This window comes from Rattus rattus, chromosome 10 (genome assembly GCF_011064425.1).
Source record: "Rattus rattus isolate New Zealand chromosome 10, Rrattus_CSIRO_v1, whole genome shotgun sequence".
Classification (NCBI taxonomy): Eukaryota; Metazoa; Chordata; class Mammalia; order Rodentia; family Muridae; genus Rattus; species Rattus rattus.
In genome coordinates, this window is record NC_046163.1 from 45467099 (window position 1) to 45538904 (window position 71806).

Sequence of the window (71806 nt, forward strand, 5' to 3'; positions counted from 1 at the left end):
TCTAAAGGCCCAAGACAGTCAATGTACATGCTGGTCCCTTAAAAGGAACAAATCAGAAACTGATTTGGACGTATAAATGTCTCCAGCCATAACTTCAGCTATACATGGCCAGCAAATCTTTGCCACCCTTTTTTATGGCATAGATGGAGATTTATTGCAATGTCAGTTACAGTCCAAACTAGAAAAGACCAAAGTCTTTCTCCTGTTCAAACAAGGAGCAGAAAATCATCTTTAACTGATCTGTGGGCACGGCACATTCTGTACAAGTATTCTGTAAAAGTTTGCATGTTGCAGAATGGAAGGCCAAGAGTGCAGCCCTCACAGGACTCACCCTCGGGGATGCTGAGGTGCTGAGACTTGCTGTTCCAGCTTCCTGCCTGGCCCTACGTCAGATCACAGCAGTGCTATTTCCTCTAAAGACTTGCTTTCAGAACAACGTCAAAACAGCTAGCTTCCTTGATCCAGAATGATAGACTGATCCAGTGAGGACTTCAGCTAAGCCCTGCACTTTCTGGACAACAAATACTACTGCTAGCTTTCTTAAGACTGACCATTTTTTCTAATTTTCTTGAGTCCCCCAAAAAGAATTCTATGTCTAACATCAGCAGGAAGACCATTGTCCCAGTCCCTTAAGTTGGGATGGGTAGTTTTGGTCACTTTGAATTATGGATATGTTGTCGTTTTAGGGAATGATTACAAACAGTTATGGTCTTGGATGGGAGGAAACAAAATAGGGAGCTTAGACTCAAGAATTTCTATCTTTCCTTTCCTTTTCTCTATCCTTCTTTCCTTCTTAGAGAAAAGAAAGGAGGTTGAGAAAAACAGGGGGAACATAGAATTATCATATAGAAATCATAGAATAAAGGGTAGATCATTGAATCTTCAACTTAGAGCTATTGCTATTCTCAAATGAAGCTATTCTTGTTTACATTGATATGGATTATTGTATATTGATACAGGTTTAAGGTTTTTATTGTTATGAATTTCTGTATAGTGATGCAAAATTTTAGATTAATTTTGTTACAACATAATGTATGCATGTTTCAACTATTATATGGAGTTATGCCTATGCAGATCACTTGAAAAATGTAAGGTTTTAATCCCAATCCTTTTAATAGATGCTGTTGCAAACTGTTAGGGATGGTTGAGAAATGCAAATTAATGGTCAGTCAGTCAAACTAATGGTCATGTTAGATACTAGTTTGAATTATCACAGAAATATACATCGTGGGTTAAACAAATAATAAATAGCTAGAAACAGGCAACGTTTGCTTGTTCAGGTATGCTATTAATAGACAAATGGTCTTTACAAACCTCAGAGACTCACAGAATATGGTATTTAAAGTTTTTTTTAATTAATTTAAGTCTTTTTAACATTGAGACATGACAGATCCCGGCAACACCGCATTTGACTTGGAAGAAGATAAGGAGCACTGAAGGCCCTCTGGTTGGAAATGGCGTCACTGTGTCAGGCAAGCCACCAGGCAAAGAAAACACCCTAACATCACAAAATGATGTCCAGGACAAACAGACACAGGAAGTCCACTGCCAAGTTCTGCCAAGACAAGCAAGTCCTTCATAATTTCTGCTTCTCAAAAGCTCTGTCAGATATTCTGGGTCAGAAGACTGAAGAAGATGCTCCAATGTTTTAGAGAATGTTGGGGACTGTCCAGGCAGTCAGTGTCTCTGTCATTTCTGTGATTTTTGGAAGTTGTATCCCTGCATTTCCTGCATACTCAGATAATATTTTTTTCCTTCTCAAATCTCTGATTGAGACTAGATAGCCTCAACCGAAGCTGTTTAGGATTTAAGGAGATGTTCTAGGTCTAAGAAGACGTTTTTAGGTTGATAATGCAAGATAGGATAGAAAATTGATTTAGATACAGAACTCTAAACTCACCAGGATAGGATAGATAATAGACCACGTCTCCATAGTTGCTAAATAGAAACATTTTAAATATAACTCTTACCTAATAATTTTCATGATGGTTTCATAATTATTCCTATTGTATATTGTTTATTATTATAAGGGAAAGAGCCTTTTTATTTAGACAAAAAATGGGAACTGTTGAGGCCTGGTCTGTTGCTATGTGTTGTAATGCTAAATTCTGTACCCAAAGTTCTAGTTGCCTGCAAATAAATTATCATATTTACCAGCTTTTGTTGTGCAAACCTTGTTCCTTTATTTAAAACTATTGGTTGGATAAAAATGGATTAGAGGTTTTAAGTTTATGTGCTTGGGGGGAGTTGCAGGAGAAGGAACCACCAGAAGAGATGGGCCACACAGGACCAGGAGAAACAGCAGGAGAGGGAGGAGGGAAATCCACCTGCAGTTAGAGGAGATGGGCCATGAAGCAAATAAAATAACAGGACCAGGCATTTGAAACAGCAGGGATAAGTTTAAGTTTTAACTGGAAAACAAATCAGAGGGAAGTATCCAGGCCTGCAAGGAGGGAAATTAGGAGGGCCAAGAGAAAGAAGCCAGTCAGAATCAGTCAGCTCCGGAGATGGGCTAGCCAGGTTCCCCCAGGTCAGAAAAAAAGAACTCAAAAGCCAAATAAAATAACGATAGATTAGAAGCTTCCGAGTCCTAGGTTAGCAGATGGAGGCAGTAAGCCTCATTTTTCATCAGGTAATAAAAGTTACCAGTGACCTAAAGGGATAAGTTTAAGCCTTGTGTGTGTGTGTGTGTGTGTGTGTGTGTGTGTGTGTGTGTGTGTGTGTGTGTGTGAATGTATTTTCTAAAAGTGTGACAACTGCATAAATCAAATTCATAGAGTCGAACCAGAGAATAAGCAGTCAAAGATGGATTAGAGATCTTCTGTACACATTGTACACAGCCAAAAAAAATCTTGTTATGAACAGATCTCTTGTATTCTTCCAAAAACAAAAGGCGATGCTGAGGAAGGAAAACTTTTAGAGAAAATAGGTATAGAAATCAGGTGGTGAAATGGCTCGGTGGGTAATGTCACCAAGCCGGATCACATGAGTTCAGTGGCTGGATCAGGCAGAAGGCAGAACTGAGTCCTGCAGCTTGAGATGGGCTCTGGAGCCAGAAAAACAAACTTGGTGCCTTTATTGGCTGAGGAAATACATTGCAGAACCATTAAATGCATTATCCGCCCCAATCACGGGGGGAATGGGTACCATGGAAAGTGGGCAGCCCAACCATTTCTGCAAGCTCATGGAAGGCTGCTGGGTTTAAATTGGGGCTGACTTTTGACTATTTGGAGGATTATTTTAAAAATTGGGAGGCACTTGACCTTAAGGAAAAGCCATTCATAAAGATTCCTGCCATCTGATCCCGTGATTCTCTTACAGGATTCTGTCCTAATTACAAACGAGGAGAATCTGCATAAAGATGCTTCTTATACCATTTCTTTTAATACAGGAAAAACAGTTTAATAGTCAGGAAACAAGTCATTGCATACATCTTATCTGTGCAGCATTTAACATGCTCCCAGATGCTCATAGCCACCTGTAAACTCTAGAGCCCTCCTCTGGCATACACTCGCAAAGACATCTACCTAAACATAAAACCTTAAAAAACATGCTGTCATTAAAAGTATGAATTTTAAGGCAAAATAAAACCCTGGTCTTTATAGAGTCCCAGGGCAGCCGGGGCTACAAAGAGAACATGTTTGAAGAACAGAACATAAACTGGGCGTGGTGACACACGCCTTTAGTACCAGCACTCGGGAGGCAAAGCCAGGTGGGTCACTGAGTTCGAGGCCAGCCTGGTCTACACAGGGAGTTTCAAGACAGTCCGAGCTGTTACACAGAAAAACCCTGTCTCGAAGTGAAAGGGGGAGGGGGGACACAAGTAGGAACTTTTAAAGTAGGCTTTAAAACGTTTTAAACTAAACATATCTATGGCTTCTAAGTGTAGCATTTATACATATGTGCATATTCGCGTGTGAATTTGAGCATGCATAGGTCAGAGGACAAGCTAGCCTGTGGGTCCTTCCATTTGAGCTTGGTTTGAAATGGTGATCTTTGCGGTTTTTCCGCTGTGGGTCAGGCTAATTAGCCGCCTAGACTTCTCCTGTCACCTCCCCTAGGAGCTTTGCGTGTCCTGCTTGGGAATTATTTTATTTGCTCAGTAAATAGTGAATGTTCAGAACTTGAGTAACACAAGTCCTGCCTTCTGGGAACTTTCGCTTTCGTTGCAGGAGGCAGACAACGAGATAGACAGACAACTAAAAGTCCCAATAGTGGTGAGCGCTCGGCCAAAAATAAGGACAAGAGGATACATTGGCTATTGCTTGAACTCCGGGGCCCGAGCTCTTCCTTCTGGAAGAGCCGACCTGTCAATCAGGGTGGGGCGGGCTGGGCCGGGCCGGGAGGGTGGGGAGGGGCGGTCAAGGCTGCGCTCGGGACGCCGCCGCGGGCAGGCAAGCGGGCGTAGGTTGGGCACGCGCCCACTAGGTGAGGCGAGTCACGTGACCCGAGAGGCGGGAGTTGGCGAACGGAGTTTGGCTGGGTGCTTTCCCGACCGTGAGACGGGCGGGGCCGAGAACCAAACACACGCAACGTCTGCCGAGCGCCAGGGGGCGGGGCCGCCGAGTGGAGTCGAGTGGAGTCGAGTCGAGTCGAGCCTTCAGAGTCCGGGGCGCAGGCCTTCCGCCGAGTTGATCTTTCGGTTGCTGGTGACCGTGGGCCGCGCGGTCTACGGTCGGGCTGAGACGCGCGCTGCAATGGCGACCTTTGTGAGCGAGCTGGAGGCTGCCAAGAAGAACTTGAGCGAGGCGCTGGGGGACAACGTGAAACAGTAAGAGCCGCGGGGACCAGCCTCCGGGCCTGTCCGTGGGTGTGCCCCAACACCAGGGCTGCCGTAGTCCCTGTACTCTCTCACCTCCCTGAGGCCCCAGGCGTCTCGCGGCCGCCGCGGTTCCCGTGCGGCTCGGCTCCGCCGGGACTCGAGGCGCTGGGGGATTTCCGCCTGGGCGCCCCCGACACCGGTGATGCCCGCGTGGGGCGGGAGCAGCGCTCCAGATGCCCGGGAAAGGGCGGAGCGGGGGCGCGCTGGGGCGCGCTGGGGCGGGGGGCCCGGAGGGCTTCCTGGAGGCGGAAGACTGGCGCTCAGGGGCCAGCTGGGTTGCATTTAAGAAGCGCTTTGAAAGCGGGTTCGGAAGACACACAGACCCCAGGTGAGGTCGGTCGGTCACCCGCCCAACAACCACAGCATCCAAGGGGGCGGCAGCCTAGCTGCTCGTAGGACGCCTTTCCCAGCGTTCTGTACGGGTTATCCAGTCCTCAAAACTCTGAGATCGGTCCAGTCATTACTCCCATTTGATAGACTCCGACACCCAGAGATTACCTATTCCTCCAAAGCCAAGGATGGCTTCTGGTTCCCACCCGGTGATGCTTTACAGGGGTTACTTGTAAAATATCCTCGTTTCCCTGCCGGCCTGTCAGCAATGACTGGAACAGAGTGACAGCGGGTTAAGCTGTAGCCTACCGCAGTCATTGGTGCCTCCAGCTTCAACTTTGGCAAACCCATAGTTCCTGGCACTGATGCAGAAAAGACTTTCAAGAGCAGTCAGTGAAAGCAGAGCTGGGGTGTGTTAATAGAAAGGCTGTCAAAAAACATAGGTGCGAGCTTCTCACCAGAGCTCCACTTTCAAAGGCTTTAAAAGATATTAATTATTATTATTTGTAGATTTTAAGCACCAAAGTTAAAAAGAGATGCTCAGGGAAAGGAGAAGACATACCCAGGTGTGGGTGTGGACTTCTCCTGGGAGAGTCACAAAGTTATGTATTTTGGTGGCAGTCTTGTTACACCTAAGAATTTGGTACGTTTCTTTTTCTTTTCTCTTTTCGCTGATGAGGTGGACAGGCTTATAAAATATGATAAAGTAAAACCAGGAGCCATTAAAGTTGCACAAGGGGTTTCTGTCCTGATGACCAGACAGTTGCCATCTTAGAGCCTGGAAGGGCGGCGAAGGAGGCCTAAGGCGGATATTGTTAGTTGCGTTGGAATTTTCAGTTTTAGCTGCTGAGAGACTGCAAGCTGAGTGGGGTGAGGGCCTCTTTTGCCTTTTTATGTTTGTCAGTTTTGATCGTCCGGCCTCAAGACCTTCACTCCAAGCTTCATGGGTGCCGAATAGTATCACAGAAGGACCATCTGAGATGCAAGGAGGAAAATACATTTAAAAATTATTTCAGTAGGTAAAAATGGCAGCCTCTGGCTTCATTAGAACAGCTGTATGCTTTTGTAATATTGCGTGGTAAGACTTACTTTAAAAAACATCTCAGGAGACTTGTCTCTTTTTTGCATGCACAGTGCTCACAGGGTTTTGGAAGTGAATTGTTACACATGGTGCTAAATCTGCAGGCCGTGGCTTGTGAAGGCCGAGGCTGTAACTCTTGCTAGACACCGCCTTCCAGACTCAAGTGGCAAGTTTAGGGCTGACAGAAATCTTTGCATTCCCTCTTCCACTTGTAAAGGCCAAAGGTCACTGTGGTGTTTGTTCAGATATGGGCACTGGCTGATTCTAAATTTTATGGATGTGTCATATGAACCCCACAAGTCTTTGTGTCAGGGATGCAGTTAGTGATGGAATTGTTCTACATTTCTGTTTCTGGTCTTTGTTCATTTTAAAACCTGCCATCTTGGTTAAGCTCTCCTGTCTCTGGGCATTTCCTCCTCCTAAGCAGTTTGCTTTGCGTGGTACACACGAACTTCAGTGTGGTCCTTGGAGGTGGGTGAAACAGGGATCTACAGAGTGCATGATACGCATTGTTTACCGTTTATCCAGCCATCCAAATGCTAGAACCGCAGGCGTTCAGTCACTCATACCCAGGAATATTGTCTTTTTGATGGGGTGCTTAAAACTCAGTTTTTCTGCTGATTAGTGTACAATTTGAGCTCATCTGAACGGAAGCATGGCACACAGAGTAAGTATTAGTAACCACTTTCCTCCCCATAAAACGTTCACAGTTCAGAGTGAGGCCCCCATGTTCTTTTAAGAAGGTGACCAAGAGAAGGAGAGGCACAGCCCTGCCTGCACTAGTCTGCCCTGAGTCCATCTTTTAGGGAGAAAGGATGTTTCTTGTTGGTCTTCTGCCTCTGTGGTATGTTCCTTTGCTAGGCCTGCCATGACAAAGTACACAGGCTTGTTGCTTAAACCACAGAAATTAATATTTTCACAGCTCTGGGGTTGTAAATCCGCCAGTGTGTTGGAGGGGTAGGTTTCTTCTGAGGCTCTCCTGGGACCTCTGCAGGGTCTGAAATATCCGCCCCTTCTATGCTGCTGACTAGACAGACTGGCTTAGGAGTCACACCACGGTCTCATCCCAACCCAGTCTATCTTTATGTAGGCCTGGCCTGGAGCCACGTGCCAAGAGACTGGGTCTAGCACAGGGGAATTCAAGGAGGCTTTGCACCTCAGTCACAGACACTGGGGATTATAAAATTGTCTTCCCTGGGGGTTGGAGCAGCTAGAGTGAGCCCAAAATCTGTGGAGAGGCAAAAATCTGTGGTTTTTATGTCATTTCTCCTGCTGCAGATACTGGGCCAACTTGAAGTTGTGGTTCAAGCAGAAGATCAGCAAAGAGGAGTTCGACCTTGAAGCTCACAGACTCCTCACCCAGGACAACGGTAGATCTTCTCCAAGTTTCCCCAGATTTGCAATTAGTACTTTTGTTTTTGATGCCGTGTAAGAAAATCTTAACAATATTATGGTTACAAAGTTAATTGGGAAGAGTGGTAGGGAGAGAGGGAACATTAAGTATTTTCGAGCTACTCTGACTTGTGACAACCTCCTTCTTTTCAGTCCATTCTCACAATGATTTCCTCCTGGCCATCCTCACACGCTGTCAGATTTTGGTTTCTACACCAGGTAAGGGAGTGGGAACGTTTCCAGTGTTGGGGAGGCGGTAGCGGGGTGGATATTTAACTTCCTTTATCAGACACCTCTCAGGTTTATGAAGGAAATGTTCCACCACCACCACCACAAAATGTTTTTTAGGTGATAATTGTACACACACATGCAAGTGTGCACTTGCATGGGCACTGACGGACGGACACACACACACACACACTCTCTCTCTCTCTCTCTCTCTCTCTCTCTCTCTCTCTCACTTCCTTGTACTTCGTACTCTTGCTCCCCACGCCGCTTGCTACAGGTTGGGCGTCAGGATTCAGAAAGTGAAGGCTGGGGAGAGGGAGGACAATTGGTACTAGGAGAGGACACAGGAGACACAGCTGAGCACTAGGTCCTGGGAAGGCACAGTGTAGAAGCCTGGGTTTCGGCGGTGCTCTGATCAGAGCAGCACCCTGTAGGAGGCTCAGTGTCTGTTTGTAGATTAATGGGAGGAAGTAAGTGCTTTGAAAATGTCCCTCTTGATAAAGCTATCTTGGACCTTGCTAAAACTGAGGGTCCCAGGTTCTTCCTGCCTCTGCAAATTAAGTCAACGTTTTCTTTTTCAAGCCAGGGGTGATTCTGGGTATCTTAAAAGGTATTTGGGAAATAGCTGGTGTTTTGAGTTATCCTTTAATAATTTTGGTTTTTATTATTTTTATTTACACATCTACGGATGGGTTTGTGTGTGGGTGAGGACAGCTACAAGTATCACCTCCCTTGGGGCTGAAATTCCGGGTAGTTGATGAGGTTACTAGTAACTGAACCCAGGTCCCCTGCAAGAGTCTGCTCGCTCTCCAGCCCCTCCCTGTAATATACCTTGTAAGGATTATAACTAACTTCTCTTATTTGATAAAGAATTCAAATATGATCAAGAATTCAAATACGATCTTAACGTCTCCTCTGAGTGTAGTGGACAGTGGTTGTTCTTCTGACACTGGAGAGGAAGTGGCTCCCTTACTGTTTACCACATCGCCAACACGCAGTTCTACACTGTCAGGGTTCCAGTGTTCTGTTTAACTTAAGTAGCAGTGGACTTTCACTAGATTTGTTTCATGTTTAAAGTTGGGTCATAATGCTAGTCTGTATTTGAGCAGAAGAGCCAGCAGCCTGTGAGGTTGGCTCCCTGTTGGCAGGCATAGAGTGCAGCCACCTACCAGGCTAACACAGGCTAACACCACAGGGCTAACACGGGCTGCAGGAGTCGTGAGACAGCTGCAAGATTCAACTGTGTCCCTGATATAATTAATATTTGATGTTGTTTAACCTTTACGCTTGTGAACAGGCACAGTAACACAGACAAGAGATTATGGGCAGTGTATTCCAAGTGAAAAATGGTTAGTAAGAATGCACTTCGCGATTAATTAAATAAAAACTCAGTCTTCTTGAATGTATGTTATTGGTTATTTTAAAATAACTAAAAATCTCCAATTTGGAAACAAAGCATTATTTCTTCATTGGACACGATTTCCTCATAATGAAATTAATATTTGCTAGTAACAAAAGAACTTTTAACTTTTTGTTAAAAAGTAAAATGTCCTTCTTTGTATGTAACAATCATAGATGGACCTGTTTCATTTTTCTTTTCTTTTATACTTCTTATTTCTTTTGTTTTGTGTGTATGTATGTGGGTGCCCATGCCACATGTGTGTGTGGAGGTCAGAGGGCACCTTGCAGGAGCCAGTTCTCCCTGTCCACTCTGTGAGCAGAATCCCAGGGACTGAACTCAGGTCGTTAGGCTGGGCGGATGCTACCTTTCTTTGAGCTCTCTATCCAGCACTGTTTCCTATTTTTCTAAGGAAGGCCAGAAATACACTTTAAATAATATTATTTATTGAGTACAGCATGTTAGATAATCTTTGATGCAACTCCTCAGGGTATTGTCAGTCTCTTTAGAGTGAAAACAAACCAGAACAAGACAGAATGGCCCTGCCTTCTTAAGCAGAAGCCTTGGCCGCAACCAGTCCTCAGTGCTGGGGCACCTCTCCTCTGGCTTCCTCTGTGTTCACAGAGTGCGCTCCTCTCCTTCATGGGCTGCACTGTCAGCTTTTCTGCCAGCATCTAGCATCCAGGTTTAGGTGATTGTAGATTAATGTTTTCCACAAAGCTTCGCTAACACCTACCCCAGACAGACAGACAGATAGACAGACAAACCTGGAGGCCATTAAAATGGTAACCAGTGGATCTGGGGAGATGGCTCAGTTAAGAGCGTTTGCTCTTGCAGAGGACCAGAGCTCCAGAGGATTTCCCAACTCTCTTGGGATCTGAGGGCACTGGACATTATTTGTGATGCACAGATGAGCATGCAGGCAAAACTCATAAAATAAAAATAAGTTAATCTTAAAAATAGTTAATAACAATTACGTTATTACAATTATGAGGGTTTTTATTTTAAAATTATTTTTATGGGGGACGGGACTGGAGAAATGGCTCAGCAGTTAAAACCATACTGCTGCTCTTGGAGGGGACCCAGTTTTGGTTCCCAGCACTCTCCTTAGGTGGCTCTCAGCTCCCGGAACTCCAGTTCTAGGAAATCCAAGGAAATCCAAAGCCCTAGCCTCCTCACATACAATCATGTACATGCATACATCACTCCCCCCCCCCCTTTCCACATATATACTAAAAAGAAACTTTTAAAAATTACTTTGGAGGAGTATATCTTCGAAATTACTATTTTGGAGATATTTTTCCAAGGAGATACACACACACACACACACACACACACACACACACACACACACACACACACACATATATATAAAAAATTAAAATACCATATTTGTAGTTCTAAAAGTCCCCTAAATCAGCAGGAAACATTTTTTTGGGAAAGGCTGCTCCTTCCTAGTACACTGCACCCCAGTCAGTCAGTCCAGTGTCTGTCGTTAAGGACAGTAGTCCATTGTCCCTCATCCTGGCCTAAGCCTGTCTCTGGCTGTGTGAGCTGCACTGCTTGTCTCTGCCTTGTTACCCTGTGCCTTTTAGTGCTCCCCAGCGTTCTGAGGCGCTTTCTTTTCGTTTGAAGGGTATGTGTTGTCTTCTCCCTTTTCCTGTCTGAACATCTGTGCTTGTCCTGTGCTGCTGTTCAGTGTGGTGTGCTCCCCATGGTTACATCCTGGGCTCTTAGACCCAGTGTATGGTGGAGGAGATGGGGGAGGTTTGTAGGCCCTGCAGTAGCTACATCAGAAGCAAGATTAGATCAATGAATCTCGGTACTCCTGATTGTTTAGATTTTTCTCTTTTGGATGCACAGTTTTGCTGCATGGGACTCCTGGGTTTCTTTTTGAGTAGTGGGGTAGTATGCCAAAGTTTGGCTATGTAGCCCAGGCTAGCTTTGAATTTGGAATCATCCTGCCTTCCATGGTGCTGGGATCATGTGCCACCATCCCTGGTTACTGCCGAGCTTGAGAGAATAAGCAGGCCGATCATCTCTGTTTCCTGTTTGGACATGTGACCCCCCCCCGCCCCCCATCTTGAGTGTGCTCCATTGCGGATATTCCGTGTTACCAAGTATGACGAATGGAGACTTTGCTTTCCAGTGAGCTCGACAGCCCAGGGTTCAGTAGGAGTGTGTGATGAAAGCTTTGTCCTAGGAAGCCAGCATCCTTGCTGCTTACCCAGCAGGCACCAGCATGCTGAGTGTTGTGAGAAGAGTCCTCCCTCCTCCCGCTCAGCTGTCTGTTGTACGTTCCCTGTTGTGTGCCATTGTGCTTGGAAGTGAGCAGAGCTGCTCTGTGGGCATGGGGGCTGCATTTGCACAGAGGCCTGCCCATGGCTCGCTACTTCGCCATTGCTGTCTTAATGTTCTTAATTCTTAAACCAGGAGTGCTACATTTTAAAAACTATATTTTCATTGTGTTAGGATTTCATAATGTGTATAATGTGTTTGATTAATTCTACCTCTACCACATTTGTATTTTATATTAGACCTAGCCCATGGGAGCTTTGAACATTCACCTTGTATTAATAATGATTTTTTGGCTTACCAAACCCTCCTCCCTCCTCGTCTGTTAAGCCTCCTTTGCCTGTCCTTTGCCCGTCCTTGCTGGGTTATGGCTTCCATGGGTAAACTTTGTAAGTTATTACCTTGTCAGTCCATCCTGGAACCTATTGAGACTTCATTTCATTATTTCTTGTAGGCGTATGCTATTTGCCTTCCTTTATTTTTAGCCAGGTTTTGAAAAAGAGATAAATACATGTGTCCAGTTAACCAACTTAGGGTCTGCCCGTCCCCCAATTAATTAAAAGTAGAGAGCTGGGAAGATGGAAGCGTGAAGACCGGAGTTTGATCCGTTAGAAGCCATGTCAGAGTCAGGCGTGGCGGCCTCTGTCTATAACAATCTGCCTCTTCCCAGAATCTCTGCTGGGAGGCAAGGAGGGGAGGAGCTCGCTGGCTACATAGGTTCAGTGAGAGACCCGTTGTAAGAAATCACCTCCACATGTGTCTGCATTTGAGTGTGTACACACACACACACACACACACACACACACACACACACACACACACACACACATAGACACACACCACACACATACTAAAGAAGGTGAAAAGTTTGCTTTCCTTAAAAAAATTAGTTACAGTCAGAAAATGTTGTTAGAGAGAATTATAATTTTGTAGAGCAGTAGAGAGAGAAGGTCAGATCTGAGCTTCAGTAATGTTTCCATTACCGCCATGCTGGTTTAAAAGTCACTGTTGTTATTTCCACTCTGGTAATTGTTTTCACCATGGCTATTGTTTTTCTGTCTCATAGAGGGTGCTGGATCTTTGCCCTGGACAGGGGGCTCTGCAGCCAAGCCCGGAAAACCCAAGGGCAAGAAAAAGCTTTCTTCTGTTCGTCAAAAATTTGATGTAGGTCATCTCCGATAGATCCCAGGGACTGTGGGGTTACAAGCTAGTGCAATAAAACAGCTCTCAATTTCTGAGCTTGGGAAGGGGGGTTGAGAAAGGTCTTCTTTGCATAGCTCTGGCTGTCCTAGAACTTGCTTTGTAGACTAGGCTGGCCTTGAACTCAAGAGATCTGCCTGCCTCTGCCTTCTGAGTGCTGAGACTAAAGGCACCACCTCACATGGCTGAGTAGCTGTGATTTTTTTTGAGGGGGGGGAGATTTTTTTATTATGTATACAGTGTGCTGTCTGCGTGTATGCCTACACACCAAAAGAGGGCACCAGATCTCATTATAGATGGTTATGAGCCACCATGTGGGAATTGAACTTAGGACTTCTGGAAGAACATCCAGTACCCTTAACCACTGAGCCATCTCTCCAGCCCAGTAGCTGTGATTTTAAATATTACCGGAATAAATGTTTTCTTGTCAGCGTTTTCATATGCCATTAGCAGTTCAGAATTTCTAGTTGTTGGAAGTTGTTGGACTCATGCTACCTCCTCAGTTGTCTCAGATCAGTGCGTCACCTGGGAGCCTCTGGTAGGCTCCTGTTGATACTCAGCTATGCTCTGAGCCTTCAGAGGTCAGCACAGAGACTATGAAGTGTGTGACTTCGTCACTTGTAAACCTTTTGGGATGTGTGGGTTTTGGGAGGGAAAGGTTTTCATCCCAGGCTCTCGTGCTCTGTGCTTCTTCATGTGAGTAGTACACACTCAGTGGTGCTCACCTCACCACCTCTAGGGTCAAACCTGGGCTAAAAATGTGCTTTGTACTTAGGAAGTGGAAAAATACCAATATTGTTTTATAATATATACATGGATCACTGTCTCCACTGCAAAATCAAAGGTACCAGGAACAAATCTCCCAGTGGTGGCGGAGTATAGGAATTCCATAGGAATGCTACAGTTTTACAAATGAAGGTTAAGTACTTTAGATCACGCCGTAGGCTTGTGTTAGGAGTGTGAGCCGACAGTCACACTAATGAGCTGCTGCTGTCGTGTCACACTAGCTTGGTGTATTCGTCAGAGCTGTTTGGTTCATCAGGCTTTCTAAACCCTAACTGGAGCATTGATTATATATCTGTACTGTCAGAATCTACTTAAACGTCTGGATTTTCTGAGCAGTTCTATGTTGTCTCTTCCGATTGTTTCCATTGTTAGTTTTCATTTTGTGACCACCGAGATGTAAACAGCCATGAGTGTAGTAAGTGGCTGGGCTGAGCACGGAGGTGCACACCTGTAATCCCAGCTCGTGGGAGGCTGAGGCAGTATTATGAATGTGAGCCTAGCCTTTCACGGCTGAGCCATCTCTAGCCCGTGATTACTTTTTACTTTTAATACGCCTGTGGTATAGTTTTGGCTGTCTTAATGTGTAGATCCCCAAGTATGGTAGATGGGTTTCTTCTGTTTGTGTTTTGTTATTTACTATTGAAGTGAATAATTTTGACGTTTGCTTACTCAGCATAGATTTCAGCCCCAGAACCCCCTCTCTGGAGCTCAACAGTTTGTGGCAAAGGATCCCCAGGATGATGATGATTTGAAACTTTGTTCACACACCATGATGCTTCCTACACGAGGTCAACTTGAAGGGAGAATGATCGTGACTGCCTATGAGCACGGGCTGGACAACGTCACCGAGGAGGCCGTGTCTGCTGTAGTCTATGCGGTGGAGGTTGGTTGCCTATTGGTAGAAGTAACTACAGATGATTGTGAGGAGCTTGTGTGTGTAAAGCTGATCCTGCCACTCCTTGTCGTCACTGAAGGAGAGACACCTCACACTTAAAACCGAAGAATCACCTTTAATTGACACGTTTTCCAGACAGGTTCCTTACAGTACCCATTCGCCTGCTAATCTCTTGTTTTAACTTGTCAATATAGGGAGAGTTTTTAAGAAGAAGAAAACAGGGATCAGAGACTGGGGTGGCTTAGGTCACTTGTGTAAGGTAGTGAGTGCTGCATTTAAAGAGCCTCCGTGTGGCATTTAAACAGTGGGGCTGTTGAACCCTTGCCTCAGTCACCCGTCCACTGAGTTCTTTGACAGAAGTGCATTGCACCAGTGCCAGACAGTACACAGCTGAGGGTAGATAATTTTCTGGTGCACATTTTCCTCCTAGACATTTCTAAGATGATCGATGCCTTAAACGACTTCTGTGTGAAAACCCATATTAAACTGCACACGGGTGTACTGATAGGAGATAGTTACACTGGTATGAGTACAGGGCCTAGCCTGATCCTGGCTCTCCTGTGCTGACATGCACTGGGAGTGTTTTAGTTTCACAATCCCCAACCAGCTCTGATGTACTTGGCTCTTCTATAGGTGAAGAGAAATTGAATAGATATGTGTGGTGTTCTGTATCTGTTTGAAGAGCTTTTGAGAAAAAAAAGCCTTTGCAGTGAACTTGGTAACCAGCCAATACTAGGTCTTATGTCAAATTTTAAAGTCATTTGTCTTAAAAAAAAAAACAGGGGTTGGGGATTTAGCTCAGTGGTAGAGCGCTTGCCTAGCAAGCGCAAGGCCCTGGGTTCGGTCCCCAGCTCTGAAAAAATAGAAAAGAAAAAAAAAAACAAAAAAAACCCAAAAAACTACTTCCTTTCCCAAAACCCATTTCTGAGAAGCTTCAGCTAAGGAAAACAAAACAGAATGCCAGTGGAGTGGTGGACATCTGCTCTGTGTGATGTCCAATCTCAGCCCTGCAAACTGAAATAAAATCCACTTCAGAGCAAAGCTCTCCATGCAGAAAGCTTCCTCCTAGAGAGCGGAGTGAAGACGGCTCATGCGTCACCCGTACCCTGCCCCTGTCAGCGTGTGCTCTGTTGAAGGGCAGCACTCTGTCATTCTGCATCTCCACCTAAGTGGGACGAGCATGTGACAGGGGAACTTCTACACTTTGCCTTTGAGGGGCTCTTGCTATTTTTCTTTGTTTTTTTACAGAATCACCTCAAAGATATTCTGACTTCAGTTGTGTCGAGAAGGAAAGCTTACAGGGTTCGGGATGGTCATTTTAAATATGCCTTTGGTAGTAACGTGACCCCACAGCCATACCTGAAGAACAGTGTGGTGGCTTACAACAACTTGGTTGAAGGGTGAGTGAGTGGCTTCCTGTGCTCTGCTGCTTGGTCACTGACTTTATGCGATAGGCCACTGTTTAAAGGATCAGTTACTGTGTCTCTGCAAGTTTGACTTCAACACAGTTATTTCTTAAGCTGCATGCTCTGTGGTTTTTTTGTTTGTTTGTTTGCTTTTTGTTTTATTCTTTTTAAATCAGGTGATCGTTTGATCTGATTGCTTCTCACTTTCTGAAGTGGGATTGGGTAGTTCCTCAGATCCTCAGGTTGTTTCCTGATGGTGGCCTCTGCCTGTTGAGGAGGTGGTTGGTCTCTTCTCAGCCAGAAGTGTGGTCTAAGGCTGGGTCTTTACAGTGGGAAGAGGAGGAAGAATGGTGGATGTTTGTTCATGGCCTCATATGACCCTTTTAGTCGGAGCTGAAGGCAGTGGCCTGTGTCCATATCTTCTGATTGTTCTCGACATCCTGTTGTACAGATATGATCTAGGTCCTCAATCCACTCTGGGCTCCCAGGGCCATCTTCAGTTCTAAGCCACTCTTCTGTGAGTTGGCTTGGGTTACCTTTACCCGTTCTGCTTTCCCCACAAAATGCAGTGTTACTTTTAACCTGTAGGAAAGAAATAGCAGTACAGTTTTCTTGTGGTCACCGTAGTGACTGTTCTTACTCTAAAGGCTGGAGTTTGTCTGGTTGTCTGTCTAGTGGAGGACAGGAGGAAGGAGGTGACCATACAAGGTCAGAGCAAATATTTAAGACTGGAAGGACAGGCAGGAGCTGCAATAGGGAGCTTACAGAGAGAAGGCAGGGTGAGCACTGACAGTGGCCTTTCCAAGGCCCTGGAGACACTGATGATATCATCTCTTTAGGTTTCCACCCGTGGTAAGTTATTTCCCAAACCTCATTCAGACATACTTGTTTGGCATTGCTTCATATTTAAGTCACTCTCTAGGGAAAGATGAAAAAGACAAACCCCAGTGTTTGGGTAATCAGACATGTTGGATGCCTGTGCATGTCTGTGCCATGGCTTTGTCCTGGAGCCCTCCATCCTCGCTCCCCATCCCCAAGGTTGTTTCCCTAGCAGAGCTTCTCTCGTCTGGCGCTTTACATCCAGTTGCTGCCCGTCTTCGCTCCACTTCCTGTATATTCCAGGCAGCGTGTACTTGCTGTGCTAGTGTAGAGGCCGTGCCTGACTTCCCAACTTGTCAGTTATTTTGCTTGCTTTGGGAAGTTAGCAAGATCTGGGTAACTGTTTTCTTTTACTCCCATTTTGTCTGCTACTTTTCTTGACGTGTATTTTCTAAGTCTGCGGTCATTAATATTTGCCTTCTCCATTTGTCTTCAATTTTATATTTCTAAAGTTACACTGTTTTTGTTGTTGTTGTTGTTGTTTTCTTTCCAAAATGGAAAGGTTTAAGGGGCAGGAAACACTTTGGTTCAGTGCCCTGAGCTAAGTCAATGTTAGTATTGTAGGAGGAGGGAGCAGTGTGCCTGTGTTATCTTGTCTCCAGCCTGATAACCTGGGGCTTTTTGAAAACTAAAAATCTTTATACGTGCAGTGTGGTTTCCATTTCATCTAAAGACACGGAGATGGAGATTCCCCTCAAAGCCTCTATTCTAGGTGTTCACTTATCTCCACTATAGGTGCTGAGAATATTTCTCTAAAACTTCCTTTCCAGCCCTCCAGCCTTTCCTGCTCCTTGTGCCAGTCAGAACCCAGCTTCTCACCCACACCCCGATGACGCTGAACAGCAGGCTGCATTCCTGTTGGCTTGCTCTGGGGACACTCTACCTGCATCGTTGCCTCCAGTGAACATGTATGACCTGTTTGAAGCTTTGCAGGTATTTCTTGGCTCCTTAAGGTTTACCTATGGTGACTCGGAATCTGCAGAGGCACTAGCTTTTCTCCTTTCGACTTGCTTTTATGGTCCACTGTAATAGCCTTATTTTTATATCTCAAACCCTGTAGCTCCTCTTACTTTATCTCTTGTCCTCTACCTCATTAAAACTAAAATTCCAACCATAGTAATCCCCAAGTTCCTTATCTTCAGTTTTTGTTTTTAATTTTAAAATGTAAGTAGGTTGGGGATTTAGCTCAGTGGTAGAGCGCTTGCCTAGGAAGCGCGAGGCCCTGGGTTCGGTCCCCAGCTCCGGAAAAAAAAAAAAAAAAAAAATGTAAGTAGTTATTGTGTGTTCACAGTGGGTGCAGTGTGCCATGGCTTGCGTGTGGTCAGAGAAGGACTTTGTAGGCTCATTCTTTCTTCTCTTCCACCTTTACTTCACCTGAGTTCCAGGGATCGAACTCATGGAATAAGGCTTACATGGCAGTTATCTTAGTTGCTGACTGGTCCACAGAACCATTTAGTTTCCTTATTATCTGACTTGGGATTCACTAGGTTCTGATTTGAAATTCATAGGGTATCTAAGTCATGAGGATTTAAAAAAAAAAATACAGGTTTTATTTTTGAATGCTGGAAAATAAGTCTACTGAAGCATAACAGAAAACATGTAACTTTGAAATCACAGGTGCACAGGGAAGTCATTCCTACACATACTGTGTATGCCCTTAACATTGAAAGGATCATCATGAAACTCTGGCACCCTAATCACGAAGAGCTACAGCAAGACAAAGTCCACCGCCAGCGCTTGGCAGCCAAAGAAGGACTTTTGCTCTGCTAAATCAGGATTTGAAGATTTGGGACCATCGTAAATTAATTGGTTGCTGAACATTGAATGCTTTTGAGTCCACATTTCAGAATTGAAGTGTATAGTGTATGTATAACCTTTCCTATGGAAATGTGACATTTGAGTGCATTTTGTGTTGCTACTGTGAAGCCATTACTATGTCTGATGACCAGTGTGTCTGTCCCCAGCATACGGAGCAGTCATTGTTCTGTGTCTGATAGGGATATTAAGACACCTGGGGTGTCTCTGGTCTGTCAGTCAGATCAGTGACGTTGTAGAATAAAGATGCTGTTGTAGTTCAGTCCCATGATTAGCAGGACTACTGTGTGTTCAGTGATGTATGTTCTGTATCTGGCAGCATAAAATCTGCTGTTCTTGAAGAGCTGTACTCTGCATATTGGTGGAATAGCCTGGTGTTCATCAGGATCTTAGTGACTGGTGAGCAGATGGAAACGCTCCCGTGTTCAGTCCACGGAGCAGGATTTAGATGCGTGGTTCTTCTTTGCATTTACTACTCGAGTCCAATTCTTAGAATGTAGTTATCCTTACAGGGTTTTCTATAATTCCATTGTTTTGGCATTAGTATGTCCAAAGGCTGACTGACAAGCTTGTTAATCCTATAGAATGTTTTCATGAAATCTTACTAATTTTCCTATTTCTACAAAATGTCTGTTTTACCCTTTGAGGTGGTACTATGACTTACTTACCTTTGACAGTGTTACTGGTAACCAGCCTGCTTTACAGCTACGTTGCTTTTCGTTCATGTAGTACTGATGAGTAAGTTAGATGTATTAGATGGGTTTTCATAGGCCTAAGCATCGAATACATGTAAATGTTTTTCGTGTGTTCCTATATCTGGATCTGTGGATTTGGTTTTGTATTTTAAACATAATAAATAAACATTTTGGGAGAAACCCCTTTTGTTTATTCAAATATTCTCTTCCACAGAAGCAAAAGTGCAGCTATATGAGATCTTAGCTCAAACTTCAGAGGAATGCAGCTTAAGACTTAAAAAAAAAAAATAATAAAAACCAGCAAACCTTTTAGGGTGTCAGGTGGGTGACACTCAAGAACCTTTTGAGGTCGAAAGGATTTGGAAAGATGGGCACAGATCGCGGCTGCACAAAGGGCCCCAGTGCTGCCCAGGATGTGGTGTTGTGTATTCTCCTGAATTCACAGAGGTGGCTATGAGTGGTAGCTGGTCTTGGCTGTCCTCAGCAATGGAGAATTCCAAAAGGGTGTAGCAGAGGATGTTCTAAGCTTGAAGTTGTTCACTGTGCTAGGCCCTGGCCTATGCTTAGTGACTTCTCCAGTGAGACTACAGGGTTCCAGATCCATCCAGTTTTGAGGTTTATACTTGGGTCTGTCTTCCATGTCAAGTGATTTTCTGAAGTGGCCAGATGGGGTTGGGAGTGAGGCAAGGACATAATAGAAATTAAGATATTTAAGAGTTCCTGAAAAAGATTTCAATTTTTGTGTTCTACCAAAGGCTGGCTCTATATCTGTTATCTCTGCTGGTCATGCGTCTATATGCAGTGTCCTACAATTAGGAAATAATAAACACATTGTCAAAAATAACTTAGGAAAAGCACTTGAAGAAAGCTGTTAGAGACTGTAATTACAGTGACTCACTCCCAAGTTGTTTCGACTGTTTTTAGGTTTTAGTAGCGTGTTTAGCCACAGGTGACTGTGTACCAATTGTGTGCCTTACTTTACCAGGCACATACCTTAGCCATTCATTGTAACACCCTAGCACTTTGTTTCCCCCACTGTAACCAAGTCCATCCAACACTTCTGTGCTTAACGGCACACAATAGAAGCCTGTGAATATATTTATACTTGAGAAATTTATGAAAATGACGTCTATCAACTTTGCACATTGACTCCTCTGTAACTTTCATCATGGCTGTAACACTGCTAAGACAATCTACAGAAGAAACCTATCTGAACCTCTCTAACTTTTATGAACTAGTTTAACCCTGTAGTCCCCTTCCTTTAAAACAAAGCTTGCACCACTTGCAGTACATGCCAGGAGACTGCTTCAGTGGCGTGACGCAGTGCTGCCAGATCTGATGAGTCACACGTAGGCGACAGCTTAAAACTTAACTTTTGACACCACCAGTAGGTAAATAAAACCACCAGAGCCTACTGTCTTGATTATCAAAGTTTATTACTGGGATCAGTTTCTGTCTAGTAGGGAGTACCAGACTCAGTGTGCTGTGGTAATTCTCAGGAAATAGCTGTTCTGCTCAGTAGTTGTCCTGGGGCTATGCTAGGTATAGAGCACCTTAGTGGAAGAATGTGCCCAGAAGACCCAGACAGCAGAACCATCACTCTAGGAAAGTTCCAGTGCTATGCAACCTATAAGGCATCTCAGCTGATGAGTGAGGGTATGGAATGAAAAAGGAGCTAAACCCATTTTCTACTCTTAAGATAACTGGCTTTTGTGGGGAAACCCAAACATGACATTCTTTATCAAGCAAGAAAAATAGTCTGGAAACAGGACAGTCAAAGGAAGATAATAAAAGACAAACCTGATGAGTGCGTGGAGAGGAACAGGATTTAATTAGATGGCACTTGGGCATGACAAGACGGTACAGACAAAGCTGATAGGAAACAAAATGTCAGCAGTTCCTTGAGTTCTTAAAAGTCGTGGTCATGTGTTTGGAAGTCTGACAAACTGGGCAGGTTAATGACTGGTTAAACATGAGAAGAGTTAAGGACAGACAGGAGCATGAATACCTGAGTAGAAACTGGGGAAGATGCCGAGAACAATGTACAGTATCCACAGGAGCTGAGCGGAGGAAGGAAATGTGATCTCAGCAACCTGCTGGCTAGACTGAGAACTTGGAATGATGGATCTAGCAATGGCTTTGCCTGTGAGGTTCTGGTGGGAGTTTTGTAGCATAGCGTTGAAGGAATGTTTTTCTTAGCAGTTGACTTACATGAGAATGCAAATTACCATTGCAGAAGTCATCAGTGACTCCTATTCTTGTATGGTTGGAGTCTAAAAGCAGCTGTGACTTAAGGCCCAGTTCCTCCCATTGCCTTTTTCCAAGTCAGTGGGCCTTGTTCTGGGTAGACAGGAATGTCGACTCCTGCAGGCAGCCTGAAAAGCAAAGGCTTGTGCACCATGGGCTGCCTCATTAAAGGTGACAGGTCATCATGTAAGACCCTAGAAAGGTCTAGCTGCCAACCAGATTGGAAAGGTGACTGTAGGAGCATTGTTTATTTTAAAGTCTTTATCTTGCACCCTAACCTAGTTTACCTACAGAAAAGCCATCTTCTGCACCAAGCCAGTGTCCCACTGGTTTTTTTGTTTGTTGCTTTTTAAAGATTTTATTTAAATGAATACACTGTCACTGTCCTCAGACACACCAGGAGAGGGCATCGGATCCCATTACAGATGGTTGTGAGCCACCATGTGGTTGCTGAGAATTGAACTCAGGCCCTCTGGAAGAACAGTCAGTGCTCTTAACCGCTGAGCCATCTCTCCAGACCCCCACCCCTGCTCATTAACATCTCATTCCCTCAGTGAGTAGACATGTAACAGGAGTACATGTGTGATATGTTTCTACAAAAGCTTTCCTTTAGTCTTGACCTGTGTGGAAACAGCTTCTACTGAAGCACCTATGGAGGTGTACACACATACACACATACATACACATACATACACACGCACACTTGAGGTTTTTTTCCCACAGTAAGGACATGAGAGCTGTGGTGACAGTACATCTTGGTGCTGTAGAGGTGTTCTCCAGAAAACACCTTTGCTCATTTGGGTTTATAGGCTTCTAGACTGAGCAGATCGAGACAGCTCTGAGAGAAGAAATGGGGCACCAAGTTTCTTTTCTAATGTCGTTGCTGAACGTAAGGGTCCTAGACTTGGCTGGCATCTGACAGGATATAGTAGATAGGACTGTCTTGATAGGGATGTTCATGCTCTCCAGACTAAGGATGCTCAGAGAGCCTCATTGTCCATTTTGGTCTCTCTGCAGCCATCTTACAAGTTTTCCTTTTTCTCCCAACTGTTTCAATCACAGTTCCATTTGCTGGAAAACGGAGAGAACCTAAGTAGACATCAGTTCAGACTTCTGGATGTCTTTTAACAAAATAATGTTCTATTCCACAGCAGGAGGTGGTTGAATGCTTGTGTCTTCTGAATCTCTTCATGTCTGTTTCCGTCACTTCCCCCAGCAGCTGTACAGAGATGGCAGCATCTGGAGGAGCAGAAGCTCAAGCTGATGTGGAGTGTCCCTGTGTGCACAGCTGTGGCTTGGCATGGTCTTCTGCCCTTTCCTTTTCTGGCAGTTTTTGACTAGGTTCCTGGAGTGGTAAATTGCTTAGAAAATTGACAGTGTTTTCTAACAGGGTGAAAGCAAGAATGTGAAAGGCTAAAACAACTGCAACTCAAAGTCTGCAGAGTGGTCAGCAGCAAGGGAGGAGCCTGAATCCATGGGCTTTATAAAGAGTGTAGGGTATGAGGACAGGAAGGAGGTGTGCCACTAAGGAGCCTGTGCGAATGCAGCTCAAGGGGCAAAGACTTCTATTAGCATTTCACTTGCGTGGTGGGGTTGAGGGAGACAAGTAAAATGTAAACTAATAGACGTTTTTAAAGGAAAGGTATGCTAATTTTAGGTTTTCTATTAAAGAGCTGGCCATTTTCCTTTTCAAAGTATGTAGGTGGATTGAAAAGGAAAATGGGAAAGGGGCGAGTTGTCTGCTTTCTATGTGTCCCTTACTCTGGCTCTGGTCCTCCTGTTTGCTCAAAGTGTGTGTATAGGGGCTGTGGGCCTTTGCTAGGTTAATTTTATGTGTCTATGTGTGAGTCTGCACCATATATATGCAGGAGCACAGAGGCTAGAAGAGGGCATTGGATGCCCTGGAACGGGAGTTACAGCTGGTTGTGAGCCGTTATACAGGTGCTGGAAATAAACGCAGTCCTCTGCAAGGATGAATGGTAAGCACCCCTAACTGCTGAGCCATCTCTCTAGCCCAAGGCTGTTTTTAGTCACACAAATACAGCGTTTCTGTGTGTGAGAGTGTGCATGTGACTGCAGGTGTCAAAGGGAGGCTAAAAGAGGTCACTGGACTCAAACTCAAGTTGCAGGTGTTATGAGCTGTAGGATGTGGGTGCTGGGAACCGAACTGTGCAGGAACAGTTATGCTCTTAACTGCTAGGCCAGCTCTGCAGCCCTTCAAAGATTCAATTTAAAAACATCTTCTTTCAGATTCCTGCTGACAACAGGAATTGCCTCTAACGGCTCACCCCATAACTGAAGTTCTATGAAAGCAAGATGATATTTTTAAACTCTCAATATTCCCTAGACAAAAGCAAACAATACATATTGTCATCTCCCTGGTGGACATGGAGATGATAATAATCTCCCTAGGACACAGAGCTGAGGACCAGAGGTTACCAAACTGAAGGCAGACTTTGTTCTCTCCCTGGGCCGTGGTCCTGCAGATCAGTGAAAGGCAGTGCAACTATGTTAAGTAATTCAAGCAGACAGCCCAGCCCTAAATGTTCAGCATTTTAAAAGAAAGTTGTCTCTTTAGACAACCTTTTTGTGAAGTAAACAATGTCGGACTGTGTCTGGAGGCCCAAGTAACTTTGCAGTGGGACTGCTCTCATGTGAAGTGTTGTGACAGTTCCTTGTTCATGTTAGCCATTATAAAAGCACTCCTGGATCCAGGCCACAGAACCCAATCTAAATCAGTTTCTGACAATGAAAGTGCTAGGACCTGCTGCATGGCAGGCTATTTCAAGAGAACTCGAAAAGAGAAAACTAAGGGCCAGACAAAAGGTAAGTGCTAGCTACGACCAGGGGCAGCAGTGATGGCGGAGGATCTATTCCTGACCAGTTACCTGAGTCCTCTCAGTCACCCTCAGCCACACCTTCAGGACCATGTTCTTTGGGCAACTCGCCCTCGATTTCCCAGAGGACATCACCTTCTTCCTCTAAGTTGCTAGAGATGTGGCACTTTCTGAACCCCTGGACAATTGATTCACTTGAGATACTATTCCACGCAACCATGATCCACTCCAGGAAGAGGCCCAGCGGTGGCTTCTTAGCATTTCCAGTGGGGCTCAGTGCCAGGTTCCCAGCCAGAAGCCAGTTGGAATACTGGGCCCGAACACTGTCATTCAGTGGCTTGTAGACAACCACATCCAGCACCTGCAGCTGGGAGGTCAGGCCCCCCGGGATGATCACCATGTCTGTGTTCATACTCTCCATGGAAGTCTTCACAGAGTCGGTGGCATGGCACCGGAAGCCATTCAGGATCAGCATCCCTCGTTGTTTGGGTACAGCTCCAGTTCTCCGTCTCCACACAACTTCCAACCAGTCTTGCATCAAGTCCTCAGTCATCCATCCATAGCGGTGGCAGCGGATTTCCATGCCACTGGGAAACTTCCCAGGGGGGATGTATGTCCCCCTCAAGATGATGTATGGTGGTAACTTCCTCCCATCAGCCAAGACCCCCAGCATGGCCGTGATCCTCAGTTTCTCCCTGCCTGGTGTCTTGACCAGGATGGGCTTTTCACCCTGGTTGTCAACAGTCACTCTAGAGGGTACTTCTAAGCAGATGGGTGTTTCATCTGCATTGCCCATCTGTGCCACTTCATAGTCGTGTGTCCGGCGCAGAGCAAGCACACTCTGCTGGTAAGTGACGAGCTTCTCAGTCAGGTCCTCGGCCAGGTGCTGAGGAACTGGCACTTTATGCCTCAGGGATAGGTCATACCTTCTCATCATCCTCCGACACCAGCCCAGACTTGCCTTGAACCCTTTCTCTGGAATGTTCATTTCCTGGGCGATTTCAAGAGCTTTCAACTGCATTGCCTCCCTGGTGATAGGGTCCCCTTTGGCCTGCATGTATCTGACATACTCAGCCACCCGCTGGTCTACCAGAGCAAACCTTCCATTCTTGGGGCCTCGGAATGCCCGCCGCATGGCATGGGCATTTTGGAGTTGTGGCTTCACTTTGCGCCAGTCTCGGACATTCTTTTCCAACACCCCGAACTGCTTGGCAGCCTGACAGTTGTTGGTGCTCTCAGCGTGCTCCACCACCATCAGCTTGAACCCCGCATCATAACTGCGGCGCATGCCGCGACTGAACTGAAACTTGCTTGCCAAGTCGTCAGCTGAGAGGTCATACCCAGGGAAGCCCATGGCCATATAGAAGGGGTACCCCTCACTCCACTCAGGCAGTTCAGTGATGTCCTGAGGCAGGCGCAGCCCAAAGCTGTTGAAGTGCTGAGGTTGAGGAAAGTGGGAGGTGGCATTCATCGGGTTGGCCCAATCTGGAGTTCTAAAATCAGATTCTTCATTTTCTAGAAGACAAGGAGGGGCAAAAATAATGCCAGTATGTAAAATGGTTTATTCACAGACTGGGGGAAGGTCATAGTTTTAATTTTTGATCTGGAGCTCATCAGAAGTAAACCACAAGTTTAACAAATAACCAGCCTAAGTCCTTATCTAAGTCCCATTCATACCGAGCACCAAGTCTCATTTCCACAGCACTGTGTAACAGAAGTCCTCTGAGATACAAGCAAAGAGGCCATAGGTGTTATGGAATATATGCAAGGTCGCCAAGTTAATAAGTGACAGAGAACTTTCAGTGTGCTCTGAACACAGGTACTAAACCTGAAGCACTTATTCCTGGGGCCATGTTTGGATGAAAGCAGTGCTTGTGGGCGAGCCTGGTGATGTAGACCTGTGATCCCAGCTACTTGGGAGGCAGAGGCAGAGGCAGGAGGATGACAAATTCAATGCTGCTATACTAGGCAATTCAGTGAGACTCTGTCTCAGAATAGAACATAGAAAGGGCAGCTGGGCTAGAGCTTGCTTGGCATGTACATGGCCCAAGGTTCGATCTCCACTGTCACACCACCATTCAGTGTTTATGTGGACAGGAAGCCACTACCTAATACTACAGAAATCTGGGTGCGCCATGGGCTGGCTGAGCCACAGCCCTTAAAACAACAACAACAAAAATCCCACAACCCAAACAAACAAACAAAACAAAACAAAACCAAAAAAGCCCAAACCTACAACAAAACCTGTCAGCAGAATGGAGCCTTTGAAGCCTTTTACCCAGCAGACACCTGGTTCCTGAACAGCGAACGTGAACTGCTTCCCCTATATTTCTGTTTGGAATGTGGTCACAGGAAGCATGGTTTACTGTATCTCGAAAACTTAAAGGCCATTGGCTATAAAACCCACTGTTAAAAGAACAGTTATCACATGTCCTTTGTTTAAGAGGCATTCTCACTTCCAAGGTAAAATGCAAAGGAAAGCATGTAGTAGACTCAGTGAAATACAGCATTTTAAACTCAACTAGGAGAAAAGCAAATATGCTGGTAGTTTCAAGGCTGCGTTACACATACCTATGTGTAAGTGTGTGTGTGATGGGTACATGTACACACACACTTTTCTCTTTTTCTGAGATGGTCTCACGTAGCTCAGGCTGGCCAAGAACCTTGAACTTCAGATCCGCATGCCTCTACCTCTCAAGTGTTGGGACTCAATGTCTTTTTCTAAATTCTCTTGATAAATTTGGTACTACTTAGAAATAACTGCTCAGATGTACTATGGCTGTTACTGCCTTCCCTACCCATTAAGGAACAGGAAGCCTAGAGTGGAGAAACCTACCAATGTGCTGTCCCTCCTCTCACTAGGTCTGCGCAGAGGCATACGGCATGCTGCCCGAGTGCTGTGCTCGTGCAGGTGCTGTATCAACCCCAGATTGCTTTACCCACACACCAGGCTACACATGAACCAGTGAGGAGGAAATGGAGGCCCAGAAGAAAGAGGTAGCCTAAATGCACACAATACTAGAAAGGGGAAGCTTTACATTCCAAAGCCTACACATATCTTTATGCCTCACCCCTAAATACCCTACACATGGAAACTGCAAACCCAGCTTCTTGTTCCCCTTGGGTAGATGCTCAACTGGTTCACTCAGTACCTGCAAAGGTTACTCCCTGGAGCCGCCACTCATCAGAATCAGGACACTCCTCTTCCCTTTCCAACCGATTGATCATATCTGGCTTGGGGAATGGGAATTCTGTTCATAAGAAATAAAGTAGGGAAACAGCTGTGTATTACTAGCCTGGCACAATGCCAAAGGAAGTACTATGCTCCCTCCTACCACCCCCACCTCCCACTGTAGAAGATGAGGACAGAGATTGGTGAGGTGACACGTAAAGGATGGAAAGCAAAGTCCTCGGCTTTCTGGTCCTCTGAATGGGAGCTGTACTAGCAACAGCAAAATACGCCTTGAAGCAATCACTCTGGAACCCAACTGAGCAAAACTGGGAAAGTCTTCCAAGTAGAAGAGGGGTGGTGCGTGCGTGCGTGTGCGCGTGTGCGTGTGTGTGTGTACTGTCAGGGTTACATCCCTAAGTGTCTGAAGCTGATAAGTGTAGGGGAGGTCTTACCCTAATTGGATCTTGATCGTGTCAATAAAAAAGGCAGAAGCCAATTGTAATTGCTGGGCGAAGACAAAAAGGTGGGACATCTGGGTTGCAGGAGGAAAAGATGGGGACGTAGAGAGAGAGGATTTGGGCCAGAGTGGCGATGGTAGGAAGCTGCAGAATGCAGGGCACCTAGAATGTGAAGCCTCTGCTCTGGGCAGAGGCCAAGGAGGATGGAGGGGGCTGGTTGCTAAGATTAGGGCAGGAAATTCTTCGCCCAGCCACTGGGTTATCTGGTTAGTTTTAAAATAATAAAACTGTCTAGTGTTTTCCATCTGCGGCGCTAAGGCGGGCAGGAGGAGAAAGTGGGAAGCCCGGGTGGTATTGAAAGCTGGGTGAAGCTAGCCGTGAGGGGCTGCAGGAGTGTGGACAGCAGCTCCTAGATTCTTCGGGATTGGAGTTGGGGGATGGTCATAATCGAGTTGGAACTAGGGGAACCTGGAGAGGTCATAGCGAGGGCGAAGGCACCGGGCAAGGAGATAGCATGATTTTAAAATTACATGCAACAGATAAGACAGCAAAGTCTTCCTTTCAAGAATCAACAGAAGACAGGCTTTAGATCGATCCGTGAAGACTACCTTTCTTCCTTTCTAGGAGTAGGAATACTTGGGCCAAATGAGGACTGCTCTAAGATAAGAGGTAACATGAGTTTCTAAACAGAGGTATGTAATCTGTATGTCATATCCAAATCAAACCAGGAAATTAAGTTGGCATAGACACAAGAGGGGAGTTCCACTCAGAGGAGGAGGTTGGATACAGCATAGAAGACAGAGACACTAATAAAGTTCTCTGGGTCCAGAGAGTCCCAGAGACAAAGGAGAACAAAGCATTACCCAGGGACAGGACAGTCTCATAATTCATCCTCATGACTTCCCGGTAGAGGGCTTTTTGTTGCTCTGTCAGAACTTCCCACTCCTCATCCGAAAAATATATGGCCACCTCATCAAATAGGGCTGGTACCTGGAACATGAACAGTGCTTTCTGAATGACCGGTATGTACATGCACACGGCCTTCATCCTCACAGGTCACCTCAGGGCTCTCACCCAGGGGGAGCCATCTGTCTATAGTCTCATTGCTTTTGGAGACAAGAGCCCTCTTGTGCCCCACCACTATAACACTGCCACCATCACATTGAGGGACCCTGGCATCATCTCCTCAGGTAGTGCATGAAATCTGTTCAAAGTTCTCCTGGGATTCCAAAGCCATCCAAATCCCACATAAGAATCCCCACAAAGATGTCTACCTTATCTTCTACACCTCCCTATCTCCCAGCCAGAGGTCCTCAGCCCAGAGGGTGGGGCTGCATTTCAAGCTGAATAGGATTATTGCTTTCCAAGGCATTTTTGTGGGTCACGAAGACCTCCTCTCAGTGAGTCAACCTTTCCTACTGTTGACTCAAGGCCAAGGCTGTTCTGAGGAGAGCTGCAAGAGAAGGCACCTAGCTTCTCTTCCAGTCTACAGGAGCCTGAGAAGTAGAGAAGCCCAATTCAAGCTCACTCCTGGATTGAGATCCCGGCAATATGGTAGGCTTTCATGCCAAGAGGAGACTCCCTCTCCTCTCCCATGTGCCCATCTTTCCTCTTTCTTTTCTGGGTAACAAAAGGAGGGCGTACTTTCCTAGCTAAGGATGGACAGCCACCAAAATCTTTTGTTCTTCCAAGTGATTTGCTTTTCTTTCTACTGCATGTTCCTTTGTGGTCATTAAAAATTCTATTCCAAAGCTCACACTTAGTGTTAAGAAACCACTGATAAACCTGCTTCAGGCTTTCCACTTTGCATTCTCCCTTTATCCTCAAAGCTGTTGTCTCTCCATAGCTTAGAAAGTCTATGTATGTATGGCCTACAGCCTCTTCAACAGTCAAGCTGTCAATCACTCACACCCTGGCCTTTCTTATCAACTTACTATAGTAAGTAGTAAGTATTCTCTTCTATATAGGGAGCATGAACTGGGAAAGGCCCTATAACTGCTGCTAGTTTCCCTCAGTAATCTCACAGAAGAGCAAAGACATTCCAGTTTAGCAAGTGTTGGGGGCATGGACTCAAAGGAGTCTTATTTTTAGGCAAAGGACACACAAAGCCAGTAAGTGACAAGGTTGAGACAACAGCACGCACATGAGCCCAAGGCTCTCACTAGAGGGAGAACGCCTACCCTGAGTGACTCGCCACCTTTCTGCTGCAGCTGTATTAGCTTCTCACCTGATGCTTACACACCTTTGCTCACTTGGCCCCTTGGCCCACGAGGACCTCTTCTTTTGCACCCACCTATCTTCAAGCCCTAACCCAGACTACCCTACTCTGCGGGCCATGAGCACACCAGCACAGCACCATGGCGTCCTGAGCTCAGCACTTTGTCACACCAGACATTTTGTTTGACTTCTCTGCTCTTCATTTAAATCTGACTTTGCTGAAAACAGCCTGTACTCTGTTTCTGTAAACCTAGAATGCTTCCTATAACTCAGTGGTTCTCAACCTTCTAACACTGCGACCTTTTAATATGGTCCTCATGTTGTGGTGACCCCCAACCATAACATCTTTCATTGCTACTTCATAACTATAGTTTTGCTTCTGTTAATGAACTGTATTATAAATATCTGATATGCAGGATCTGATCTGTGACCCCCATGAAAGGGTCATTCAACTCACAAAGGGGTTATGACTCCCAGGGTGAGAACTAATGTAATAGCTAGTAGGTGCAAATCATTTATTACAGAATGAGTGACTGAGGCAAATATTACCTCTGGATTTCTCTTTTCCTGTTATACTTGGAACAGTTTCAAAGAATTAAAAGTTTTATTTGTCAAGAAACCAAGTCAACTCTCCTGAGTAAGAATGGACAAAAAAAAGTCTTTACGTGTGGAACAGTAAGTAGGAGGTAAAAATGGTGTGGCCCCTAGGCTTTCATGACTTATTCTGCAATCTAGAAGCCAGGCAGCTCAGAGAATTCCCCGCCTACTCTAATTCTACTACTTAAGATTTTAAACAACTCTCTCCTGACCTTTTTACTCCCTTACAAGTTCCAGATCTAGGCCATAACTATTTATAGGCCCCTTCTGTTTGCTGACAAGAATGCTGGCCTGGTTATACCAACCCCTACAGAGCAGGTAACACATTTTAGACCTGGCAGATCAGTGACTGTCAAGAGCTGATGTGGGGACTCCTCTCCTAATTATCATATGGCCACTAGTTTATAATGAGACGGAACACAGAAAGGCGCTCCACGGGCCGAGCTGTAGCTCAGGAAGTCAAGGATTTCCACAGTAAAGCAGGTAACCTTTAGATACTCGAAATTCCCGTCTGTAGGAGGGGTGGACTAGACAATGTGGAAGAAGGGTCTTTCTGGTTCTTTGCCCGCTGCTCTGAGTTCTATGATGAAGGGCTTCCCTCTCACGGGAACCAAGGATATGATGTACCGACGCTACTGAAAATGTTTATATACAACGATAAACTAAGCAATGCCAATTTATTGTTCATATTCAATTTCCATGACTCTAGTAACCACTGTAGACAAATGCATGTATTAAATACTGTTGCACTTGTACCTGTGTCTTCTTTGGAGCCTGGCGTTTCCACACACACCTAGGAGACATAACTATGGGTGACAACTCCCATTCAGCTCTGTGACCCAAGCCTAACATGTATTTGGTGCCTACAACATGTATGGTGCTGTTGTCAGGCACAGGGGAAATGGGTGGCTGAGTGCAATAAGACAAGGTCTCAGTTTCTGAGACTTCCTTGCAGCCTTGCTGCTGAAGGCCCTGTCCCCTCACCACCTCCTCCACTCTTTGCCTTCTGAAACCACAAGGCTGTTTTCTCAGGAAAGCAAACACAGGAGACTGGGCTATTTTTACTTCCCATGTCTGCTCTAGGAGGAAGACCCAAAGCAAGTCCAGCTCTCAGGCTGGATCCCCACACCTTACTTACCCACGCGCCTTCCGAGCAGATTTGCACTTTCTGCATCTCTATGGGACCATCCTCCAATTCCTGGATCTCAACCTCATCTTCTTTTTGCTCTTCTTTCAGGGTCAAATTTAGAGGGTAGGCTCGGGGCTCCATTTCTGCATTCAAGAGTTAGCAGATAAACCAGATGTCAGTATGAACTCACGGTCTGTGAGAAGGTGTCTCACACACACACAAACCTGTTTAGGTCAAAGCACTGTCTGCTTCCAGCTGGAAGGAAGGGATTCGGAAAGGTAGCTTATTTAATTATTGGAGAGGCTGCGGGCAGATAATGTATCTGGCTAACTTCAAATATTTAAAAAGCCTCCTGTGGTAGAGACCAGAGTAGTTTTCATAGAGCCTCTGTGCAGAAGGGCAGAACTTGGAACAGTGGGGGTGCATTCCAGGAAGAGATTTCAAAACAGTGCACTGACAGGCAGAAGCTTCCAGTGCTAGTACCACCAGAACACGGAATCAGGACCAGAGGAGAGTGGTGCTGATTTGTTACCGTGTCAAAAGTATCTGAGCCTAGATAGGAAATTTGAATAGTTTGCCCAAAATACTTATCACCTGGATTTTCCAGATTCATAGGCGCTGTCCACAAGCCACTTCAGAAACTTAAGTCTTTCTGCCTCAAAGGACCTCCCAAAGCCAAGTCCGTGATACAGAGAGGGGCGTGCCCGGGTGGCGAAGGCCAACCCAAACCTGGCAGGACTTCTCCTCGCCTCTGGGTTGCAAATTCTCTCTATTCGAAGCCTCCTCAGGCTGGTACAAAGAGGTTCCCCGTAAAAGGCTGAGGGCAGCTGCTGGGTGTGTAGTGAGAGTGCATCCTGTGAGCTCCATTTTCCGGGACTTCCCGAGCAAAGATCTTCCCAGAGTTCGGAGTCAGCTTCTTCAGTGTTTCTGGAGTGGGTGGCGGCATGGGGAGGTAGGAATACTCGTGAGGTCCCAGGAGCCGCGGCCTGCGCCCGGCAGCGGGGCGGGAGGTGGGAGGGGCCGGGCGAAGGTGCCCGCCGCCCCTGCTCGCTCCAGCCATCTTGCCCAGCCCTTTCCCGTCACCCCCGCCCACCGCTAAGGTCCTCCGTCCACCTGCAGGGCGGCGACAGTCCACGCCGCCCACCTCCCCGGCCGGCCCGCAACAAAGGCGGTGGCGGCGACACTGCCACCGGCGATCCCCGCCCCGCCGCGGCCCAGCCTACCCCGCCGGCCTCGAGGACGAGCCGCCCAGGCCCCGCGCGCACTCACCCCGGCCGAGAGGGTGGCGTCGCCGCAAGGGGCGACGAGGGTTGTGACCCGGCATTCACCGCGCCATCGGCTCCGCCGCTCCCGCCGCCCCAGCGCGGCCCCTCGGGAGGGAGCGAGGACACGTGGTGGGAGGGGAGGGGTGGGCGGAGCCCAGGGTGTTAGGGGCGGGCTAGCAGCGGCTGACGTCAGCAGGCCTCGGCGGCGCTTCCGGCGACGTCGGTGCTTCGAGCCGGGTTAGCTCAGTGGCTGGCTGCCCTGTGGTCGACGAGGTGGGCTTTAGCTCGGAGGAACACCGGTGGCCTCTCCACCCAGGCGTTCAAGGCGTCCAGAAATGCTCTGTGCGCGAAGGTGTGACTGGACTCCTCATTCCAGTTCTGTCCAGAACTCTGTTCCTAGCATACCCGAGGAGCGAACTTGAAGAGTTTTGTAATATTGCCCATTAACTCCCAAGCATGTAGTTCCCAGGACGAAGTAGCTGTGAAGTTCTTTCGAGTTGTTTGCCCATAGCTTCGTGGAGAATATAGCAACCATGTTCCAAGAGCTCGAAACTTTTTATTTCAGAAAAAGATTATAGAGTCGGAGATCTGTTGGGAGCTTGTTTAAACAAACACCACACGCGCGCGCGCACACACACACACACACACACACACACACACACACACACACACACTTCATACTTACTGAAAATACTAAGAAATTGAAGTCAAACTGGGGGCTGGGTGGTTTTATAGCCAATGAGAGTACGGGGTGTGGATGGCAAGGTATGGATAATTACTGGGAAGAAAGATCAAAGATTGAGGGATTCTTGCTAAACCCACTGAACTGGATTCTTGTTGAATGCAGACCAGGGTGGTCAGATATATCAAGGGTGCTAACGTGACTTAGGGGGATTCTTGCTTAAACTAGGCTGGGCAAGCAGAAAGAAGATGGGGCGGGCACTATGGCAGAGGCTGCTCAGGAGAGGGTTCAAGAACCTAACTGTGGTTAAGAAAAGAATCTTTTTTAAAAAAAGATTTATTTTTATTATTTTAAGTAATATGTGCATGGGTATGTGCTTATGCCTGAAGGCCAGAATCATGGGATACCACTGTGTTGGAGTTCCAGATAGTTGTGAGCTGCCCGATGTGGGTGCTGGAAACTGAACTCTGATCCTCTTCAAGAGCAGGGCTCTTAACCCCTGAGCTGTCTCTACAGCCCCAGGAGAAGCTGTCTTTAAATATTTTACTCTAAACTTACTGCTTCTGTCTACATACGCATGCACATGTGTGTGTAAGCACAAATGCCAACGCATAGATGAGCTGTGCTTTTAATGCATACAGTACAGCATAACAGACACACTTTTGGAATGTCGTTATGGTTGACAAGAGCCAAGGGGGCTTAATCACTGGTTAGAGGTTATCGACATGCTGAAAGAGGTTAGGATTTCTCTGTTGTTTTAATGGACAGCTCTTCTGATGTGTAAATTTAATTTTTTAAAATCAGGAGTGGTGAGTTAAATCGATAGTCGCATTTGAACTTTGCTGAAGGAAATGGCAGTTTCCATCAGAAAAGTGAGGAGAAGGTTGTCAGGAAGAGAGCCAAGGGTGCTGGCTGGGTCATGACACCTTCTTTCAAAGATGATCGTGTGTTCTGATGTAAGAAAAAAGGCAATGCTAAGTTTTAGTCTTAGAATATATCCATAGAAATGATGAGTGCTTTGGGGTAGAGAGCCTTTCCCCAAGTGTTGCAGCTTGACAGCCAGTCCTAGTTGATCCTTGGTGAAACAACTTGTATACTTTATTCCATGTGGTCAAGGACCATATGAATCTTGGGGAGTAGGATGGGATTTGGAGAGTATAGACTTCCTATTGGCTGAGGTTAAGATATTGGTGATGCTCACGACTGACTGCCAGGGGTCACCTTAGTAGGGTGTTGTGGTCACATGCTCCAGAGCAGGCAGAGACAGAGAAGAGGCAGCTCTGCTCCTGTGGTCTCAGATCTCTGAGATTCCCAGGGTTTGAGCACTTCCCACCTCACCAGTTTTATGCCTATCTGGTAGTGCAGACCATATGACTGACGTAGATGCTCCAATGTTTTAGAGAAATTTTGAGGGAGTTTTTAGGCAGGCAACTTTCTCTGTCATCCCTATAGTTTTGGAAGTTGCCTCACAGCACTCCCTGTGTACTCAGGCAATATTTATTCTTTCTCAAGTCTCTGATGGTGTTGAAGACTAGATAGTTGTGGTCTTACAAGTAAGCTTAAGTTGTTTAGGATGTTTTTTAGATCTAAGGAAATGTTTTAGGTTAGTAATGCAAGTTATGATAGAAAATGATTTAGGTACAAACCTCTGAACTCACCAAGAGCGGATAGATAATATACAAAGTTGCCAACTACAAACTGACTGGACTTTGTGAATTAAATCTTACCAAACAGTTTTTTATAATTGTTTCATATTTGTTCTTACTGTATGCCATTTATTATTGTCAGAGAAAGAGCCTTTTCATTTAGATAAAAGGGGCAAATGTTGGGGGTTAGTCTTTTGCTATGCCTACAAATGCTAAATTCTGAACCTCAAGATCTGGTTGCCCCAGATGAGAGAATTCTCAGATACACCAGCCTTTGTTGTATAAACCTTGCCCCTCAATTTAAAGTCAATTGGTTAATAATAGGCTAGAGCCTATGATTGGGCAGTAGAGAGAGAAAGACGGAACTTGAGGATCCAATGAGGGGAGGTCTCAGGAGAGACCAGGGCGAGGAGAAAGGAGACACAGAGAGGAGAAGGCTGCCATGAAAGGAAATGGAACATGAGCACATGGCCAGGAGAAATTGACCCTGAGGATAGGCTCATGGGACAGAAATAACCTACGTGAGACTCAAACAGCAAGTAACGAGGGACATATTCCTGGGATGTAAGTTAGAATAGTTCACAACCTGCCCAATCTAGGCTTACATCTTGTAAATAAAATACCAAGACTTTTGTGTCCAGCTATAACAAATAATTTACAGGGTAAAAAGGGCTAGGATACACACACACACACACACACACACACACACACACACACACACACACACAGACACACACACATGCTGTCCATAGGCTTGGGGAGAAGGTAGAAAGGGCTAGGGGACACACCAGGAAGCATCCATAACACATCTCATTCTATACCCAGTGAATGAGAATGGCTCCTACAAGCTTAGACATTTTGTTTCTTGGTCCCCAGTTGGTGGAACTGTTTGGGAAGGATTAGCAGGTGTGGCTTTCCACCATGACTTTTGAAAAGTGTCCTGATCTATGACTTATGTTCTGTTACTATAAAACCTTCACAAAATTGTTACCATGTTGGAACATGGGATCTGGAGTGACCTAAATCTGTTTTTCCATGGCATAGTTACACATATTAAACTTAAGGAAAAAAACTTTCTTATCCCCTTTGAGGTGAGAGTTGAATTTTTGTTTTGACACTACTGATATCCCACTAGCCTAACACTTCTGGGGGCAGGCGGAGGTCAACATACATAGAAATTCATTCTGTCCCCCATCAGACCATGACAAAGGTGTCAACAAATAATACTGCCACAAGGAAATGAAAAATTAAGACAAATAATTCAATTTGCAACATTATCTCTGAGTTCTTTCATTCAAATATGTACCCATACCCAATCTATTACATCCCAAAGCCTCACCAAATCATAGCACCAATAAAAAGTACAAACGTTAATACCATTTATTAAGTTTACTTGATAAAATTATGAATTAAGAAAATGGCTTAGGGACAGGATAACAGAAATAATTATTTCATTTGACAAAATAGGGGATTGTGGACATTTAAATCATATTCATAACAATTCTGAATTTCCAGTGGACAAATGTTGATAAATTTCCTTGCTTTGGAAGTTTGTGCCCTAGGCCTTGGTTCAGATCTTTTCTGAGAGTGATACCAAAATCCATTATTCGTCAGCAACTTGGCTCTGTGTTCTGGAGGGCCCCTTATCTCGCCTTAGCTCTTCTGCAGAGGGCACTGGGGAACAGATTGATCTTACTGACAGAATGACCTCCTAGCCTGCTTTCTTCCTTCAGGAGTTGGAAGCCTGTGGACTCTTTTAAATATGGCTAAAAGTAAATTTTAAATGTGTCCTTTTGGCGAGTATAGGTATGTGAGGACTACCTGCAGATGCTGGAAGAGGGCATCAGTTCTCTGGGGTTGGAATTTCAGATAGTTGTACGTCACTCTGTGGGTGCTGGGAATTGAACCCGGGTCCTCTAAAAGAACATCGAGTGCTCTTAGCCCTTCTTCATTTCCTCAGTTTGTTTTTAAGCCATGTTTGTAGAGCACTTTCTTTCCTGCCATAAGTCTCCTAAAAATGCTTGAGTTTTCTAAAAATTTGGTTCCAACTGTTATCATTAGCCCAAAGAACTTGCACTGTTCTTTTGAAGACGCAATTCTCTCTCTTAACCCCAGGAAGAATACTTTAGTCACTTCAAACTTCTGAGACAAGACAGTTAATGTTCTCATCAATTCTTGCATGCAGCTGAAAGGATACTCCATGTATTTCATGCCCCCTTTAACTCTCACCAAAGTGCTTGCTTTTGCTCTCCCGAAAGAGCCTACAGTGGCTGATGCCTTACATTAGTCGTTTTTTGGGGGGGATGATGTAGGAGGTCCTGGAATCCAGGTCCTTGAACATGCTAGGCGAATGCTCTGGCGTTGAACTATATACCTTATCCATATTGTTACTAAAACAGGATCTCACTGCACTGCTCAAGTCTTGGCTTTCCGCATGCTGAATTACAGGTGCATATTACCCTGTCCAGTTGGAGCCAGATCTTACCGACCGTTCTTGCAGTCTGATGTGAAAGAGTCTGATGTGAAAGGGTTTTTTCCATTCCTCATGCATGTGTACTTCCAAACCATTTTCCTCTCATTTGGCTCTTTGCTCTGGTACTTTATCAAGTGCATCTGGTAGCAGCTCATTCGCCACCAACAGTCTCACTTAAAGTCATTTCGTTACGTCTGATGCCTGTCACTTAGGTAACCATAGTGACAGTCTTACCACTGCCTAACGAACACATCACTTTCCAGCTTCCGTAATGGATTCTGGGACACCCGCTACCCAGTCAGAAATACACTTTAAGGGTTTTCTCTCACCACGTCTAATTGTGCATTAGCCAAGCAAATCTCTGGTGTGGCTTAGAAAAGCCATTGCAAAGGGAAGTCCACTATTGTCTAGCTGGCGTGGCCTTGGCTTACCCATGTCACTATGTTACTTGCGGATGTCTGTCTGTCTGTGATTCCAGCTTTAGGGCTCAGGTTTGTTTTGGGCTTCAGGGTCTCAGAAACTTTTCTCATGGAAGATAATAGAACACAAGGGGGCAATCCCCACCGTCCAAGCATATCCCAAGTCTCCCATTATTTACTTATATCCCACTGCCTAGTCTTTGATATGAAACTTTTCAGTTTTGTTATTTGTTATTGCCTGTATTAGTTTCCTATTTTTTTTAAAATGATAAAGTACTTTGACAAAAGCGACTTAAGAAGGAAAGGCGTTATTTTGGCTCACAGTTCGTTGGGGACACAGTCAGTTACCGTGGCAGGAGTATGAGGCTTACCTCTCATTTGGCAGTTCAGAAGCATAGGCTATGACCCCTAAGGCTGGTCATCAGGGACACACTTCCTTTAACAAGGTTCTGCCTCCTAAAGGTTACAGGCCTTTCCCAGTCCAGATAGCACCTCCAACGGGGTCACACATCCTCCGTGGGACATTTCACTTTCAAACAATAACACCAAGCTATGAAATTTTCTTCATGATTGGGTCTTGATGAGGTGTTTGTGTCTGTTAATTTAAGATTATTAGAAGAATAATCTAATGTGGAGATGCTCCTAGCAGTCTCTAGTGATCGATAATATTTCTGTGAGACCGGTGGCAATATCTACATTTTCATTTCTGACTTTTGTTTAATTTATATGAGTCTTCTATCTTTTTTGCCTGGTCTTACTAAGGGCTTGTCAGTTTTTTTTATTTTGGAATAAATTCTTTGGTTCATTGGGTTTTTGTACTTTGTTCTCACCTCACTGGTTTCTGTTCCGATCTTTATTCTTTCTTCTACTAGATTTGGGTTTCATTTGTTCTTGGTTTTTAGTTTTTTGTGTTGCACTGATAAATTGTTCATTTGTGAACTTTCTGCCCTAAATCTTTTGGTATGTGATATCTTCATTATCATTTATCCCAAGAAATCAAAAACATCTTTATTAGTTTCTTAACTGAGTCATTTTGTTAAGAAGTTTACTCTCTCTCTCTCTCTCTCTATATATATATATGTATATATATACATATATATGTGTGTGTATGTATATGTATATGTATATGCATATATAGTTCATAAAACTTTTCTTGTCATTTGTTTTTAGAAAAAGTAATATGGTTTCAATCTTAAAAAGGTTAGAAGCTGTTGTTTTATGGTCCGTCACATGACACATCCTGGATAACATTAAATGTGATATTTAGAAGAGTGTGTGTTTGTAGCTGGTGGGGAGAATCCTTGTAGATGTCTGGTAGGTTCACTTTGCCTAGATGTAATTACCTCTGGGATATTGGTTTTCTGCCTGAATGATCCATCCACAGTGACAGTGATGTGTTTAAGGCCGTATTGGTATTGGACTGGAGTTTATCTTTCCCTTCAGACTTATTGGAAATTGCTTAGATATTTTCATACAATCACTAATGCCTGTGGCAGAATCCACACCTCCATCATTAGATAAAGAGCCTCCTGTGTCCTCTTCATACAGACTACATAGTTGTTTGTAGTTTTTAAAAACCCATTTAATCACTCTACATCTTTTAATTGGAGATTTTTATTCACTTACATTTAAGGTAACTATAGGTAGCTTATGTATTATTATTGCCAGTTTATTATTGCTCTCTGGTGTATTTATAGTTATTTTCCCTCCCCCTTTGTAGAGTTTCCGTTTGAGGCTAAGTGATTTCTCTCTAGTTGTGTTTTTATTTTTATTTTTAAAAATTTGTGTGTGTGTGTGTGTGTGTGTGTGTTCACTTGCAAGTATGTTAGTGCAACATTTTGTGCCCAAAGATGTCCACAGAGTCGGGAAAAGGCAGTCAGATCTCCGAAACTGGAGTTAAAGATGGTTGTGAGCTGTCATGTGGGTATTGGGAATGGGATTTGGGTCCTCTGGGAGAGCAGTCAGTGGTCTTAACCCCTGAGCCATCTCTCCAGCTCCTAGTAGCATGTTTTGATTACAGGTTTTTTACCTTGTAGATTTTTTAAAATTTATTTATTTCATGTTTGTGAGTACACTGTCACTGTCTTCAGACACACCAGAAGAGAACATTGGATCCTAATGCAGGTGGTGGTGAGCTGTCATGTGGTTGCTGGGAATTGGGTCCTCTGGGAGAGCAGTCAGTGCTCTTAACCCCTGAGCCATCTCTTTAGAAACTACCTTACAGAAGTTTAATATTAATTCTACATATATTTTTATGTCTTAAAAATATTATTTATATTCCTTTTTGATCTTCATTCTAAAGGTATAATATATATAGGAAGGTAGAGATGTTAGCGTTAGCAGATTTCAGGGGCAAGAACTTAGTTTTGTGAGGGCTAAAATTGTTTACTTATAATAATATTTACCTTTTTAACTCTGCTTTTCTGAGACCAAAAGCTGTTGGTTTCTGGTAATAAACTCTTGCTGGCAGCAGCAGGGAATTAAGAAAAAAGGAGCCTCCTGCTGGCCAGGCAAGAGGCTTGTAGCTTGGTGACCCTTCATGAACCAGAGAGAAAAGAAAATGGAGAAAGGGAGACTTCAAGCACACACATATACACACACCCTGGTTGGGCCCCACCACCCGTCTCATCAACCCCACAAGGGTTTATGCACAGTTACATATGTACACACATACCTACACATGCATGTAGCAACAAACAGACATATACATGTATACATTTAGTGACTGGGGCAGAGCCCCTCAAGCCACACTTTGTTCCTTCTCTCTGGCCTTCTTAGACCTTCTTAGACTAAAGTTTTTTTAAAAAGTCTATCTTATAGATAAATTTTTAAAAAATTACCTCACAGATAAAATGTTACACAAGGGGGAATTACAGAAGGATGTCAGTAGTAAGTTCAAAGCAGTGCTTCATTCTGTAAGCTCATTGTAAGTTCAAAACAACAGTTTCCCATGGCCTTGCTTTACCATAGCTCACACACGTGGCTTCATCTTGGACCTGACCGAGAATGAATGGTTTTCCGTTGTTGTTGTAAATCTGCCCAATCTTATCTGCTTTCTCATCCTAGTGCAATTAGCTTGTGACACATGGACACATGTAGGTCTACTGAGCCCTATTTTCAGCTTTTCACAGAGCTGGAAGTTACTTGTATACATTTAGGAATTCTATAAAATCATTATCAGGAATTATGAAATCATCAATTTGTCTGCACAGCATTACTACATGATAGGATATCTTCATCGATCTGCAGAAAATCTGACTAATAGGGTAGGCTAATGCCCAGGAATCGTTAGGCTATGTAATAGTCACGGGAAGGGCATATCAGCAGCAAGAATCAATCCTAGGATAAAAATCTCTGAAGCCCTGCAATTCAGAGCTTACCCCTTGCAGCTGTGCAAAGTAGTGGGCCATCTCTGGAGAACTTACTTGTTTGCCTTTAGCCTTTCCTAGATGATGGCTTCTGGCAGTTGAGTTTAGTATAAAACGTCCATTTCAAATTCTCTGTCAAAGAGTTTGCACATACCCATTGCTTTCTGGTCAGTGTTTTAATGCCTTCTCTTTTAGGTAACGTAATGGTCTTTTGAGAGCTTTGGTACTCTAAGCCGAATGGAAGCGCCTCTTCTTGGACAGATTAGGAGTTTATTCCAGACGTCACTATGTGACTTTATTTGTGCCTATCTATATTCTATGGGCTGGTATGTGGTGTGATGGTGGTGGTCGTGGTGGTCATGGTGATGGTGTGTATGTGTGCCCGGAGCCTAGACTTTGGTCTTACTCTAACACTAAGAGGGTGTGTTCAATATAGATTTCCTAAAGCTATGGTTGGTATAGTATCAATATTTCAACACTAGAGGGCACCCCAAAACTATATTTTGCAGCAATCATCAATTGAAGTTGTTTTTCAGGACGGACTGACTGGGTTTTAGAATGATTTCTACTTATTGATTTAGACATTTTTAAAGAGGATGTATCTGGGTTGCCAAGATGGCTCCGTGAGTAGAGGGTTTTACTGCCAAACCTGAGCACCTGAGTTCCACCCTGGGAACACATGGTGGAAGGAGAGAACCTACTCCCTGAGATTGTCCCCAGGTCTTCACATACACACACACACACACACACACACACACACACACACACACACGCACACGCACACGCACACGCACACGCACATGCATGCACGCATGCACACGCATGCACGCGCATGCACGCACGCACACACAGAGACACACACAGACACACACACGCACGCATGCACACGCATGCACGCGCATGCACACACGCACGCACACACACAGACACACACACAGACACACACACAGACACACACACAGAGTAAGTGAATGCAAAAAAATAAAATAAAGTGGAGATTTTCAAATATGAAATATTAATATTAATATTTCAAATATTAAAAAGCGATGACTTTATTTTCAACCCAAATATCAGACGCTTCAACGTGAGTAGCTGTGCAATGAGAGTAGCTGATCACTAAGGCAGCTTATTTGAAACAAGATCTTCAGATGATTGTGAACGGCTCTCAGTCTGAGAATACAGACACCTCTCAACCACACACTTTCGCATTAAAACTTTTTCTTAGCTGTGCGGTGTTACTTTGAGACACCCACAACACACTGTTATCCTTCAGAATTCCGGTAAACAGCAAAAAGAGCGTGCTACTAGGCCAGTGCTGCTGGACTCACACATGGCTGCGGCTCCTGCAGAGACCGAGGCTCCAGTCTCAAAGGCCTGGAGCTGTTCTCTGCCCAGTAACAGCTGCCAGAGAAGGTGGGGGACTCGAGGAAGGGCTGGCCTCATCTCACGGCCACACTTCACAGAGGCTATTATTATCAGTTACTGACAGGAAAGGGAAACAGAAATGGGAGATAAGGGATCTGGGCCAGAGATGGTACGATTAGACTTTTTTATTTCCGAAGGCGAGTTTTCTCTCTTCCTATTTGTAGTTAGAATCGGCACATCACTGCTCGCAGTGTTTCTTAAGTCCTTTTGCCTCTGGTCCTTGTTCTATCATCTTAAGTTTGTCGGGACATTTTCAGCTCTTGGAAATGGCCCAGAAATGTAAAGTGCTGAGTAGAGGCCGGATGTGACGTTCCCATTTCCCCTGCGGAGGGTTTTCCCCACGCTGATACTGGCGAGTCAGATGTGCTAGCACTTTGATGATTCGGGACACTTGGATATCTTTTTTGACTCCTACAATTTGTGCTGTTTTATAGATAAGAAAGCTGACATGAAGGTAAATTAGGTGACCTCCCTGTGGTAACACCAAGACTCCGGATTACAAAGACTCCGGGCTTCAGAATCAAGTACATCAAACCTCCAATGTCCACTCCTCTATCTTGATCATGGAGAGATTACCCCTCGCCTTTCTAACCTCACTTCCCTGCTTTGTGTAGAGGCCTGGCAGAAGGACAGAGGCTGTAAGGTGGCTGGTGAAGCTGTCTGTGTATCAGTGATCTTTGAATTCACTCTTCCAATGGGATAACTGACAGCTGTCAGGTTTGAGGAACTGATCCCCATCACGTTCTGTCCTCCAGCTTGAGGGCAGGGACAGAAAACAAACCGTTAATATAGGGTACGGAGCTGAAATTAACTAGGAATTTATACATTAATCTCCCGGGCATTACCTTGATATCGTTAGTCACTATTATTCACTCCTGGCCTTGTTTTCCAGACGATGCCATTGTTTGGGAAGGTTGCACAGCCATCGGAGAAGGTGAATCTCTGGGGTGGGCTGGGATGCAGTGAGGTGGGGTTGGGAGGGAGGTGTATCCTCCTTTCTATCCTCTCTCTGCTTTGTAGTCTAGCGGCCTCATGCTTCTTGCTTCTGTTTTTAATCATTGGTTTTAGAATTATCTATTCTACTTGGTGCATATGAATGTTCTGACTGCATGCAGTATGGGCACTCCTGTTAGATCCCCTGGAAATGGGGTTCCAGATGGTTGTGAGTCACCCTGTGGGATCTGGGACTCATACGTGGGTCTCTTACAAGTGCTCTTAACCTCTGAGCCATCTTTCCAGTCCCCAGCCTCATGCTTCTGGTGCCACAGTAGAGAGCTCTTCTGGCCACCAGGCGACTCCTGAAATGTGAATGCAAATAAACCCTCTGTCCCTTGCTTGTCAGAGCAACAAGAAAACTAATTTAACGGAGCCCGAAATCTCTTGTTTTAAGAATGAGGCAAATGAGGCTTAGAGTCAGTTTCTCAGCAGGTTACTGGTAAATAGGTATCGGTCTGCAGTTATGCGGTGTGGTGTCTTCTGCTGATACACCAGATCTTCTGCAGGGTCTTGGAGTGACGGTGGGATGAAGAAAGGAAACCACGCCTGGAATAACAATTTAGCAAGGACAGTCTGCTTCCTCTCTCACAGAGCACAAGGTCTGTGAAATCATTGGTGAGATCATCAACTCACCAATGAAGAGTTCACCACTCCCCTCTGAGCCACCTCAAAGCTCGGAGTTGGCCTCTGCTCCCGGCCCATGAGCATCCAGCAGGAGCAGGAACTAGAGCTGTGTTAATGGGAGGGGCTCCATACCGTCGGTTGCGTCTATGTATAGCACCCAAGCCTGGACCCCATATTCATCATAGACCCACTGTATCAGCAAAAGGCTCAATGGGGAAGGAACCTGGCCATTGTATGATTGTGCGTGTGTGAGAGAGAGAAAGGGGGGTAGAGGTAGGGGTAGGGGTAGGGGAAGAGGGAGAAGGAGACAGAGAGATTCCTGTTGTTGGGCATCAATGTGAAGCATGGGGCTCTTCGTGGCAATTTTAATGAATCCATCTACTTGCCTCTTTATGATTTTTTGGTTTCTAATCTTGTAGTTTTGCTTTCTCTGGGATCCAGACCAACCAGCTAATCCACTGTCTACTGCTCAGGAGCAAAGGTGGATTCTATTTCTCCTTCCACACAAGGTAAGCAGTGCACAGGTCTGCCTACCAGGAGTAATTAATTCCCAGACAAACTATCTTGGGACCAGGGCCGAGTGTTCTCCCTTTATCAACTGGATGTAGCTTTCATGAACGACAGATGTCAATGCATCAGATCGGGTGACTCTGAGATTGAAGATGTTCAACTGATTTCTATTCTTTTGACATCTCTAGGTTAGATTTAAGTGCTGGATTTTTCTTCTACCGTCTCTGTGTTGTGAACATTCTCACTCAGTGAGTTTGACCATTTCTTCTTGGCTCGTTTAAGGACAGTTTCTGTGCCATATCCAGTATATACTGTTGTCACAGCAGAGGGCAGAGACGTTAGAGGCTCCAAGAACCAGGCGTGCACATTTAGAATTGCTAGTTAGTCCAAACGCACGCATCCCACTTGCTTCCATTATCCAAAGCAAGTCACCTGGTCAAGGTAGTAGGTGGGTATGTAATCAGTATTCTTGTTGTTGTTATTTATTATTAATTACCACACACAGTTTCTAGCAAAAACATAATTCATGAGATAATCAAATGATTTCAGCTGCCAGCTGCTATTTTTTTATTCATAAAGTACATTCATTATAGTCCCTAGTGTGCCCACGTGGTTATTAGAACTTAGCTTTTTACCGTGCCATGGTATAAAGCAGATATCACAAGGAGGCAGAGCACTAAAGGGGCTACAAATGATCATGCCAGACTGGATGGAGAAAAGTCCACGAGGCCTTAACGCTCCACCGAGAACTAAGCTACTGAAGAAATCTCGGAGCAGGACAGGTCTTCCTCAGGGAAGAGCACACGAATTGGTTGTCCAGTGACAAGTAGTCAGCTCTGAAAACATACACACAGATAACATTATACACACGGAACAGACTGTGTTTAGGAATGTATACATATACGCATGCAAGAACAAGTAGTAAAAAAAGAGGGTATGAATTTGAAGGAGAGTGGGGAAGGACTATATGACAGGCTTTGGAGGGAGAAAAGGGATTAGAGAAATGTAATCAAATTATAATCTCAAAAAGGAAAAACAGGGGCTACTAAAAAAAAAAGTAAGTCACCTGGTCAAGTTGGTAATTAGGTATGTAATCAGTTTTTATTGTTGTTACTACTACTACTGCTACTACTGCTGCTGCTGCTACTACTACTACTGCTGCTGCTACTACTGCTGTTACTGCTGCTACTACTACTACTACTACTACTGCTGCTGCTGCTGCTACTACTACTACTACTACTACAACTTACTACCACTGTTGCTGCTACTACCACCTGCTACTGCTACTATTATCACTGCCACCTACTACTGCTATTGTTACTGCTGTTGCAACACGTTGTTAATACCACAACAGCCGCTGCTGTTACTACCGCCACCACTACCACTACCGCTGCTACTGCTACTACCACTGCCACCGCTGTTGCAGCACTATCATTACTACTACTGCTGCTTGCTGCTAATATCAGTCACTGCAACCACCACTGTTACTGCTGCTACTACTAATACTACTACTAATACTACTGCTGCTGCTGTTGCTGCATTACTGCACAGCTACCACCACTACTACTGTTACTGCTTTGCACTACTACTACTACTACTACTACTGCTGCTGCTGCTGCTACTACTACTATACCATTACCACTACAACTACTATTGTTGTTAATTACCACAAGCAGTTTCTAGGCAAAAAAGAAAAAAACTTTTCACGTGTGTGTGTGTGTGTGTGTCTGTGTGTGTGTGTGTCTGTGTGTGTGTGTGTGTGTGTGTGTGTGTGTGTGTGTCTGTGTCTGTGTGTGTGTGTGTGTTTGTGTGCAGGAATGGGGGGCTAGGAAAGTGGCAGGGACAGATAGGTTGCAACAATATTGCAACCCACACATTCCCCAAGCTTTCTTCATTCTCTTCTCTCATCGTTATCTTTTTCTATGATACCCAGTGTCTACAGTGTACAATTTACTGTGTAGTTATAAAGGTTTTATACTATTTGATTTAGGTATATCTCTGTCTTTCCAGTAAACTGAAAATATGACCCATTATAGTTCCCTTAAAAATTTAGCACAGTGCTAAAAGTGTTTAAGTTCTTCAATGTAACAACTAAATGACTGATAACACTTAGATAATATAATCAAACCCACAAATTTCACCTGCAACTGCAGTAGTAGATACCTGCAGCTGTGGGCAGGAAACGTTTGCCTATTGTTATTTTATTTACATGAGAAACTGACTTCTTTTGTTTGATTTTCTTGAGAGAGTCGAATAGCCCAGGCTGTCCTTGAACTCATGGTCTTCCTCATCCTTGCCTCCAATGTTCTGGGTTATGCACGCGCATCACCATGCCCTGAGTGAGAGAGTTCAGAGAGCAGTTAGTTCTTAGGAGAAGAAAGAAGTTCACTGATGTGTTCAGCACATATGTGTGACAGGCCTAAAGACATCCCTTTTTCAGAGTAGATATAAATCTTATGGGGTTTTCCTTTTTTTAATTTTTTTATTGGATTTTTTTTATTTACATTTCAAGTGTTATTCCCTTTCCCGGTTTCCTATCCATAAATCCCCTATCCCATCCATCCCCTCTCCCCCTGCTTCTATGAGGGTGTTCCCCCTCCTGAACCACCCACCCCTTCCCACCTCCCCACCCTGATATTCCCCTACACTAGGTGGAGTCCAACCTTGGCAGGACCAAGGGCTTCTCCTCCCATTGGTGCCCAACAAGGCCATCCTCTGCTACCTATGCAGCTGGAACCATGGGTCTGTCCATGTGTACTCTTTGGGTAGTGGTTTAGTCCCTGGGAGCTCTGGTTGGTTGGTATTGTTGTTCTTATGGGGTTGCAAGCCCCTTCAGCTCCTTCGATTCTTTCTCAAACTCCTCCAATGGGGACCCCATTCTCAGTTCAATTATTTGCTGCTAGCATTCACCTCTGTATTTGTCATGCTCTGGAAGAGTCTCTCAGGAGACAGCTATGTCAGGTTTCTGTCAGCATGCACTTGGCATCAGCAATATTGTCTGGGTTTGGTGGCTGTATGTATATGGGCTGGATACCCAGGTGGGGCAGGCTCTGAATGGCCGCTCCTTCAGTCTCTGCTCCAAACTTTGTCTCCATATCTCCTCCTATGAATATGTTTGTTCTCCTTTTAAGAAGGACTGAAGCATCTGCACTTTGGTCTTCCTTCTTTTGAGCTTCATGTCGTCTGTGGATTGTATCTTGGGTAATTTGAGATTTTGGGCTAATATCCACTTTTTTGTGATTGGGTTACCTCACTCAGGATGGTATTTTCTAGTTCCATCCATTTGCCTATGAATTTTATGAGGTCATTGTTTTTAATAGCTGAGTAGTACTCCATTGTGTAAATGTACCACATGTTCTGTATCCATTTCTCTGTTGAGGGGCGTCTGGGTTCTTTCTGGCTTCTGGCTATTATAAATAAGGCTGCTATGAACATAGTGGAGCATGTGTCCTTCTTATATGTAAGAGCATCTTTTGGGTATATGCCCAGCTGGGTCCTCAGATCAATGTCCAATTTTCTGAAGAACCTCCAGACTGATTTCCTGAGTGGTTGTACCAGCTTGTAATCTTGGGGGCTTTTCTAGTCAGGGAAAAGACTTAGATATGATTACAGTTTGGGGAAATGACATGGTGGGAAGGCCACCACAAGCATTTACCTTCTTATTCTGGCATAACACTGGAATAGAAAGCTTAGATTTAGCCACCAGGTGTCAACATATATTCAAACTTGGCACTTGTCAAAACCTCCCAGTGAGATGTCAACACCAGGTGCTGTTGTTTTCTTCTTTTCTCTTGTAAAGCGCATTCATGAGAGACCAGCTTTCCCACAGAGTTATTAGAACATAACTTTCTATTATGCTAACCTGCAAAGCAACATGTATTTAGAGGTCAATCTTGACCTGACCTCTGGTCAAGACAGTTGGGGTCAGGAACATCTTCACTGCTCTGTTGTCTTATGACCACAGTAGGTGTGTAAGCTCCTCAGGGTATGGTGAGACCTCAGAGACCATGAAAGAAGATTCTGGAACTTGCAGACCATTTTGACTTGCCCACTGATCCTCAATGGTGAAAATGAATTTGTTTCCCTTCTCATGGTCCTCTTGTTTCATAACTGACACATTTACATCCACATATATAAACATTTTTTTATGAGCTAGGATCAGATGTGAGGAAGTAATGCACTATTTGCCTTTCTAAGTCTGGGTTAATTTAGTAATTAGCAATATAGCAGTTTCTAGATCCATCATTTTCTGCAAATTTCCTAGTTTTGTTTTTCATGGCTGAATGAAATTCCATTTTATAGGTGCCATGCTATCATTTTCCATTTACCTGGAAACTATAATTTCTGAGGTTTGATCTGGCTTTCCCTTCCTCACTTATCTAGGCCATATGGAGCATGGGTAATTTAGCAACAGAGAGACTTGGGATCGGATCTGGGCCTCTCACTACTTACTAGCTGCAGGACTTGGGGTGAATTAGTTTTCTGTTTGTAAAATGTGGCAATATCAATTTAACTACGAAGGCTTACCTGGTCAATGGCATAAATGAAAAGCTGTCTGTAACTGCTTCCGCATAGCTTCCACATCAATGATGCTGTAAGCTTGCAGTGATGGGCATCTCACAGCCCCTTACTTCTCACCAATTACTTTCCTGGACAGGCCAGTCTTCTCGATGATCTCAGACATCGTTTCCTCGTTTACACCCTTAGATACTGAAGGACTAGGAGCATATCAAGGAGACTGAATGTCCTTTCCTCAGTTTTCCTTTGCGAACATTCCATCTTCTTTTCCTACGCTTTCTAAAACATGACTTTCTCTTTCATAATTGTGTATCTTAACATTTTATGGGCTTATTTATGTATATTTTGATTGTAGAAAGGAGTTCCACAGGATACCAGCTTATGCCATGGACTTTAGTTGAATACCCCAATGAATCTAGCATAGTACTAGGCATGTGGAGATTGAGAATATTTAAGGATTTGAATGGAAACTAACTCAAGTAATGTATGACACGCACACACTCACATACTCACACACTTGTATGCATTCTTCTAGTTTTAATTATCAACTAGAAAGCCTAGAGTTGTTTGAGAGAAAAGCCTCCATTGAGGAATTGCCTAGATCAGATAGCCCTGTGGGCATATCTGTGGGGATTATCTGGGTGTTTGCCTGCATGTATGTCTGTACACCCCCATGCATGTCTGATGCCCACAGAGACCAGAAAAGGGAATTGGATCTACAGGGACTGTAATTATAGACAGCTGTGAATTGCCATGTGGGTTCCGGGAATTGAACCTAGAAAGAACAGCCAGTGCTCTTAACTGCTGACTGTCCACCCCGGGTGGTTACTCTAATTATTAACTGATGCAGAAGGGCCCAGCCCTCTATGGGCAGCATCAATCCTAGGCAAGTGTTTCTGGACTATGTAAGGAAGCTAAGTACGCATGAACTTGTGAACGATTGAACCAGAGAAAAGCCAGCAAACACCGTTCCTCCATGCTTCCTGCCATGGGGCTTGAATCTCCATGTTCCTGCCTTGAGCTTCTGCTCTGACTTCCCCAAATGATGGATTATGAACTGAAAGTATAAGCCAAATAAGCCTTCTCCCCCACAAGCTGCTTTTGGATAGAGTGTTTGACCTCAGCAACAGAAAGGAAACTATACCATATGTACAGTGCATAGATATATAGATACTTAGATACATACATACATACATACATATACACATACATGCATACATGCATGCATATATATATACACACACATACATGCATGCACACATACACACATACATGTGTGCATAGATACTTAGATACATATATACACACATACATGCATGCATGCATACATACATGCATGCATACATACATACACTCACATACATGCATACATAGATACTTAGATACATACATACATACATACATACATAGACAAATGAGTAGTAAAAACAACACATGGAATAATTTGAGACTGGCAGATTTTTTCTTTCTTTTCTATGTATTTATTTATCTATTTACATTTTAATTTAATTTAATTTAATTTTTTGTTGTTTTTCTTTTCTTTTAAAAAATTTTTATTAGATATATTTCTTTACTTACATTTCAAGCGTTATTCCCCTTCCCAGGAATTGCTCTTGGCAGCTCTAAGTCATAAGCCCTGTCCATAAGCCCCCATTCCTTCCCCTCCCCCTCTCCCATACAGATATTCCCCCTATACATCCCCCTTATTGCCCACCCCCATATTCCCCTGCACTGGGGGTCCAACCTTAGCAGGACCAAGGGCTTCCTCTTCCCCTGGTGCCCCAACAAGGCTATTCTCTGCTACATATTCAGTTGGAGCCCTGGGTCAGTCCTTGTATAGTCTTTTGGTAGTGGTTTAGTCCCTGGAAGCTTTGGTTGGTTGGCATTGTTGTTTTTATGGGGTAGCAAGCTCCTTCAACTCTTTCAATCCTTCCTCTAGTTCCCCCCAAGGGGGTCATATTCTCAGTTCGGTGGTTTGTTGCTAGCACTGACCTCTGTATTGGACTTGCTCTAGATGTGTCTCTCAGGAGAGATCTATATCCGGTCCCTCTCAGCATGCATTTTCTAGCTTCATCAATCTTTTCAATAGTATTTTGAGATGAAGTTTCACTCTATACCTTGGTCGTCCTGGAATTCACAGTGTAGCTCAGGCTGGCCTTAGACTCCTACTGATTCTCCTGCCTTACCCCAACACATGTAATCACCTGGCTTGTACAATGTTTTCTTCAAGAATTTTGAATTTTTGGCATTAGAAGACACCCAGCTATCTCTTATTAAGCTTTCTGAGATGGCCCACCTTGACTGTACTAATTTCAATCTGTCCTCCTTTCAGTCAGGATCACTGCATGTCTGTGAACATAGATGCAGAACCAGCAGAGGCCACCGCTCTGCTGGCCACAGCTAATGATGCTCATGGACTTAGAGCTGCCAAGAGCAATTCTAAAGTGCAGAAGTACAGGCTGGTCTTAGGTACCTACTGTGCGCGCCTGTGCAGCTCACCTGCTCTGCTATTCTTCCTTCTCTCATCAGGCTCCAGTGAATGAGCCTTTTCTCATCATGGTGAGGTGTGTTGAGATATTTATTCAGAATCCTACAATCAGGAAGATTTGAACAATCCCTGGATATTCCAATATCCATAGGGTGTGCCAAAGGATTTCACAGACACCTTGATCTGTGTGCCCCAGCTATGAGGACCAAGCAAGCCATCTTTAACTCACCCTCAGAAGAAAGAGAAACAGAGGCATGACCCTCCTCCAGCCTGCCTAACACATGATTAAACAACAATGAATGGGTGAACGCATTATGTTACATAAGCCTGTTAGAAATTTCTGAACTTAAAAATCCACAGTGCAGTAATATATTAGTAACACACGTTTTCTCTTTAGTTTTGCAATCTCTCTCTCTCTCTTCTCTCTCTCTCTCTCTCTCTCTCTCTCTCTCTTTCTCTCATTCTGTTTTTCTTCAAAGTTTCATAACTCTTAGAAAATTTAAGTGTGGCTACATACTGATTTAAATTGAACAACTTTTTATTATTTTCTGTCACTAGGTTTCAAAACTTTGCCTAATATTAAAAAGAAAGCATTGCCATTCAAGTAAATCAATACCACGAGTATTTATGTAACTGTTTCGAAATAAAATTTTCTCCAAATATCATGCCTTGGCATAACAGATACATGGGTAGACAGAAACAACAGAAGGAGACCAAACTCTTAAGTTGTATATATACATCTATATGAAACATAAAATGTTGTTAGTATATTTATTATAGTTTTTGAAATTATTTTAAGACATATACACATATATACACATACATACATACATACACACACATACACACATACACACATACACACATACACATACATACACATACACACATACATACACACATAGACACACATAGACACACATAAAAACATACACATACACACATACACACACATACACACATACAAACATACACATACACACATACACGCATACACACACACACACATACACACACACACACACCCCCACACACTGTGATTTATAGATATTCTTCTCTCTAAAGCTCAGGGATTGCCAATGTCATAATTTTCAGAAGTGATACTTTTATGAGTTGATTAAAGCCATATTGTCTTTTCTCTAATGAGTGGGACTAAAGCCAGTGGAAAAGATGCTTCACATAGAATTTGTCTGGTTGGACCTTCTGCCTTCCCCCATGTAAAGGATCATCAAAGTACCACCTTGGAAATGGGACTGGTCATCTCCAGGTCACTGAATCTGTCTGTGTCTTGACCTTGGACTTCCCAGCCTTCAGAACTATAGGAAATAGAGCTCTGTTCTTATACATTTTTATTGGATAATTTATGTATTTACATTTCAAATGTTATCCCCATTCCTGGTTTCCTCCTTTTCCCATACCCTTCCCCTTTTTTTCTATGAGAATGTTCCCCTTCCCACCCACGTACTCCCTCCTCAACACCCTGGCATTCCTCTATACTGGGGAAACAAGCCTTCACAGGACCAAGGGCTTCTCCTCCTATTGATGCCAGACAATGCCATCCTCTGCTACAAAGGAGCTGGAGCCATGGGTACTCCCATGTGTACTCTTTAGTTGATGGTTTAGTCCCTGGGAACCTGGGGGGTCCTGGTTGGTTGTTATTATTGTTCTTCCTATGGAGTTGCAAACTACTTCAGCTCCTTCAGTCCTTTCTCTAACTCCTCCATAGGGATCCCTGTGCTCAGTCTGATGGTTAGCTGCAAGCATCTTAATCTGTATCGTAAGGCTCTGGCAGAGCCTCTCAGGAGACATCTATATCAGGTTCCTGTCAGTAAGCACTTCTTGGTATCAGCAATAGTGACTGAGTTTGATGACTGCATATGGGATGGATCCCCAGGTAGGGCAGTCTCTAGGTGGCCTTTCCTTTAGTCTCTGCTCTACTCTTTGTCCCTGTATTTCCTCCTGTGAGTACTTTGTTCCCCCTTCTAAGAAGGAATGAAATACCCACATTTTCGTCTTTCTTCTTCTTGAGCTTCATATAGTCAGTGAATTGTATGGGTATTCCAAGCTTTTGTGCTAATATCCACTTATCAGTGAGAGCATACCATGTGTGTTTTTTTGTGATTGGGTTACTTCACTCAGATGATATTTTCTAGTTCCATCCATTTGCCTATGAATTTCATGAAGTCATTGTTTTTGATAACTGAGTAGTACTCCATTGTGTAAATGTACCATTCCTCTGTTGAAGGGCATCTGAGTTCTTTCCAGCTTCTGGCTATTATAAATAAGGCTGCTATGAACATAGTGAAGCAGGTGTCCTTGTTATATGTTGGAACATATTTTGGGTATATGCCTAGGAGTGGTATAGCTGGATCCTCAGGCAGTTCAATGTCCAATTTTCTGAGGAACCACCAGACTGAATCCAGAGTGGTTGTACCAGATTGCAATCCCACCAACAATGGAGGAGTGTTCCTCTTTCTCCACATCCTTTCCAACATTTGCTGTAACCTGAGTTTTTGATCTTAGCCATTCTCACTGGTGTGAGGTGAAATCTCAGGGTTGTTTTGATTGTATTTCCCTGATGCTGAACATTTCTTTAGGTGTTTCTCAGCCATTCAATATTCCTCAGCTGAAAATTCTTTGTTTAACTCTGTACCCCATTTTTTAATAGGGTTATTTGGCTCTCTGGAGTCTAACTTCTTGAGTTCTTTGTATATTTTGGATATTAACCCTCTATTGGATGTAGGATTGGTAAAGATCTTTTCCCAATCTGTTGGTTGCCATTTTGTCCTATTGACAGTGTCCTTTGCTTTACAGAAGCTTTGCAATATTATGAGGTCCCATTTGTCAATTCTTGATTTTAGAATATAAGCCATTGGTGTTCTGTTCAGGAAAATGTCCTCTGTGCCTATGTGTTTGAGGCTCTTCCCCACTTTCTCTTCTCTTAGTTTAAGTATATCTGGTTTTATGTGGAGGTCCCTGATCCACATGGACTTGAGCTTTGTACAAAGAGATAAGAATGGATAAATTTGCATTCTTCTACATGCTGACCTCTAGTTGAACCAGCACCATTGGTTGAAAATGCTGTTTATTTCCCCCCATTGGATGGTTTTAGCTCCACTGTCAAAGATCAAGTGAACATAAGTGCATGGGTTCATTTCTGGGTCTTCAATTCTATTCCATTGATCTACCTGCCTGTGTTTGCACCAAAACCATGCAGTTTTTACCACGATTGTTCTGTAATACAGCTTGAGGTCAGGGATGGTGATTCCCCCAGATATACTTTTATTGTTGAGGATAGTTTTTGCTATCCTGGCTTTTATGTTATTCCAAATGAATTTGCAAATTGCTCTTTCTAACTCTATGAAGAATAGAGTTGGAATTTTGATGGGCATTGCATTGAAACTGTAGATTGCTTTTGGCAAGATGGTCAGTTTTACAATATTTACTCTGCCAATCCATGAGCATGGGAGGTCTTTCCATCTTTTGAGATCTCCAATTTCTTTCTTCAGAGACTTGAAGTTCTTGTCATACAGATCTTTCACTTGCTTGGTAAGAGTCACACTGAGGTATTTTATGTTATTTGTGACTATTGTGAAGGGTGTCATTTCCCTAATTTCTTTTTCAGCCTGTTTATTCATTGAATAGAGAAAGGCTACTGATTCGTTTGAGTTAATTTTACACACAGCTACTTTGCTGAAGATGTTTATCAGGCATGGTAGTTCTCTGGTGGAACTTTTGGGGTGACTTAAGTATACTACCACATCGTCTACAAATAGTGATATTTTGACTTCTTCTTTTCTGATCTGTATCCCTTTGACCTCCTTTTGTTGTCTGATTGCTCTGGCTAGGACTTTCAGTACTTGAATAAGTAGGGAGAGAATGGGCAGCTTTGTCTAGCCCCTGATTTTAGTGTGATTGCTTCAAGTTTCTCTCCATTTAGTTTGATGTTGGCTACTGGTTCGCTGTATATTGCTTTTACTCTGTTTAGGTATGGGCCTTGAATTCCTGGTCTTTCCAAGACTTTTAACATGAAGGGGTGTTGAATGTTGAATTAGATGGTGAGAAATGCTTTCTCACCATCTAATGAGATGATCATGCGTTTTTTTTTCCTTTGAATTTATTTATATAGTGGATTGTGTTGATGGATTTCCATATATTGCACCATCCCTGCATCCCTGGGATGAAGTCTATTTGATCATGATGGATGATTGTTTTGATGTGTTCTTGGATTTGGTTTGTGAGAATTTTATTTAGTATTTTGGCATTGATATTCATAAGGGAAACTGGTCTGAAGTTCTCTTTCTTTGTAGGGCCTTTGTATGGTTTAGGTATAAGCATAATTGTGGCTTCAAAGAAGGAATTGGGTAGTGTTCCTTCTGTTTCTATTTTGTGGAATAGTTTGAAGGGTATAGGTATTAGGTTTTCTTTGAAGGTCTGATAGACTTCTGCACCAAACTCATCTGGCCCTGGACTTTTTTTGGTTGGGGGACTTTTAATGACTGCTTCTATTTCTTTAGGGGTTATAGAAATGTTTACATGGTTTATCTGATCCTGATTTAACTTTGGTACCTGGTATCTATCTAGAAAATTGTCCATTTCATTCAAATTTCCCAGTGTTGTTAAGTATAGTCTTTTGTAGTAGGATTTGATGATTTTTTGAATTTACTCAGTTTCTATGGTTATGTCTTTCTTTTCATTTATGATTTTGTTAATTTGGATTCTGTCTCTGCCCTCTGGTTAGTCTGGCTAAGAGTTTCATCTGTCTTGTTGATTTTCTGAAAGAACCAGCTCTTGGTTTGTTGGTCTTTTGTTTCTACTTGGTTGATTTTAGCCCTGAGTTTGATTACTTCCTGTAGTCTTCTCCTCCTGGGTGTATTTGCTTCTTTTTGTTCTAGAGCTTTCAGATGTGCTGTCAAGCTGCTAGTGTATGCTCTCTGCTGTTTCTTTTTGGAGGCACTCAGAGCTCTGAGTTTTCCTCTTAGCACTGCTTTCATTGTGTCCCATAAGGTTGGGCTTGTTTTACCTTCATTTTCATTAAATTATTAAAAGTCTTTAATTTCTTTCTTTATTTCTTCCTTGACCAAGTTATCATTAAGTAAAGCATTGTTCAGCTTCTACGAGTATGTGGGCTCTCTGTCCTTTAATTGTTATTGAAGACCAGCCTTAGTCTATGGTGATCTGATAGGATGCATGGGATTATTTCAATTTTCTTGTATCTGTTGAGGCCTGTTTTGTGATTGATTATATGATCAATTTTGGAGGAAGTACCATGGGGTGGTAAGAAGAAGGCATATTCTTTTCTTTTAAAACTCTCAATTACTATAGATGGAGAAACCAAGATATTCCACAACAAAACAAAATTTACACCATATCTTTCCACAAATCCAGGCCTACAAAGGATAATAGATGGAAAACTCCAACACAAGGAGGGAAACCACACTCTAGAAAAAGCAAGAAAGTAATCTTCTTTCAACACACCCAAAATAAGATAGCCACATTAGCATAATTTCACCTCTTACAACAAAAATAACAGAAATCAACAATCACTATTCCTTAATATCTCCTAATATCAATGAACTCAGTTCTCCAATAAAAAGACAGAGACCAACAGACTGGAAAAGTAAACAGGCCTAAGCATCTTGCTGCATACAGGAAACACACCTTAGTAACAAAGACAGACACTACCTCAGAGTAAAACGATGGAAAAAAAATTTCCAAGCTAATGATACCAAGAAACAAGCTTGAGTAGCCATTCTTATATAGAGTAAAATTGCTTTTCAACCAAAAGTTATCAAAAAAAAAAAAGATAGGGAAGAACACTTCATACTTATCAAAAGAAAAATCTACCAAGATGAACTCTCAATTCTGAACATCTATGCTCCAAATGCAAGGGCACCCACATTCATAAAAGAAACTTTACTAAAGCTCAAATCACACATTGCACCTCACACAATAATAGTGGGAGACTTCAACACCCCACTCTCATCAATGGACAGATCATGGAAACAGAAACTAAACAGAGACAGAGTGAAACTGACAGACATAATGAACAAAATGGATTTAACAGATATCTATAGAACATTTCATCCTAAAACTGTTTATATATATTTTAAAGCCTGTGGTAATTCTGTTATGGAAGTGTGGGCTAAAACAATTTGAGTATGACAGTCTTTAGTCATTGCGTTCTATAGTCAGTGAGCTGAGTGTGTCACTGATATTTTCCCACAGTGCACAGAGCTCCTCATGTGTAGACTTCATTGTCAGCAGTCTTAGTTTTGCTTATATGTGGAGGGATTAATAGAATTGCTAGGCTTTGTGGTCATGCAGCTCTATTCAGGGTGCTGACTCTGCCTCTTGCTAAAAGCCTTGGCTTTCCTTTTAATAATAAAATGAAATTAGCAGTTCCTATCTATTGCACTGCTGTGAGGAGAAAATGAAATATCCATGCAAAATGTTCAGCACAGGGCCTGCCACCTCTGCTAGTAATTATTAGTGGCATTACATCAATATGCCTTTGTCTCTCCTTTCAGATATATTCATCTTTTCTATCATTATCCTGCCCTTTTCTGCCTTCAGTCCATTAAGCAATTTTTTTTTTGATATTCCATTTTCTCTTTGCTGTCATGTTTTGGTCAAATAGTTCTACATTATTATTTTAGTAATTACAGTTGAGATCACAACTTATACCCTCGGATTTTTACAGTTTATCATTTGTGTGTACATGTGCTGTGCATGTGTATGTATCCATGTTCTAATGTGTGTGTGCATGCACCCTGAATCTGAGCTCACCACTTCTATGCATTCTAGGGAGCCAGCTTGCTCCGGGCACCCCGTCTCCACCTTCTGCGTGCTGGGAGTGCCGGCTACTCTGCCTGCCTATGAGTCCTGGGGATGTGACCGCTGGTGCACATGCACGCACAGTGTCATTTTTGTCCAGTGAGCCTTTTCTAGCTCTATTTACCTTAAACTAGACATTTGTCACATCCCAAACAAGGTAATAATTCCGTAGTAGTTTAATCTATTTATTTCCACATTTTGCGTTGTTTCCCTGTATCTCACTTCTGCCCGTTTTATTAACGCCACAAGAAACAGTTATTCTACCTGCTTTCTACAGTATGCTAATTATTTCTTGAGGCTGCGATGAAATTCCATGACTTATGAAAGAAAATGCCTTTCATTTTGGCTTCCAGTCTCAGAGGACAAGAGTCTGTCGTGGTGAGGAGGTATGGTGCATCAGGCATGGTGACCGGAGCCGAGAGCTGAGGGATCATCTCTCCAGTTCCAAACAACAGAGCCCAGAGAGAACTGGAAGTGGGACAAGGCTGTAAATTCTCAGAGGCCACCAGTAGTGACACACTCTTTCTCCAGCAAAGGCCCATCGCAAGATTCCGCAACAGCACTACCAAGTGGGCACTGTGTGTTTAAATACACCCTCCTCTCATGGACGCTTCTCATTCCAGCCATCACAGCCTTCCGTCAGGATAGCATAACTAAACTCATCAAATGCCGAGAAAATACTGGAATCCAGCTGTTCTCTCATCAAGCCAGACATTAATGGCTTTTGCCAAAATGTAAATCAGTGCTGATCTTTTCATTAAAATTTCTTTGTTCTGAACAGAGAACCATTTTTCTAAAGAAATGTTATTTATGCCATCATACATTGCATGATTATTTTAAATGAGCAAGTACTTTAAAAATCTTTAACATCTCCATTTATTTTCCAATTACAGAAAATATCCATAGGCATAAAACACAGGAAAAATGGTTCTTTCATGGTCTTTGACAGCTTCAGAAGCATGAAGTTATGTTTCGATGGTATTTAAAATAAGGGGGAGAGATATGGTATACCAGGTGGCTAAACGTTAAGATTAGTCTTTTTTTTTTATGTCATTTCAATACTTTGTAAAATAGGTAGATTTTCTTTGTGCAATAAATTGCTATATAATTTGTTTTGTAAGAAATATTAGTCATTAGAGATAGCATCTGAAGAGTATGTTTAAATATTAATAGTGAATCACCGCACAACAAACAAATCAAGGCAGGAAAGGAAATAAACCAATCTTCCACATTTAAAACAGAAGAGCGGAATAGACAGACAACATCCATTAGCAAATTCCCAAAGGCAGAAACTCGGGCTTAGATGACTGCAGAGCAGGAAATGCTAAGACGGGATGTGTTTTATATAAAATGAGTTTATTGAGTGGAAATCTGGGTCATTAAAAAACGTTTTACCGATTGTAATTGTTGCAATGGCAGGAGCAGAGGCAGAAACGAGAATTCTCATTGTAAATATTCATGTTATAGAGTGTTGTAGGCAGTGCAAATATGCCAACTGCTCTCATCTGAACCGTCAAACTGGATTCCAGCCAGAGAATGCTGGCGTGAGCAGCCCCTTAAACTGCAGCTTGAGGGGACCTCTTATATTCCAGCAGAGAGTGCAACCACTGGTATTACTGTCCTGGAGAGCCATTGATTAAAAATAACTAAGTGATAGGGGAGGTTTTGGCCTTCCTTTATTGCGATGCCATAAAGTACCAACACATTTATGATGCAAAATTGAAGTTCCACATTTAAAGAGATAAGATACACTACCCTTAAGATTAAATTATTTTAATTATCTATTTGAATCTGTATGCCTCGTGAGTGCAGGTGCCTGCAGAAACCGGAAGCCAGAAGAGGGCATCAGAACTACTGGAGCTGGAGTGACAGACGGGCTGTTGTGAGTCACCTGATGTGGGTGCTGGGAACGGAACTAAGTCCTCTGCAAGGGCAGAATGCTCTCCTAACTGCTGAACCATCTCCCAACCTGTAGTTTTAGATTTTAAAACACACACTCTCTCTCTCTCTCTCTCTCTCTCTCTCTCTCTCTCTCTCTCTCTCTCTCTCTCTCTGTGTGTGTGTGACTCTCTCTCTCTCTCTCTCTCTCTCTCTCTCTCACACACACACACACACACACACACACACACAGAGCGCACATGTAGAGGAGGAGAACTTTTAGGAGTCTTGTTCTCTCTATCATGTAGGTCCTAGAATAAAACTCGGGTTGTCAGGCTTAGCAGTGGTTGTTTGACCCATGGAATCATCTTGCTGGTCCCACTTTTACTTCTTTGAACATGCCAGAAAACGGATTATGGGTGGCTTTGTGAATGTAATTCACCTAAAATTTCCAAAACCTTTGAAAACGTGTCTGTGTAAAACTCGATTTCCACCGGAGCATAATGCAACTCAGCTAAACTAGGGACAAGTGTGTCCCACTGCTAATGAATTGGTGAGAGTCCGAAACAAAGGCTTGAGAAAACCACCACATCATTGGATGGTGGCAAGCATTAAGACCTTAAAACTGGCATTGAAAAAATGACTATTCATAGAGGACAGTGTGGCTAGAGATAATAAAATTTAGCCAATTAAGAGATTTTCCTCACCCTTACCATCTGCAAACTATTTATCACTGGCTAGGTAGGAAGGATATTATACAACTTGAAATAAATTATATCAAATACACAAGGCATTGCCCTTCTGCTCTTATAACTGAAGGAACTGAAGCTCAGTGTGTTTGCATAGCTTATCCGAGGGATCCGCTCTGATGGGTTGAGTAAACAGGTCCATAACTCCTTTCTAGTAACATTGTTATTAATAGAAATTGCTCACACAGCTCTGTGAAGGCAAGCTTCTAAAGTATTAACTACAAGCCAAGGAAGATGTATGGGTGTCTGGTCCTCAGCTGGTGGGACCAGAAGTGGTCAGATGAAGTTTATGTATTCAGTGTAGCATTCTCTCTGTAACTGATAATGAAGCCCACAAAAGTGAGGACTGTTTTTAAATAAATATGTAGATGGTGCTCTGGCTACATAACTGAAATTTATTCAAATAATCTTCAGATTTGTAGGGGTTTGGGCTATATTTTCTCATTTGTTGCTGGAAGTAGAATTAGCATCATCTAGAAGAATTGGGATTTTTATTTAAAGTGACATTTATAATTTTGGATGATTAGTGACATCTATTTTGAATTATTTCCTGGTCTTTGGGCATATTCTAGGATTTGGCTGTGCATTCTGCGTTGTTTCAGCATCCCTTGAATACCTTCATTTCACTGAGTGACCCTTAGCTAAATGTGCATATGGGCACTGGGCTAGGCGCTGGGAACACAAAGATGACAATTCACTCTCTCCTGTTTGTAATTACGTAGACCTTTAGCTGTATTACAGTTGCCAGAGGGGGAAGAGAAGGATGTCCCAGAGAAAGGTGTCGGGGACTGGGACCGGATCGCCGGACTGGGCAAAGCTAGAGCCCTGCCCTGAGCAGATTCCTGAGAAGGGCTTGACTTTTTCAAAGAAGAGAACATCTTGCGGTCTAATGATTCACCTTATGTCCTTGGGCACTTTCCAGTACTCCCCCCCCCCGCCCCCCGCTCCCAAGCTTCAGTCCCTGCTTCAGAGCTTTAAATGCTGTACACTCCTCTCAATAAACAGACCTTGACAAGGACACTGCTTGGTCTCGCTCCTCTTTCTCGCCCGTTCTCCTGAAGGTATGGGTCCCCCTCGACCCCCATGAATAACTGGGTCCCCGCTGGCGGGGGCAGAAAGGATTTATTTTATCTCAATTCCATCAATGTAAGAAGTCAAGCGGGGAAGGGACTTAAAACAGCCAGCTTCATCATATTCATGGTTAAGAGCAGAGGGAACGATGTTATCCCCTTTCCCTGTTTCCCATCCATAAACCCCCACCCCTTCTCCCTCCCCCTGCTTCTATGAGTGTGTTCCCCTATCCACCCACCCCCTCCTGCCTCCCTACCTTGACGTTCCCCTACACTGGGGCATCGAGCCTTGGCAGGACCAAGGGCTTCTCCTCTCACTGATGCCCAACAAGGCCATCCTCTGCTATATATGCAGCTGGAGCCATGGGTCTGACCATGTGTACTCTTTGGATAGTGGTTTAGTCCCTGGGAGCTCTGGTTGGTTGGTATTGTTGTTCTTATTGGGTTGCAAGCCCCCTCAGCTCCTTTAATTCTTTCTCTAACTCCTCCAATGGGGACCCTGCCAAGGCTGGACCTCCCAGTGCAGGGGAATGTCAGGGGGGATAGGAAGGGGGTGTTTCGGGAGGGGAACACCCTCATAGAAGAAGGGGAGGAGGAGGGATAGGGGGCTTATGGCTGGGTAACTGGGAAAGGGAATAACATTTGAAATGTAAATAAAAAATCCAATAATAAAAAGACAAATAGGAAAGGAAACTCAAAAAACATGCCCTGCAAATGGCTCAGACGTTACAAAAACAGGGACTCAGCGCAGATGTATTTCCCTGTGCCATCCTTACTCAGCACCTTCCTTTAAGAGGAAAGCCACAGTTTTATGGTTTTTTGCATAAGAAAATAAAAACAAAATTTCAAAGTAAAAATGATTTGAGAATTATTTATGATGTAACATGAAATTATTTAATGTATCTTTCTATTTGTGTTCTTACAGAAGTAGTTAAAAGACAGTGAGAGGGGTTGGGGATTTAGCTCAGTGGTAGAGCGCTTGCCTAGCAAGCACAAGGCCCTGGGTTCGGTCCCCAGCTCCGAAAAAAAAAGAAAAGAAAAGAAAAAAAAAGACAGTGAGAGAAAAAGAGCAGAGAGAATGAGCACATGTATGCTTACTAGTCAGCTCACTTTTTTCTTTCTTATACAGCCTAGGGGATAGTACCACCCAGAGTGGCCTGGGGTTTCCACATTAACTAACATAATCAAGAAATCCCCCACAGACACGCCAACAGGACAGCCTGTTCTAGGCAATCCTACATTGAGACTTTCTTCTCTGGCGATGTTTACATTTTGTCTCGTTGATAATTAAAAAGGAACCATTGTAGGGGAATAGGTCTAAAGAGGAAATATCTGGCTTGAAAGAAGCCCTGATACTGGAATCCTGAGCTGCCTGGCAGGTAGCCCGACTGCTGAGAGGCTCTGATGTTATAGACACTCAGACCATATGGGAGAACTGCAGGCTGCATGGAGAGACAAAACAAAGAACATTGTTGTCGCTCCAGCTCCAGCCACCATCTGACTGCAATCTAATGAGAAACGTTAGCCAGAACCTTCTTTGGAATAAGGAGAGGTAATACAATTTTTTTTATCGGGTTGATTTATTTTATAATAGTAGCTAATTCGCATAAACCGTACTCATTTTTCAAATCTTGAATTATTGGTTTTTGTTTTATCCACTGGACCAAAAAGCATTTAGAAGAATAATTTTTTTGTGTTTTTTTCTTCTGTCTTTTTTTTTTTTTTTTTTTTGCACCTGAAGAGAGAGTACCACAGAGAGGGAGACCTGTTGGGTTCTGCACATAAATGCACTTACTGACTCACCATCCACATGTTTTGAGTGACTAATTGGCTTCTCTTCCTGATTTAAGGCTGACAAGATGATTCTCTGTCATTGAAAGAACATGATGCAAAGTTGGAAGATTCCGGCTTAATCCCTATACAGTTGGGAGTCATCATGTCTCCTGAGGCCAAACTACTTAGTACATTAGTTTTATTGCTCTTGAGGTGATAGACAGGTATTAGAGCTTGTCAGCATGTGAGGGCTGAGATACGGGGTAGTCCCTGGTACACATATTAATTATCTCATACTTATAAAATGTGACCAGGCTCTGTGGCAGAGAAAAGACACAAACTCAAGTTAGATCCCATTAAAGGGTTGTTCCCTTTAGGCACACAGGAGTCCAGCTAGGACTCATTTGGGGTTTTCAATGCTGTGGTGACAGAGTATGGTGTCATTATTGTGTACATGACAAAGGACCAGTAGTTCTGAGTGGTCAGCTTGGAGAAGGCTTTTCAGGAAATAGAAAGAGCTCTAGAAGGAAATCTAGAAGTTCACAGTCTCTGATTGGGTGAGACCTGCTCTACAGCATGGCAATAAAAAGGAGAGGACATAGAGTAGGAAGGGGACACATGGGAGAGGACATAGAGTAGGAAGGGGACACACGGGAGAGGGCATAGAGTAGGAAGGGGACACGGGAGAGGACATAGAGTAGGAAGGGGACACACATTTTTTCTCGCTTTTGTTTCCTGTCAGCATGAGTGTAGAGCTTCTGCCTTTGACACTGGTGCCATGATATTCTTCTGTCTCACCATGGGATCACAGTCTGTGGAGCTGAGTGCCATGGGCTGAGACATCTGAGACCAGGAACTAACATGTGTCATTTACGCTGGGTCTTTTGTCATAGAGACACAAAGTCTCTGCCTTTGGCAACAGTGTTGTTTTTCTGGAGCTGTGCTATCATCTTTGAGGATATAGAATGCTGTAAGTCTACATGCACGTGATGAGAAGTTTGCTCATTGTACACCTGTCAGTTTTGTCTAAGTGAGCTCATACGGATTTTTTTCCACACTAGATTTTTACTTCAATGTTGTATTCTTGAGATTCTTCTTGTGGTTTGCTAAAATTGTGTTTTCTAATTGCCATGCCTTTTTGTAGTTGATTTTTCTTACCTTAGGATGGTTCCTCTTTAAAAAAACATTTAAACAAATATAATAACATTGTTTTATTTATTCTTTGAGAATTTCATACATGGATACAATAGATACATTTTTATCATCCCTTCTGACACCCTCTGTCTTTTCTCAGTTTGGGCTTGCCTCCAACTCCCAGAGATCCAGCTGCCTCTGCTTCCTGAGTGCTGGGATTAAAAGCATATGCAGCATGCCTGTCACATTCATCTTTTTTATTTATTTATTTATTTATTTATTTATTTATTTATTTATTTATTTATTTATTGACAGCTAGTATTTTATTCAGATAGCAGTCTCATCACACATGGTCCAAGAACATTGCTTGGGGAGATGTATCTTCCACCTTAGACCATCTTTTATTCTTGAGACAGGGTTTTTCACTGGCCTGGAGCTTGAGAAGAAGTCCAGGCTGGCTGGACAGCTATTCCTAAGGATCAACTTGTGTATATTTTCTCCTGGGATTGCAAGCATATACTACCATTTCTGATCCACAGAGAAAATTCCAGGCTAGCCTAGACTACACAGTGAGGTCCTGTCTCAAAAAATATTTCTAACAAAATGGATAGTGCCCGAAAAAGGACACCCAAAGAAGTCCTCTGGACTCCATATACATATATGTATATTAATATCAATAGTGCATTTGCACATAACACACAAACATGCATGCACTTAGCTTCAAGTCCTAATGCTTTTAAGGCAAGCACTTTCCCAAGGAGCCATGCCCCTAGCCCTATACTGTCCCCGCCAGCGGGGACCCAGTTATTCAGGGTCCCAAAGAGGCTTTCTACCTGTGGGCCAAATGGGGGTGAAGAGAAGAAGGAGACCAAGCAAGATTCTATTGTCAAGGTCTCGTTTATTGGGATGAACGTTACAGCTTTTAAGGTAGGGGGAATGACCTTTGTGAAACATGAAGGAGGGGGAGATGAGGGAGTGATAGCTGGAGGCAAAGAGGTCAGGCGGTAGAGACACCGGGTGTAGACTGAGGAGATAACTGATTTTTGCTTAGGCTGAAGCATCCCGTGAACGTTATCTTCCTGTGCCGTAAATCCATGGGAGAGGCTCTTAGAGGAGTATGTGTAGCCAAGAGTCACGTAGCCACTTTGAGCTATACAGTCACAAAACGGCCAGGTCCAAATCCAATATGACTCACTACACTATACTAACAATTGGTGATGTTATGACTCCTTTATACAGACTTTTGAGACAGGAGTTATCTTGGGAGAGGACATAGAAGACTTGGGGCATGGCTACTTAGGTTAATGAAGGAACCGTTTACTCTGGGGATTGTGGGTAGGCTCTAGTGTACATACGTCCTCACAAGGCTCATCATTTCCCCTCAACCCAAAGTCACAGAACTTTGTGGGTGATTGACCCACAGTAGGAGATAGAATTCATGTGTCCTTCTGTAACCCTGCAGGGAGTAAACCACATTTCAAGATAGGGACAATTTTCTCTCCCTGAGTTATAACACCTTATTTCTTTTAAGTTTAATGTGTGTTTGCAACATATTTATTCCCAGTAATAAGATGGGTTTTGTTCTATTTTTCCTCTGGGAACACTGAAAAATGAAACACTTACCTTCTGCTTCACCAGCCTGGCTTCCCCCCAGGCTGTGGATAGAAGTTCCTGACAGTGTGGTCCTCCAAAGAGGAGGAAATAAATAGAAAAAATGCCTGAGCAGCTGCCTCAGGAGCTCAGGGTCTGGCCATGGATGAAACCCTGTACAGGACCCTCCCATCCTGGTCCCAGTGTCTGTTCTGGGACTTAGTTGGCCAGATTGGCTTATACCCCTGGGAAACATCCTAATGCTTGTGGCAGGCACAAGGGAATCATTTTCATGGAATCTCAATGTGGTTTGTTTCTTTAAACTAAAGCTCACTTGTACTGCCAATGTTGAAGATGAACGGTTTTAATCTTTTAAACTAGTGTGTGCATAATTTCTATAAAAACTTCTTAGGTTTGAAATGATCAATGGTGTCTTGGGATGTAAGAGTAATTAATGGTGCCCAGCAGGGAATACCATCAACACAGAAACATTTTAATTGTTACATGTAAAGGCTCTTGAATATATAATTGAACTGAAGCCCAGGGGGATTACTACCACAAATGAGAGGACAATTCTGAAGGCATGGATTTCAGAGATAAATCCACTTTTATAAAACCTGGATCCTTGATGGTGAGAACAGAAATATAGAAAATAAAAAAAGTGCAAACAAATTATGACCAAGACAGGATAGACCTGATTTTGTAGTTTGGGAGTGGATCCATTATCATAAGATTATTCAGTCATTCAAAAACTTATAAATATGATACATATAATTTAAATAAACTCATTTTTAGAGCTGTTTGAGGTTCATGACAGGTACAGGGTCTCCCCATATTTCTTGCCTCCATACACTGTAAATCTTCACGGTTATCAAAATCTCCTTCCCGACATATCGGATTTACATGTTAAATGGATGGTCCACTATTCAACTCTGGAAGTTAAAATCCATGTGGCCACTGCCATGCTTGGGGTGGTGTGGTGCCACAGCTGCTGTGCAGAATGCATGTGACCTGCTTTCCAGGGAGCAATAGTTCTTGACAGTTCACCTGTGACATGAAAGTCAAAAATACACCGAGGTGCCGACACTTTCCTGGCTCACTTACCTTGCACATGTAACTGTCAAGAAAAATGAACAATCAGCCTCTTGTGGCCCCATATTTAGAATAAGCCTTGGATTCTAAATACACACACACACACACACACACACACACACACACAGATCAGGTTCTCAATTTGTAATATTTTTATTACTGTATTCTTTCTGTTTGAATCATTCTGTGAGACCCCATGAAACTGAAAAGCTTTTGAAAGGCTAAGTACAAAACAGCAGCCTACAGACAAGAAAAAGATCTTCAGCGGCCCTACATCCAACAGAGGACAAATATTCAAAATATTAGAAAACTCAAGAAATTAGACATCAACAAACCAAGTAACCCAATTAAAACAAGGGGTGCAGAGCTGAACAGAGAATTCTCAGCAGTGGAATCTTGACTGTCTGAGAAGCACTTAAAGAAATGTTCACCATCCTTAGTCATCAGGGAAATTCAGGTCAAAATGACTCTGAGATTCCACATACATTGTCAGGATGGCTAAGATCAAAAACTTAAGCGACAGCAGATGTTGGCAAGGATGCAGAGCAAGGGGAACACTCCTCCATTGCTGGGGGGAGTGCAAACGTGTACAGCCACTTTGGAAATCGATTTGACAGTTTCTCAAAATAAATGGGAATAGTTCTACCTCAAGACTCAGCTATACCACTCCTGGGCATTCACTAAAACGACGCCCCACTGTACCACAGGGACACTTGCTCAACTGTGTTCATAGCAGCTTTATTCATAATATCCAGAAACTTCCCTCAACTGAAGAGTGGATAAAGAAAATGTGGTACATCTACACAGTGGAATATTACTCAGCGATTAAAAACAAAGACATGATTTTTGCAGGCAAATGTTTTGAACTTGGTAATATCCTGAATGAGGAGACCCAGAAAGACATCTATGACAGGAACCTAGCATAACTGTCTCCTGGGATGCTTCATCCTGCAGTAGACGGAAACAGATGCAGAAACTCACAGCCAGACCTCAGACGGAGCTCGGTGAGTCTGTGGAAGAGTTAAGGATAGAATCCAGTGAGCTGGGGGAGTGAAGACCTACAGAGTCAACCTTGGCCTATGGAGGCTCACAGAGACTGAACCGTCAACCAAAGAGCATGCAGGGGCTGGACCTAGCTCCCCCACCCTGCCGTTTGTAGCAGATGTACAACTTGGTCTTCATGTGGAGCCCCTAACAATTGGAACAGGGGCTGTCTCTGACTCTGTTGCCCCGCATTGGATCCCCTCCCCCTACCTAAACTGCCTGGTTGGGCCTCAGTGAGAGAGGAGGTGCTTAGCCCTGCTGGGATCAGATGTCCCAGGGTGGGGTGGTACACAAGAGGCCCTTCCCCTTCTCTGAGGAGAAGGGAAGGGAGTAATTGGGAGGGGGGAGGGAGATTTATAAGGCCAGGACTGGGAGCAGAGACAGGAGGGGAGTTGTGATTGGGATGTAATATATATATATATATATATTTATATTTATATTTATATTTATATTTATATTTATATTTATATTTATACATACATATAATATTATATATTATATCATATATAATATAATGTATATTATATATAATAAAATATATATTATATTATATATAAATAATAAAAATTTTCTGTTTCTATTCTTACATCGTTTTCGTTCAATTCTATGTATTATAAGGGTATCTTATTCTTAGAACATTCAGTACCCTGTTGACTGGTCAATATGAAACCATCAGGAGACTCTGGAGTGCTAATCCTTAAATGGGACATGTATCTCACACCCCTTTTCCAGGAGGTTCAGAGATTATCGCAGGATGGGTGGAAGGAATATTTTAAGAACCAAGGGTCCCCCATCCCACTGATGTAAGATAAGGCCATCCTCTGCTACATATGTAGCTGGAGTCATGGGACCCTCCATGTGTACTCTTTGGGTGTTGGCTTCATTCCTGGGAGCTCTGGGAGCTCTGGTTGATTGATATTGTTGTTCATCCTATGGGGTTCCAAACCCCTCCATCTCCTTCAGTCCTTCCCCTAACTCCTCCATTGGGATCCCTGTGCTCAGTCCGATGGTTGTCTGTGAGCATCTGCATCCTTATTGGTCATGTCCCTCTCAGGGGACAGCTACAGCAAGCTCCTGTCAGCAAGGGCTTCTTGGAATTCGCAATAGTGTCAGGGTTTGGAGGCTGGAAGCCCCAGCATAGGGGAATGTTAGAGTGGCAAGGCAGAGGGGATGGGTGGGAGGGGGAGCACCCTTATAGAAGGATTGGGGGAGGGGGTTGGGAGAGAGGGTTTGAGGAGGGGAAACTGGGAAGGGGGAATAACATTTGAAATGTAAATAAATAAAATAACCAATAAAAATACTGTTGACTATTAAATTGAAAATAAAAAAATAATAAAATGTCATATCAGATGAAAAGAAAAGATTTTAAGAACCAGAGTTCAGGCAGGGCTGCTGTAAACAGTATTTTCTGGATTTGGCAGGGCTCTTGTACAGATGAGTGCAGTAACCGGGAATGTGTGTACAAGACCTGCAGAAGATTAAACCAGCCAAAATCCTCACCATGGATGGCTTGGGACTTATGAAGGCCCACCCCTCGCTGAAGAACCTTTTGGACAACTGGTTGCAGCTGGTGAAGGAGGGTTTCAACTTGCTTCAGGGGTACCCCCACTCCTATGGACCGCACCGTGCTCATACTGTGCATACTGACGGGCCTCAGTGGGCTAAAAAGTGCAATAAATCAGGATGAAAAGTGGTAGAAGGTATGGGAGGATTTATTCAAACTGTTATGAGCATGTATGAAATTCTCAAGCGATAAAAGGGAAAACATCCCCAGGATCTACATTTCAACTCTCCGTGTGTGGGGACCTTTGTTTTTGGAGATTGTAAACACTACTTACACTTGTTTCTTGTACTCACCCCGCCCTGTCCGTAGCACTGTGACACAGCTTCCCCGTATGAAGGGTGCAGAGTGCTGACTTGTCTCTTACGTTCTTTTTCCGTTCTGCCCGCACCCAAGCCCCTTAGATCAGGCACGAGATGCTCGGGGCTATGTTGGGAGGCACCTGGGACTGGGAGAAGATCGTGCAATACTCTGAGGTGGGAAGGGTGTTTCTCGAGGTTTCGTTAAGTTTAGGTGAACGGGTGAGCCCAGTGTGAGATGCTATCTTGCCGAATGAGCTCAGCAGGCTCTGCAGGATTCTACTTCAAGATAAAACACGCCTCCCGTTCTTAAAAAGCCACGGCTCGGGTCTACTTCTCAGTCACCCCACGAGCCAATCGAGAGCATTCCAAGTGCTCTTTTAACCATAACGTGGTAGCACAGATATTTCTCGGACCCTCTTATTTTCAGTGGTGGGGCATTTGGCTAAATCCTCAAGAGTGGGCTTCCTTACACTGAGATCCTT

General features: G+C 43.7%; 2 protein-coding genes across 3 annotated transcripts; one reads left to right on the top strand and one right to left on the bottom strand.

The window, feature by feature from the left end:
- Positions 1 to 4544: 4544 nt before the first annotated feature.
- Positions 4545 to 18799, top strand: Tada1 (transcriptional adaptor 1). Its single transcript, XM_032914624.1, has 8 exons — positions 4545 to 4771; positions 7512 to 7603; positions 7779 to 7844; positions 12614 to 12711; positions 14207 to 14416; positions 15677 to 15828; positions 17484 to 17646; positions 18331 to 18799. Exons 1-8 carry the CDS (start codon positions 4698 to 4700, stop codon positions 18481 to 18483), a joined length of 1008 nt encoding a protein of 335 aa, XP_032770515.1. The 5' UTR covers positions 4545 to 4697; the 3' UTR covers positions 18484 to 18799.
- Positions 18800 to 20635: 1836 nt separating this feature from the next.
- Positions 20636 to 33260, bottom strand: Pogk (pogo transposable element derived with KRAB domain). 2 transcript variants are annotated; one of them, XM_032914623.1, is made up of 6 exons: positions 33150 to 33260; positions 32610 to 32807; positions 31890 to 32023; positions 28801 to 28927; positions 27460 to 27558; positions 20636 to 25822 (listed from the first exon to the last, which is right to left on the bottom strand). In XM_032914623.1, the coding sequence occupies exons 3-6, from the start codon at positions 32019 to 32021 to the stop codon at positions 24369 to 24371; spliced, it is 1812 nt and encodes a 603-aa protein (XP_032770514.1). In that variant the 5' UTR covers positions 32022 to 32023; positions 32610 to 32807; positions 33150 to 33260; the 3' UTR covers positions 20636 to 24368. The 2 variants fall into 2 exon arrangements, with proteins under 2 accessions (XP_032770514.1, XP_032770513.1); XM_032914622.1 differs by having other exon boundaries at positions 32475 to 32807.
- Between the last annotated feature and the right edge of the window lie 38546 nt (positions 33261 to 71806).

What these genes read in the sequence shown, in the direction of transcription:
- Tada1 (XM_032914624.1), top strand. Translation starts at nt 4,698, where the DNA reads ATGGCGACCTTTGTGAGCGAGCTGGAGGCTGCCAAGAAGAACTTGAGC. An exon ending in CTGTTCGTCAAAAATTTGAT is followed by an intron (nt 12,712 to 14,206) that starts GTAGGTCATCTC and finishes TTGCTTACTCAG; the next exon opens with CATAGATTTCAGCCCCAGAA. An exon ending in ACCTGTTTGAAGCTTTGCAG is followed by an intron (nt 17,647 to 18,330) that starts GTATTTCTTGGC and finishes TTGAAATCACAG; the next exon opens with GTGCACAGGGAAGTCATTCC.
- Pogk (XM_032914622.1), bottom strand. An exon ending in TCTGCTCGGAAGGCGCGTGG is followed by an intron (nt 28,928 to 31,889) that starts GTAAGTAAGGTG and finishes TTCATGTTCCAG; the next exon opens with GTACCAGCCCTATTTGATGA. An exon ending in TGAGACTGTCCTGTCCCTGG is followed by an intron (nt 27,559 to 28,800) that starts GTAATGCTTTGT and finishes TCTTATGAACAG; the next exon opens with AATTCCCATTCCCCAAGCCA.